We start from the raw sequence: 72,089 nt of genomic DNA on the forward strand, positions 1-72,089 counted from the left end.
CTGAGCTGGGGCTGAGAATCTCTCCCAGTCAATCGACCCGCCGAGGTTGCCTGCCTCGTACTCAAGTTCAATTAACCTTTGGATACGATCCACCTCCCCCCCTTTCCTCCCTTTTTTTCCTTTTACAATATCCTATTATAAAAGCCCTAATCCGCACCTTAACTAAATCCCACCACTCTAACACCCCCTCGCACATGGACCGGAGGCCGTCAAGCCTCCGAAAGAAACAAAAAACTGCGTCAACGAAAGCCTGCCCCTCCAGTATATCCCGATCTAACTTCCAGTACCCCCTACCGAAGAGGCAGACTGGCGACCCCACCTGCAGGAACACCCCGTCGTGGTCCGAAAAGGAAACAGGCAACAGCCGCCCAGACAACTGACCCAACGACCTGGATAGAAAAATACAGTCGAGCCTCCGCGCAACCCCCCTGGAGTTGCGCCATGTAGGACCGACCATTGCCGGAGTAGTGTGCAGACCACCATCAACCAGACCATGGCAAGCCATTAGCCCAGTGATGGCGCCTGCACTGCTATCACCGCCTATCCCTAAATCTATATTAAAATCCCCTCCTATCACCAAGTGCCTATTTGTAACACACGGGGGTGCCAGACAGTCCACCATCTCCCTCCTGTCTGCCGCCACCTGTGGCCCATACACTACCACTAACCTATACCTACTATCCCTAAAAGTGACATCCACCCCCAGAACCCTCCCCTGCATTACAACAAAAGTGCCCTCTACCTTCACCTCCTTATTCCCAAACAAAATCCCTACTCCTGTCGAGTGCACCCCTCCTATACCCCCCCTTATCCCACTCTCTCTTAAATCTAATGACATCCCCTCCATCCCTCAGGTGAACCTCCTGCAAAAAAACAAACATCAAAACCCACCCCTTCCAAAAAACTAAATACCACCCTCCTCTTAATAAAATCCCTTAATCCCCTTACATTTAAACTAAACAATTTAATAAACAAAACCATTTAATAATTAACAACAAAAAAAAACTCAACAAGTAAACCCAAACCAAAGAAAAACAGGAGACTCACCCGATGCTCCCCTGGTCCATCTCCACCGGCGGGGACGTCTCCACCTCTCCTGACGCCCCCCATCCTCCTCCATCTCTCGAACCCAGGATGCAGGCAGTGTGTTAGGCCTCTGCATCCTGGGTTCCACACCAACACCCTCTATGCCCCCCTCCCCGTATGCCTCCGGTCTGAGAGAAGGAGACCCCAACTCCCCAAACAGGAGTTGAGATCCCCCCCTCGACAAAACACCCAGAGCCACATCCTGGGAAACACCCTCCACCAACTGATGAGGAGCCTCTGAAAAAAGAGAGGCCAAAAGAAACCCTGCCCTCCCCCATCATTCTCTTTACCCCTCCCTCCCCCTCCTCACCTCCCTCCCTCTCACTGCCTGTCAAGCTCCCCCCCTTCTTCCCTTTCTTCTTCCTCTGCGTTGGAGGCAACGGAGAAACACTACCCCCCTTCCCCGCCAACTCCTCTACCATCTCCCTCATTTCTTCCACGAGGAAGTTTGACAGGCTATCCCCCCACTCTTTCCCGCCGTCTTCCCCCTCTACTCCCTCCTTCGTTCTCTCCTCCGCCTCTTCTCTCTCCACTGTCCCCGCCTTCTTCTTCCCATCACCTCCTTCCGCCTCCTTCCCTTCTGCTTCAGTCTTCTCTTCCTCTTGCCTCTCTCTTCTCGCATCCTTCTTCCCATCCTCTTTCCCGTGCCGTCTTTTCCCCTGTGCCATCCCTGCGTCCTTTCTTTCCTCCCCCCATCCCCCGCCCCCCCCCCCCAGCTGCAGACGCGTATGACCTGTGACGAGCCGGGCAATCACGCCACAGGTGTGCTTTCGAGCCACACCCATGGCAAGCCTTGGGCTCGTCACATTCCTTGGCCTTGTGCTCTTCCGACCCACAGAAACGACACTTCTTGGTGCTGCACGAGGCCAGGATATGGCCGTAGGCCATACAACGCCTGCAGAACGGAGGCTGACGTGCATAATACAACGTCCCCGTCAGCCCCCAGGGAGAACATCGCCGGAGGATGGAGGTAGTCATCCACACTCTTCGGGGACTCCCTGAGTAACGCCTGGAAACCTCTCTTCCCGTTCCAGAAACCCAGGGAGTCCCTGAGGTACCTCGCTGAGGAGACATTGTCCATGTATCTCCCCAGAAAGGCCCTCACTTCCTCATCCTTCACGTGCGCATTATACATGTTTACGGTGACCACCCTGAAGTTGTTCTTTGCCAGGCTGGTCACCGCATAATGGCACAGGGGTCCTATTCTCTCCGCTTCCTTTGCCATCTTCATTACGTCGTCATGTTTCTCTTTGTGAAAAGTCACATCAAAAGCCTTCTCATTTGGGTTCCCTTGAAGGCAGAGCACTTCCTTCACCTCTATCCTGAGGCATCCCATCAATATGGTCCTTCCAAATGTCTCTCTACCCCAAGGCTCCATCTCCTTTTCAGTCCAGGCAAATCTTAAGGTATTTGCCATACCAATCCCCGGAACCGACCTGGTTTGCTTGTATTGATTTATTATTCAAAAAAAGCTCTCTTCAGAAAGAAGCTGAGATGCAAAAAAGAAATCAGGTATAAAAACCGATTTTTGGTGGGAAAAAACCCCAAAACAAATCCTTCCTCCCTCCGGTCTTCCTTTGACCTTTTGGCTCAGCGGGCTCTGGGACACCTCGGTGTCAAGCTTGATCTGAGCCAAAAGGCCGAGAAGCGATAACCCACAAATGGAACCCTGAAACCGCCGGACCCCCGGGGGTCTCGACAGACCTCAGCGGGTTGGCAAAAGCCAGCTCCTCTCTACCTCCACCCCCACTCAACCACCCACCCACCCACCGTTTCCCTGGCGACAGGAAGGTGTTTTTTGGGGTTTCTTTAAGTCACTATCCTGGCCCATCTCTGTCAATTTCTCTTGAAACAAGATACCGGGCTCTGCAAGAAGCAAAGCCGCTTCAAAAATACGTTGAACTCGTAAGTGTTCCTCTCCACGGAAGTCTTTAGTAAAAGGCGAAAGGCTTGTGCGTAATGAAGAGAAACCAGAGTCATATGGAAGTCAAGAGGTCGGGGCCCGAGACACACTCTGTGCACTCTAGGCAGGGTTCCCGCGGGTGCTCCCGGAACCCACTCTTCCAAGTTTTTGAGGGCTGTGGATAAAAAGAAGGTCACAGACACACAGTGACAGAGAGAGAGAGAGAGAGAGAGAGAGAGAGAGAGACACACACACACACACACACACAATCCTGGCCCAATTATTATTAATTTTTTTTCATCTGACATTGTGACATCAGTGTTACATGAGAGTTTCTTGTCATTGTTAACATGACAGTAGGTTGTCGTAAGACAAGGCTGCATGAAGTGTGAACTGGAGTTTTCTTGGATCCATGAAAGAATTAGCTTTTGGAGAATGCAGGCATCGATCCCACTACCTCACGCATGCAAAGTATTTGAGCTAATTCCCCAGCCGTTTGGAATTTCCGCAATAAGCAACCTAGAGGGTACAGTCTTGTCAGGCTATGCTGTTGGTGGACTTGTTTGTTTACGTGCCAGCACTTGCAGAGGCTCGGTGCATTTCAACAATTGAGCAAAATAGCAAATGGCCGGTTAGCTCAGTTGGTTAGAGTGTGGTGCTAATAACGCCAAGGTCATGGGTTTGATCCCAGTACTGGCTATGATGTGCATTTTGAGTGTCAAAATTGTGAGTCACATGCATGTGAATTGTCAAGGATGCCACAGAATTAAATTTAGTGAATTGCTGAAATAGCTCAGTTGGGAGTGTGTCAGACTAAATGTCCCTGGTTCAATCCTGGGTTTCGGCATTTGTATTTTTTGGCCAGTTGGCTCAGTTTGTTAGAGTGTGGTGCTAATAACTCCAAGGTCATGGGTTCGAACCCCGTACTAGCTATGAAGTACATTGAGTCTCAATGACAATGTGAGTTACATGCTTGTGAATTGTCAAGGGTGACGACCATACCGGCCTGAGTATGCCCCTTTTTGGAAGTTTCAGGAAGTGAGTGAGCAGCAGGTGTTTGATTGTTTGGAGAGAGAAAATCGTTTTTGTTTTTGGTGGTTTATATAATTTTAGTTTGGAAGTTTGTGTGGGGAGTGTAGTTTATTTTCTTTGTAAATATTTGCGTTTTTATGCCCCAACGACGTGTGCGGTTTGAGGGATTCTACGTAAAATAACCGGACAAATTCAATGGCTTCGCCATCAAGAATAACGACAACAATGAGAATGGACAACCAAGAAAAAAGAGCGTTGAATGAAGAGTTGAGGAGAAGAAAATATGAGAAAGAACTGATGGTGAACGTGGAAGTTATTGGTGAATAAAAAATAACAACGATGAATTGCTGAGAGGAATAAAATAAGTATGTGGAACGATTTCGGGATGTAGAACGAAAGAAAGTAATAAGTACGAAATAACCTTGGCGCATGCGAAGGGAAAAGAAAGACTAATATACAGGCTAAAAATAAAGAGCTGTCAAGTCATGGCGAAAGAACTGGGGAACGATGAACTTGTGGTGTCCTTTTTGAACTTGCCGGCATATATTACGGACGATGAAATACATGAGAAATTACAAGGATGGAAAGTGAATGCGATAACACCAATCAAGAGGAGGATGTGGCCAGGAACGGACATTGTGGATGGGACGAGATTTTGTAAAGTGAAGTTTACGGACAGTGTGCAATCATTGCCTTACTCAACAAAGTTCAATACAGTTGAGGGATTTGAATATTTCCGAGTGATCCACGATAACCAAGTTAAGGTATGTAGACTATGTATTCAACCGGGACACATACTTAAAGAATGTCCAGAATTTATATGTCATAAATGTGGTGAACAAGGGCATTATGCCAGGGAATGTTCGAACATCGGTGATATGTGTAGAAGGTGTGACAGACCTAAGGACAGATGTAAATGTAAGAAGGGGAGTGATGTCTTATTTCTGCAAACAATGGACCTCATTACTGAAGAAGATGACGAGAGTGTGGCTATGGAGAGAGAGTTAGAGAGTGATATGGAAAGTGTGTCGCAGGTGATTCCAGAGACAGCTATAGATGTGCTTGGAGAGTATGCAATTCCTTCTGGCAGTACTCGAGACGCAGTCTTGGTCTCTGCTGCTGACAAGGTGGAGCAGCAGCACAGGATTGGTGAATTAGACACACAGGTAGAGATGGTGCAAGGTACTTCTCAGGTGCCTGAACCTGCTTTAAGCCTGTGTGAAAATGACACCAAGGATAGGGCTGGGTCCACTGGAGTTGATGGCACGGTTAAAGTGCATTTTACAAAAGGCTTGAATGTTGCTCCCCTCATAAGTCCAAGTCATGAGTCGGACGAAGAAATAGAGAGTGAGGATTTTCAGCTGTTTGCTAGAAATTAGAGATCATTGACGAAAGCTTGGGAGGTGATGGGATCTGGTAAAAAGAAAAAGTCTATTTTGAAATGACATGTTTGTCTTTGACTATATTTCTGCATACATTAACAATGATTAAAGTTGCATCACTAAATGGGAACAGTCTGAGAAATATGAACAAATTGGAGCAGGTTTTGGTGTCTGTGAAAGCTGACATGACTCCAAAATGTTGGAGATTAAGAGCAAATGGTCTGAGCTAATGTTTTGTAGTCACGGAAGTGAAAAAACATGTGGAGTAGCTATTTTGGTAAAAAATGATGTGGTTCAAAATGTCAAGCAGGTTTATGCAGATAATCAGGGCAGACTTATTGTTATTGGGTTTGAAGTGCAAAATGTCATTTTTCGTCTAATTAATGTTTATGCTTTGAATATTGAATCGGAAAGGAGAGATATGTTTAATAACCTAAGATCACTGTGTTCAGAAAATTGTATACTGGTAGGAGATTTTAACGTGAAGTGCACTAGAATAGATGTCTCGAGATGTGATAGTTTCAAACATGATTCGTCTAGAAATGCTTTATGGGAATTAATGAAAAATGAGAATCTTGTAGATATATGGAGGGCTGAACATTTAAATAGAAGAGTGTTTTCGAGAAGGCAGGTGGTGTTAAATGAACTAAAACAAAGCAGAATTGATTTATGTTTAGTAAAAGAAGATGTGATACAGCAGGTTCAGAAGATGTCATATAACTTAACAGCATACAGTGATCATGCAGTAATGTCATTTCAGATAGGTTTTGCTGTGGAGATGAGAGGGGGAGGTGTCTGGTGTTTAAATGCCAGTCTGTTAAAGGAGGAAAGTTATATAAAGGAAATTGTTGAATGTATCGAAGGTGAAATGTCTAATGTACTGTTAAAAGAGAATGTGTGTTTATGGTGGGAAGAAGTGAAAGTTAAAGTAAAAAACAGGAGTATTAGGTACTTTAAAAATCGTAACCGTGTAGATAAGGTGAAAGAAAAAATGCTTAGAAATAGGATGTTACGTGAACTTGAAAAGGCCGATGCTGATCCAGACTATGATGTTGAGAACTATTTGAAAATCCATGCAGAGCTAGGGTTTTATGAAAAAAAGAAATGTTTAGGTGCTATTGTTAGGAGTAAGGCACAGTATGCCTTGGATGGAGAGAAATGTACTTCCTTTTTTCTCGGGCTTGAAAAACGAAAGCAATTTAAGAGTTATATTTTAGAATTGGAAAATGAAAAAGGTGTAAAGGTAAATGATTTTGTTGACATCGTAGATTCAGTTGAATCATTTTACAGAAATCTTTATAAAAATAATGATGTGGACAAAGTGTGTGTTGCAAAAGTGTTGGAGAAAATCAGTGCCAAAGTATCTCAGGCAGATAGAAGGATGTGTGATGAAGAGATTTCAATTATAGAAATCAAGGAAGCAATTGAGAACACTCAAGGAAATAAAAGTACAGGTTTGGATGGTTTAACAAATGAATTCTATAAAGCTTTTGTGGATACTTTGGCACCCATTTTATTGAAGGTTTTTCAGTATATGGAAGAGAATAAGGAAATCCCTGAGTCTGTCAATTGGTATGTTAACCATCTTATTTAAAAATAGAGGCAGTAGGTTAAAGTTAGAAAATTATAGGCCTATTAGTCTTCTAAATTCAGATTATAAAATACTGACTAAAGTTTTAGCTAATAGGATGAAAAAGGTGATTGGGAGTATTATTACATCAACACAAGCCTACGGAATACCTGGAAGAGATGTTGCAGATGTAATTTGTACAATTAGAGATGTTGTTAAGCAAATGAAAAATGAAGGTGGTATAGTTTTAAGTTTAGATTTTAAGAAAGCTTTTGATAAAGTGGAACATAGTTTTCTGCTACAGACTTTGGAGAGGTTTGGTTTTGGGCCAAAATTTGTATCTTGGATTAACTTGTTGTATAGTGGAGCAAAAAGTTGTGTTAAATGTAACGGAGTGTTAACAGATACTTTCCCTATAGAGAGGTAAGTAAGGCAGGGTTGTCCTTTGTCAGCTCTATTGTACAGTGTTTCTACGGAACCTTTAGCTGTTTTAATACTTGGAGACAAAGAGGTGAGGGGTGTTGGAATCCCAGGTGGTGGTGTCAGTGTTATACATCAGTACGCTGATGACACTACTTTTACTGTGAAGGATGTAGGTAGCATTGAAAGCATTATGAAAATCATAGATATCTACTGTAAGGCATCGGGGGCTGAAGTTAATATAGAGAAGACGGAAATTATGTTTTTTCGGGATATCAATGCAAATAAGTGTGAGATTCCATTTAAGGTAGCTAAGGATTTTATGAAGGTGCTGGGAGTAAATATTGGTGTAGAGGAGAAAGAGGCAAGGGATATAACTTGGACGGGGATCCTCAATAAAATCAAGCTAACTTTGAATTTCTGGAAAAATAGAAAATAGAAAGTTAAAAGGTAAAGTAATTGTAGTAAATGCTTTGGTATCATCTAAACTTGTGTATATTTTGGGAGTTCTAGACATGCCAGAGTGGGTTTTAAATGAATTGAATAATGTGGTGTCTAATTTTATATGGGATGGTAAAGGTGTTAGAATTGCGCAGAAAACATTGATAGCAGACTATGATGGAGGTTTAAAACTTGTAGATTTTGACGTTAAAAGAAAAGCTATTTGGATTAAAACAGTAAAGAAATATTTGTATGACAACTTAGATTATGGCTGGAAACATTTTTTCAAAGTCTATTTGGATGAGAGTGGTGGATGTGAAGATAATGGTTTGTTGATGGGTCTTAAAAGGAAAATGTGTGAAAAGGTACCAGATTTTTATAAAGAAGTGCTAAATGCATGGGCAGAGTTGTTGCCTAATGTGTATTATGAGTGTGGGCATATTGACCTAATTATGAATCACCCTGTTTTTCTGAATGAGAAAATTAAGTACAAAGAAAGGGTGTTATATAGTGAAGTATTCATGAGTGCAGGTCTTAGACAGATAAAAGATTACACATATGAGGTAATTCCAGGTTTTTTTCCTGAAGAAGCTATTTTTGACACCATCCATGAATGGGATGTAGAGGTGGGTAGGGGAACAGTGAAGAATATGTACGAGAAGATAAAAGAAAGTATACCAAGCACATGGGTGGATTTAATGAATAGTGAAGTTGTTAGAGAATATTTATTTGTCTTTCCTAATTTGTTTATTGGTAACAGTAAGGAGAAGGCTCATTTATCTAGTATCCCAGTGAAAAGATTCTATAAAATAATGGTAGAGAAAAATGTGAAAAGGCCAGCTGCGGAGAAAGTTTGGAAAGGAATTCTTCCAACTTTGGACGTAAAAAAATATGGAAAACTTTAAATGTAAAATATAATAGTATGGAATGTGAAAGTAACGATTTTAAAATAAGGCATAATCGTATATATACAAAGGTGGTTTTACATCAAATCAATAGGGAAATAAAAAGAGAATGTAACTTATGTCATGAGTCACCGGAAAATTTACTGCATTTGTTTGTGGAATGTGAGGAGTTAAAATATTTATTTTGTAAGGTAAAGGGAATGATACATAGAAACTGGAAGGGTGATATTTAAAAAAAATATGTGTGGAATGAATTGGTGTTATTTGGCGCGGCTGGTAAATGCGAGGGTGTTAATGTTGTTTTGTTAAATGTTGCTTTGAGTTTTGTGAGGTATGCTATTGTTTGTAGGAGGAATTATGCTTTTTCTTGAGGGGAATAGGGTAAGGGTGTGGGATATTTTTGTAGTATTGTTTAAAAAGCATATAGATATGTTTCATTGTTATGGAAGGGAATGTTTTGATGAAGCTTTTGTGGAGGTGAGTGGGTTGATTTCAAGGGTGGATGGTGGAAGAATTGCTTATCATTTTTGAAATGTATTGGTATGTTAATTTCCTTTTGGTTTTTATAGTTGTTCGGAGTTGATTTCAACATGCCTGTTTTGTGTGATTAGAATTTATGTTATGTTTTTATTAGTATTTGTTGTATTTTATTTATTTGAGTTCTTTGATTTGATAGGGGGTGAATTGTTCACCTGCCTATGTTAGTCTCGGTTTTTGTGTATTGTACATTTTATAAAATATTATAATTGAAACTTTTTTATAATAAAAAAAATATATAAAAAAAGTACGCCTGATCTCGTCTGATCTCGGAAGCTAAGCAGGGTCGGGCCTGGTTAGTACTTGGATGGGAGACCGCCTGGGAATACCAGGTGCTATACGCTTTCTTGCATCATTTCATCAGCATCACTGCCTTGTGGAATTTCAACTCTTTGTCCGTTTTTTCCCACAAGGCTGAAATATGTGCCCTCGCTTTGAAATAAGTAAGCAAGGTTAGTTTGTATTTCATCCAACGATATGTGCTACAAATTATGGCTACAGTATATGCAATTTCTTCCACTTTTTAAGTGACACAAAGATGCTTATCTAAATGGTGAAAATGCAACATCTGTTAATCAGACTCACTTTGACTTTATATAGTGCACCAAGAGATAGTTTCTCGCGTACGACCATACCGGCCTGAGTACGCGCTAACGGGTGAGGAAAGTGAGACAGGTGCGGTTGATAGAGCTGTGTGTGAGTGTTTGCGCAAGAGTTTTTCTTGAGCGCTTTTTTTGGTTATATTTCAACAGTTTTCGAAATATAAGTTAGTTTTTTGCAGTTGAATAAGTTTTAAGTTTGGTTCGTTCTTCCCCCCTTGCAGTTTTGCTGCTTGGGGGAGAGTTTTGCTGCGTATTTTGGTTTATTATGACGGACAACATGGCAAAGAACAAGGGAATGGACAAGGACAAAGGCAATGTACAACGGACAAAACATGGACCTGAAGATGGGTTAAAATATGGCAAAGAACGAACGGTGGTAGTATAATTGATGGGAGAAGACAGAATAACGACGATGGAATTACTCAAATCAATTAAGGAAGTGTGCGGAGAGGTTGTGGGGTGCAGAATAAAAGGAGACAGGAAATATGAGGTCACGATGCGGGATGCAAAAGGAAAAGAGAGGTTAATGGATGGTTTCATGATGAAGGACAGATAAAGGCGAGAGAGGTGATGACAAATGAACTAATAGTCTCGTTTATGAACTTGCCGGTTTATATTGGAGACGGCGCTATAATGGAAAAGCTGCGCAGCTGGGGTGTAACCGCCATCACGGATATCCGAAGGAGAGTTTGGCCGGGGACGGAGATCGTGGATGGAACGAGAAGGTGAAGTATATCCGAAGGAGAGTTTGGCCGGGGACGGAGATCGTGGATGGAACGAGAAGGTGAAGTTCACGGACACCGTGCAGTCTTTGCCGTACTCCACAAAGTTCGAGACACAGGAGGGGGGGGGCGAATATTTCAGGGTGATTCATGACAAGCAGGTCAGGGTGTGTCGTCTGTGTATTCAACCTGGACATATTTTAAAAGACTGCCCTGACTTTAGGTGTTTTAAGTGCGGAAACCAGGGACACTATGCCAGAGAATGTGTCGGAGTAAGGGAGAGGGCAGTTTGCGGAGGATGCAGGTTAAGAACAGAGGAGTGCAAGTGTGGAGAGGTTTTGCCGGTGGCGAGAAGTCAAGAGCTATTCGATGAAGCAGCTGTATCACCGCTTGGTGAAGAAAATGACAGAGAAGAGGACGTGGAAAAGAGCGGAGATGAGGAGATCGAGAAGGTGGCGAAGCAGAGGGAGGATGAAATAGGGAGCAGCATGGATTCAGAGATGAGAAGAGGGAGCTTTCAGGGTGAGGGGGGAGTGGGCTGGGTGGAGGCATTGGGGACGCACAGGTTTTGAGCGGAGCCTCGGCCCATGCGGGTGCCTCGGGAGGAGAGGAAGCGGAGAGGAGTGGGACGCTGACAACGATAGAGGAGTCGGAAATGGATACAGAAAGCACAACAGACACGGGAAAGAAGAAGTTGAGTTGGTTGGATGAGCTGGATTTAGAGTTGGTTTCGGATACAGACGACACTGAAAAGGTAGAGAGAATAAGAGGAGGCTGTTTTAAGTCATGCTAGATATGCTGTAAGATTAAGAAGGAACTTGGGTCATTATGAAGGGAAATGTGTGAGTGTGGAGGTATTTTGGAGAAAAATATAGAGATAATTCATAGATATGCTGAAGGCAACTTTGAAAAAACAGTTTGTGTGGGGGAGTACATTTATTGGAATGTTACCAAATGGAAAAATTGTCTTTAATTACTAATTTGGATTTAGTGAGGTATTTAAATGTCAATTGATTGTATTTTCTTTCTGATTTTGTAAAAGGGTGAATTGTTCATCCTTTAATTATGATTGAAATGCTGTAAAATTGTCTGTTTCTCATAAAAAAAAAGAAAAAAGTACGCCTGATCTCGTCCGATCTCGGAAGCTAAGCAGGGTCGGGCTTGGATGGGAGACCGCCTGGGAATACCAGGTGCTGTAAGCTTTTTGTCACTGCCTTGTGGAATTTCAACTCTTTGTCCGTTTTTTCCCACAAGGCTGAAATATGTGCCCTCGCTTTGAAATAAGTAAGCAAGGTTAGTTTGTATTTCATCCAACAATCTGTGCTACAAATTATGGCTACAGTATATGCAATTTCATCCACTTTTTGAGATTGCCTTTCGCTTACGGCCACACCGGCCTTAGTACGCCTGATCTCGTCCGATCTCGGAAGCTAAGCAGGGTCGGGCCTGGATAGTACTTGGATGGGAGACCGCCAGGTGCTGTAAGCTTTTTGTCACTGCCTTGTGGAATTTCAACTCTTTGTCCGTTTTTTCCCACAAGGCTGAAATATGTGCCCTCGCTTTGAAATAAGTATGGATGGTATGATTATTTTTTTCCCCTCTTTTTCTCTCTCTGTCAGGGCCGTCCCTGAGTGCTTTATGGACGGTTTAAAATATGACAATGGATGCAGATTGTGATTTTCCTCCGTGCACCTGGTGATTGAAAACGTGCATCTGGTAACCCAAAAAATTAAATATGGTTCAAAATGAATTTAAAGGTACTCCTGTCATTATTCCCCGCTATGGGAGCACCCCACTACGGCCCTGTCTCGGTCAGGGCCATCCTGAGTGCTTTATAGACACTTTAAGATATGACGATGGATTCAGATTGTGATTTTCCTCCGTGCACCTGGTGATTGAAAACGTGCATCTGGTAACCCAAAAAATTAAATATGGTTCAAAATGAATTTAAAGGTACTCCTGTCATTATTCCCCGCTATGGGAGCACCCCACTACGGCCCGTCCTGAGTGCTTTATAGACACTTTAAGATATGACGATGGATTCAGATTGTGATTTTCCTCCGTGCACCTGGTGATTGAAAACGTGCATCTGGTAACCCAAATTACGGTTCTCAATGCGGTTACCGGTGTTCCATATATTCATGTCCTACTACGGACCTTTTCAATGGGGGCCGGTCCGAATTATTTATGGAAGGTATGATTTTTATTTTTTTCCCCTCTTTTTCTCTCTCTGTCAGGGCCGTCCCTGAGTGCTTTATGAACGGTTTAAAATATGACAATGGATGCAGATTGTGATTTTCCTCCGTGCACCTGGTGATTGAAAACGTGCATCTGGTAACCCAAAAATTATAAAACTGTTTTAAATAGATTTACCGGTGTTAGTGTTTAAATACTGGAGAGTTGAGACCAAATCACGGACGCTGGACAGAGTGGATTTCAGTTGTAACAAAAGACAGTTTTAATGAGTCAAAGATATCTTGTCCCGCAGTTTTACGTGCACGGATCTAGTTCATACAACTCGGCAAGGAGTCAGGTGAAAAAGAGACCTTATACAAAGGTTACATTAATTTTTATACATAGAATAAAGTAGGTGGAGTCTTGTCGTTTCGGTCTTCTGACTGGTCGGAGGGTTGGAGGCGGGCCTTGCTCTAGCCAGAGCGGGCCCCATTGGTGCACAGCAAAAGTCCTTTGCTCTTGGGACCGGCCAGTAGAGGGGGATGAGATGTGTGTTTATACAAGGAGATATTTGTGTGTCTGGAAATCTGATACCGGAGAGCAGAGGGGGTCGTGAAAGAAGAGAGCAGAGGGGGTCGTGAAAGAAGAGAGCAGAGGGGGTCGTGAAAGAAGAGAACAGAGGGGGTCAGTCTTATGGCTGGGTGTATGTGTTCTTGCGATGGAATGTCTTTGTTTATATGAGCTATGTGTATGAATAATTATATAACAAATCCCCCTCTTCACATCTATTAGACGTGAAAACTATAGTGCAATGGTGGTGGTTGCATTTGTGGGTATACATAAGGTGGTGCTTCTAACCTTGTCTGGTGTGCATGGTGGGCCTGTAGGTGTAGTGCTACGTTTGGGACGGGAGTGATTGGAGGGAGTGATATCAGGAACGGAGTTAGGGACATGTGTAGGGGTTGGTGTACGTGTTGTGGCAGGGTGAAATAGTTGTTCAATTAACCATGTGAAAGTGCCCAGGGACACCCCAGATATCAGTAAGAATATCACAAATAAAGGGCCCGATATCCCCAGCCTCACCCAGGGAGGGAGAAATGTCCCTCTAACTGGGAGAGGCTCCTTTTTCAGGAGAGGCGGAGTTTGATGCCGCATCACCTGAGGAAGGAGTGTCTTCATTTGGAATCGAATTTAGGCCGCTCAAATCAGCTCTGACTTCAGTCAGTGTTCTGGAAGGAGTTGGGGCTAGGGTGCAATGTGTCAGGTGGTGCCAAGGTGCGCCTGATTTACCTTTGACCTGGACTGAGTGTGAAGTAACCTCCTTCACTTCGTACGGTCCAGTCCACCTGGGTTCCAGCCACTTTCTCTTGTGGACTTTAACCCTCACCCAGTCACCAACCTTTACCTTCAGTAGTGGCGTGTCCCCCGGCAGCTCCCCCTCCTGGACCTTGTGAACCTGGGTAGAGAGTGCTGCAGAGAGAACCGTCAGTTTTTTCACATAATTAGACATTACAATTTGTTGTACATCAAGGGCGGGCATATGACCTCCCTCCCTTGGTGGACCAGGCATGACTCTACCAGTCATTATCTCATGAGGAGAGAGATGGGTGCCTGCTCCTGGTGAGGCTCTCATTGCCATCAACACCAGAGGCAGGACTTCAACCCATGTCAACTTCGAACCTGCACACACTTTAGCTATCTTAGCTTTTGCTTTTGGTTTGACGTTCCACCAGATTTTGGGATTGGGGCCTGTACACAGATCCAAATCTGTGTGTTATGCCAAATCTTTCTTCCACCTGTCTCAGGTGTTAGTTACTGAAATGTGAGCCATTTGTCAAATTTGATTTGTCTTGGGATGCCATACCTGGGTATTAGTTTGGTTTGTAGCCACTTAAAGACTGACCTAGCATCCTCCCCTTTTGTTGGTATTGCCTCTACCCATTTGGAGAACCTATTTACTATAACTAGGAGATAGCGTTTGCCTTTAGATAAATTGTCGGGGCCCATGTCGGTGTAGTCTATACTAATGTCCTGAAAACATGCATTAGGTACTAAGTATGAGGCCATTGGTGTTCGATATGGTTTCTTTGGGTTGTGTCTGTCACAAACATTGCATTCGTCACAAAATAAATCATCGTCATATTTTTTATGTGAGGGTGCCACCAGATGTGCGAGGCCTTTTGGAGGGTCTTTAGTTTGCCTTCGTGTGTGGGGCCATGTGTTTCTCATAAAAGTTCTGGGTCCATCAGTGTGGACTGCTTCATGGGCATGGGCTGAGTCTGTATAGCTATTCAGTCTTTCCTTTTCCTCTGATGAGGGCCTGCGTCAATCCGATGATTTCAGCTAATTGGGCCGATGCTGGTTGAGGGATGATGGCTGATTGAAGGGTGACATCACGAGGTGAGCTGTTTTTTCAATAGCTTTTGCTACTGCAGCAACATATCTGGAGCATGTTGACTGTCCTACCTCAATGTGGTCAAGTTTGGAAGAGTAGTACATCAAGACCCTTCTCTCCCCCTCTTGTTTCTGGAATAGGACAGATGAGGTGAATCCTTCCCTTTCAGAAACATCCAAATGGAACTTGTTCTTGTAGTCAGGTGCAGTCAGAGCTGCTGCCGCTGATAGATCTATTTTCAGGAGTGCTATGGCTGTTGATGCTCCAGCCGTCCAGGCCAGGGGTGCATGGAGGTTCCTTGATCGTAGGATGACCGGTGCTGCCACCCCCTCTGGGCCACACACAATGGTACAACACCTGATAGGTGGGGTCAGGTGCATCATGTCTTCGTCCCAGTCTGCAGTGTAGAGGCAGTCATCAGTTTCTGTTGCATTGAGTGTGCAATGGATCTCAGCTTGGGGAGTCTTATATGGGTGCAGAGTGTAGATTTGAGCTTTCAGTTGGTTGAACTTAAACTGGATGTGAGGGGTGGCAGGCCCTGTGGGTAGGCATTTTAGCCAGTACACTTCTTGGGTTTCAGACAGTGTGGGCATCGGCAGGAGTGGCATCCTCATCATTCTTACTGGGCGATCAGGTGTTGAAGCGGGAGGGTTGGTTGTAATCTTGCTGCTCCTGCTGCATGTGGCTAGGAGAGGGTCCTCCTCTTCCTGGTGCCCCTCCACGTCCTCTTTCTCTCCATTGCTGTTGCTGCGGGGAGAGTGGTTTCGTGCAATATCTGGCATAGTGACCGGGAATTCCGCAGTTATACCACTGGTAGTTTCCCCCTCTGTATGGTCCAGTGTAGGGGCCTCGTTGAGCCCGTTGCTGTTGCAGGATATACCGCTGTGGGGGAGGGTAATGGGGTGGTGGGGCTGCCTGCTGTTGGATCATCTGAGAGACAGTCTGTGCTACGATCTGAGTGTAATCTGGCTGCTCCCCTTTGTCTTGAGTTTCTATTGCAATCATTTGTTTGGGCGTGGTGGCTGCAGACATTTTATCTAATTCGTCTGATAATGTGTATAATGCGTTATCTAGGTTTTAGTCAGTCCTTTGTGTGGTGTTTATCCCTATCTTTGTATACCCAGCCCGTCCTTGATCGAGACCAGGGATGTACTGTGGTGCTGGCTCAAACTTCTCTCGCCCCCACCCTGGCACAGAAAGATCTTATCAGTAATGTGGTTGCAGTTACGTGTGTGCCTCTCCGGCATGTAATTCTAATCTGTTCAGCGATTTGTTTAGGTAATTTTCTAGAAATGATTCAGCGATTTCCTTTTGGAACAATATATCAGTGAATATATGCGGTTCTATAACAATTTTCAGAGTAATTCTAGCTCTGTAGGAAATATAGATAGAATTTCTAGAAAACTTGAGTTGTTCAGTGAATTATTTAAATACTTTCTGTAAATAATTCAGTCACTTCCTTTATGAACTTATATCAGTAAATTTGAGCGATTCTATAGCAATTGTCAGAATAATTCTCTCTTTAGAAAATATGGATAGAATAAAAAAAACAAAAATCAGTGTGTAGCTTTTAGCGTCTGTCAAACAAAGTCTGTACTAAGCTCGGCGGCTTATTTAAATACTTTCTAGAAACAGTTCAGTAAGTTCCTTTATGAACTTATATCAGTAGATGACACCTAGTTAATATGAGTAGTGAATAACTATCGTATTTTTAATATTCTGCAAAAACAGCTAGTTGATGAGAAAGAGAATCGCGCAATTTCACATGCGGGCCACAAACAGGCAAATAACAAAAAGCATCTCGGAACGCACAACTCGTCGGTCGTTGTCAGTGGATTGTATTGGCGGGAAGAACAAAAATATCGTCTGCAGGGTAATCGAAGTCGCCGCATCTAATGTCAAGTCACAGGTGAGCTGCCTTGTTAAACCCTAAAAATAAATAATAACACGATTGCGTTGAAATGACCCATTAAGCCATTTGTTAAGATTTCCCCCATGTGGACCTGTTGTCACTCTTACCCTGATGGTTGCTGATATTTCCAGACACTTTTTCGGTCTTATCTGAGGAATTTTATCATTTATATCAGAATGGCCATATTCTGAGGCCAGTTTAGCGCTCATTCAATGACGATTTACTACTCTTTCCATTGAAGGCCATATTCAGGTTAAATCAATGACTGGACTTTTTAATTGATAAAAACAAATGACTATTGAAAGTGCAAGTCAGTATCGTGCATAATTGTACTGGTCTCTGTGGTGATTTTAGAGCATTGTCCATATTTCTACTTTTACCGCATACTCTTTAACCCGATACCCAGTTACTGTGCTGTAGTCAGGATGGCTGAGCGGTCTAAGGCGCTGCGTTCAGGTTGCAGTCTCCCATGGAGGCATGGGTTCAAATCCCACTTCTGACAGTTGTTTAGTGCCTCTCAGGAGTCATGCTGCTTAGCAGTAATAATAAGAATGATGAAATAAGAACTTCACACAGTGAAATAACAATTCATAATGAACACTCTCAAATGCAGACCTTCTGGAGGTGAGCGAAGATCAAGGTTAAATAAGAAAACAGCTGTACTCAATTACGAATGAATGAGGGTAACATTTTGTGTTATTGCATTATAATGAGTTACTGCGTTATCTTTCAGTTGTTAAATTATCACTTTCTGTAGGCTATGCCTGTTGGCCCATTCACTCCTAACAAGCCTGTGTTCTTCTGTAAATGTTGTGGTGGCCGAGTGGTTAAGGCGATGGACTCGAAATCCATTAGGATCTTCCTGCGCAGGTTCGAATCCTGCCGTCAACTAAAAAAATTTGACCCCTCCGGAGGTGGAAGTTTAGTCGTGTTTCTTATACCAATCGCATCCTCTCAGATCTCCACAAGTACATAGGGATTAGTTGTCCATTTGGGATAGGACTGCAGGCCATCTATCCCACTTCACACCTTTACACACACCTTTACAACAACACGTTATCCAGCCTTCTAGCTCTATAGGCCACAGTAGCATAGGTTACAGGTTTGTAGTCAAGCCACAGATTTCAGGTGAGATCCCATGATACACTCAACAATACAACAACACGATTCTCATGAATAACCATTAAGCCATTTGCTAAGATTCCCCCCATTTTGACATGTGGAAACCTGTTGTCACTCTTACCCTGACGGGAAGCTCCAGACACTTTTTTGGTCCTATCTGAGGCATTTTTAAATTCATGTCAAAATGGCCATATTCTGAAGACACTCTTATAGTCTGCAGGGTAATCGAACTGGCCAAAAAAAAAAAAAAGTCAGATCTGTCCAAAACTTCATATATGTGATTAGGTAACCCCCATGAACTGTAAATCAGTCATTTTTCCCCAAAAAATTCAAAGGAAAAAAAAATCACACTAAAACACAACTTGGAAGGAGGGACGTATTGGGGTGCGTAGAGACAGACAGTGGCTGCAATAGTTAGCTTTGTTCGAGCTAAAAAAGAACCGTCAGACCTAGAGTTCAGAAACTTTAGAAACCTGTTCTAGACCTCCGGTCGATGGTGCGTGGTGAGTTAGGTGGCTCTAGAAGGTTCTCGGACCGAGAAACAGCCTCGTACATTTGCAATACCTTCAATTCATTTTGACCATTACGAAAATGACGACATTTAGAAAAGTCTCAGAGACGCAAGGCTAGGTGCATTGAAACCGGCTCGGCCCATGGAGACGGACCCCAACGTTTCTGTCCGATAGCTCGTTCAAGGACACCGTAGCAAGGCATGGAAAAAAGTGGATTTTCAGCACCAATTAGGGTTTTGCTCGGACACCAAATGACCTATCGAGCCGAAACTCGGGATTCGGGGTCGCCTCACATAGGCCTTCACATAATGTCCGAACTGGACCCGCAGCTAGAACGTAACTATGTGTTTTACCTTTTTATTATGTTTTAAACTGAAGGCGCTGTGAATTATGGGCCTGCTCTGACATGTGATAGTTGGCTTCTAAATCAGTAGGAAAAAGTGGGTTTGGTGTCAATTGATATCCGTTTGGTGTCATAATGACATCTAATTGACTGATGGACACTGACTTGCTAGTTGACTTTTGTGCATTTGCAATATGTTTAAACGGAGAGGGACCATCACCAAAATGGCATTCTGAAATCAACACAAAAAATGGCATCACCAGTGTCTCCAGACTGTGCCGAGTTCAACGAGACGCCCCGCTTGACCGTAGCTCGTTCTGAGTGCAGCGAACTTGAAAAAAAGAAGGCCCAAAATGAAGCCTGCCCCACAATGTCATTTGATTTTGGGTGGCAGTGAGAGAACCGTTAGAGTGAGAAGCACAATTCGACCTCAGGTACGTTCCTGAGGTCCTCCCGATCCGTGCAAGCCTAACCTTGACCGTGTGGCATTAACCCTTCACAGTAAAAAGAAGGTGTTTACTTAAACAGCTTGCTTTGACTTCTCTCCCCATAGGAATACATTGCCTGCACCTCTAAATTCAACCTGAAGCCTATGTGGGTTATGAATGCCTTATGAACCTGTCTTCTATGACAGTCCATCAGACCACTATGAGGTCTACCTGTGTCAATTCTAAGCTTCCTGAAGCAACCTGAAGTGGTTAAAATCACCCTAAAAGTGTTTACCCATACCCTGCCTGCAGTTTGATAGACATAGTGCATTCAACCCTGTGTAGATCAGTCAATTATTAACGTAAAGACTTAAAACTCAGGATTCTGTAAGTGGCTATGTCAATCAAGACATGTTTACTTATAGCTTCCTGTGCCAACCGGAAGTGCCTTTAATTGGGTCACACTGTCTGTTTCGAAGGGTTAAAAAAGTCACATCTCTCCAAAACTTCATATGTGTGACTAGGTAACCCTTCTGAACTGTAAATCAGTCATTTCTCCCAACAGATGTCAAAGAAAAGCTCCCTCACACACACACAGGAAGGATGGAGTGATAAAGTGCGGTGCTTAAAGACACAGAGAGCAGGAAATGGCATTACCATAATCCCTAGGCCGTGCCGAGTTCAACGAGATATCCCGCTTGACCGTAGCTCGCTCGGTCTAGGCGCAGCGAACATTAGAATAGTAGGCCCAAAATGAAGCCTGCCCCACAACGTCATTTGATTTTGGGTGAGAGTGAGAGAACCGTTAGGGTGAGAAGAAAAATTCCACCACAGGAATGTTTTTAAGGTCCTCCCGATCCGTGCAAGCCTAACCTTGACCGTGTGGCATTGACCCTTAACAGTTTAAAGAAGGTGTTTACATCAAACAGTTTGCATTGACTTCTCTCCCCATAAGAATACATTGCCTGCACCCCTAATTTCAACCTGAAGTCTATATGGGTTATGAATGCCGTATTAACCTGTCTTCGGTACCAGTCCATCAGGCCACTATGAGGTCTACCTGTGTTGATTCTAAGCTTCCTGGACCAACCAAGTGGTTAAAATCACCCTAAAAGTGTTTACCCATACCCTGCCTGCAGTTTGACAGACATAGTGCATTCAACCCTGTGTAAATCAGTCAGTTCTTAACGTAAGGACTTAAAACTCAGGATTCTGTAACAGCATACCCCAATGAGGATATGTGTTGATTTATAGCTTCCTGTTCCAACCGGAAGTGCCATAATTGGTGTCTCAGGGGCTGTTTCGAGGGGTTAAAAAAGTTTGATCTTTCCAAAACTTTGTGTGTGATTAGGCAACCCCCATGAACTGTAAATCAGTCATTTTCCCCAAAAAAATTCAAAGGAAAAATAAATCACACTAAAACACAACTTGGAAGTGTTAGGGAAGATTCAGAATTTGTTGGTAACATATGTAAGATGTTTTATATTTATCAAATGTGTGTAAGTTAATTCTCATCAGAATGGTATTTTTGTATAATACTGTGGGCAGGGTTGCAGTATCTGTTCTATGTCAAGACTAAGTTGCATGGCCGCTGAGAGGGGAGAGGTCAAAGTGTCATCATGTGTAAACATATCTTTTATTCCCTACCTTTTCTAGTGGGGAAAGAAGGGTTGCAGTGTTGTTTCTATCTTAAACTATAGCCTCACCCTCCTCTCCGTGAGTTTGTCCAGGAGTTTGTATTTAGAGTGGGTTGTATCTAAATGACAATTTGATATATGCCTGTTGATATGGAGGATTGGTTTATGGTTCTGGGTTTGGGAAAGGAGACAAAGCTGAACGATGAGTTATGTCTATGCTGTCTGACTATGTGTGTCTTTGCTATTAAAGGAACTCAGTTGCATTGTAAGGGGGCTCTCAGAGGATTCACTGGGAGACACTGAATCAATCTGAGAGTCACAGGGTTGTGATAGAGCTCATATAATTAAAGATGGACTTTGATAACTAACTCTGACTTGTGTGTGTGGTTTGCTCCCATGATTTGGTAAATAGAGGAAATTTCCACGACAGAAGGAGGGACGTATTGGGGTGCGTAGAGACAGACAGTGGCTGCAATAGTTAGCTTTGTTCGAGCTAAAAAAGAACCGTCAGACCTAGAGTTCCGAAACTTTAGAATCCTGTTCTAGACCTCATGTCGATGGTGCGTGGTGAGTTAGGTGGTTCTAGAAGGTTCTCGGACCGAGAAACAGCCTCGTACATTTGCAATACCTTAAATTCATTTTTGCATCACGAAAATGACGACATTTAGAAATGTCCCAGAGTCGCAAGACTAGGCGCATTGCGAACGTCTCGGCCCATATAGACAGACCCCAACGTTTCTGTCCGATAGCTCGTTCAAGGACCCCGTAGCAAGTCATGGAAAATAGTGGATTTTCAGCACCAATTAGGGTTTTTCTCGGACACCAAATGACCTATCGAGCCGAAACTTGGGATTCGGGGTCGCCTCAGCTAGGCCAACACATAACATAAGAAATGGACCCGCAGCTAGAATGTAACTACGTGTTTTATGGTTTTTTTATGGTTTGAACCAAAGGCGTTGTGAATTTTGGGCCAGCTCTGAAGTATGTAATAGTTGGCTACTAAACGAGTTGGAAAAAGTGGGTTTGGTGTCAGTTTGTATCAGTTTGGTGTCAGAATGATATCTAATTGACTGATGGACTCTTGTCCACTTGACTCTTGTCCATTTGCAATATGTTTAAACAGTGAGGTACCATCACCAAAAGCGACATTCTGAAATCTACCCTAACGAGCGATTGAGATGAACCAGAATCACTGCAAAGCCATCCCGAGTTCATCGGGCCAGTCAATCTCACATTCCTGCAGGATTTTTATAGCATGACAAATTCGTGATGGTACCTGCCCATTAAAACATATTGCAAATGCACAGTGACTTTGAAAAAGTAAGGAAACATAAACAAATGGACATAATGAAATCACCATTTTTTTATTTTTGGGTTACCAGTTGCACGTGCATTTGCAATATGATTCTATAGTGAAAAAATATCACCAAAGTGACATTCTGAAATCAACCCAAACGAGCAATTGAGATGACCCAGAATCACTGCAAAGCCATCCCGAGTTCATCGGGCCAGTCAATTTCACATTCCTGCAGGATTTTTATAGCATGACAAATTCGTGATGATACCTGCTCATTAAAACATATTGCAAATGCACAGTGACTTTGAAAAAGTAAGAAAACATAAACAAATGGACATAATGAAATCACCATTTTGTTATTTTTGGGTTACCAGTTGCACAACAATGCACGTGCATTTGCAATATGATTCTATAGTGAAAAAACATCACCAAATGGACATGATGAAATCAACACAACGAGTGATGGAAATGAACAACTATCACTGCCCGGCCATCCCGAGTTCATCAGTTCAGTCAATTTTGGCCCCCAAAAAAATTGACTTTTGACTTTGACTTTTGACTTCCTATGAAATCATATTGCAAATGGACAAATCATGTTCCTTATGGACAAGTAAAAAAAAAAAATTATGAAAATAACATTTTACAAAAGTATATTCATACACTTCTTACACATGATTAATTGTCTTAAAATCGAAACAATTTTGAAAAACGGTCCAGAAAGCACTTCTTTTCGTTTTTAAAGTTTAAAAAAAAAAATCACATTTTCGACTTTTGACTTCCTATTAAATCATATTGCAAATGGACAAAACATATGCCTTATGCACAAATAAAATAAATTAATAAATTATGATAATAAAATACGAATAAAGTATGTTGATACAGTTCTTATACGTGTGTAATTGACACAAAATTCGAAAGAATTTTGAAAAACGGTCCAGGATGCACTTTTTTAAAAACCTCTTACAGCCCCCCCCTACTTTGTGCAATTTCCGCCTGAAGACATACTCAAATCTAACAGCCTGCTCAGGCACAGAACCAAGGATATGCATATTCTTGGTACCATTTGAAAGAAAACACTCTGAAGTTTGTGTACATGTGAATTGAATGTAGGAGAATAACACACAATAGATCTGGTTTAGATAAAACAATGATAAAAAACATAAGTTTTAGTTTTTTGTATCATCATCTTTAAAATGAACAAGATAAAACAAACATTCAGATAGGATGATGCGGACAATTTCAGTGAAAAATACAAGAGGGCAACAGTACTTGTGCAAAGTTTCAGAATGATACCTTCCAAAATGAGTGCGCTACATGAAATTGTGTGGGTAACTGTATATTGGTTGGGGGATTTTAACGTTTGACTAAACTGGAAACGTCAAGGAGTGCATTGTTGTGCCCTGATCTGTCTAGGCTAGTCTTGCTGGGGGTAATGAAGGATAATTTAGTGATGTATTTCGGGGTATGCATCCAGGTGAGAGAGCTTTCTTGAAGAGGCTGGTTGTTTTAAACCGTCTCAGGCAAGCCGCATTGATTATTGTTCAGCGGCTGTAAATGTGGTGCAATATGTTCACAAGATTAGGTATCATTTAAATGTTTTATTCGATTATGCCGCTCTTCGGCTCCTGCTGGGTCATAGTGTGTCTACTAGAGGGGGTGGTGTATGGTGTTTGAATGCTAAGCTACTAAAATAAGAAAAATATTGATAAGATTACCGATTGTATTAAACAGAGAAATGTTGAGTGGTTTAAAATGTGTTAATATTGGATTGTGGTGGGATGGTCTAAAAGAGAAGATTAGAGGGTTGAGTGTTGACGACGCAAGACGGAGGAATTTTATTTTAAAGAGGGAGCGGATAGCTCTGAATAAACTAATTGACATTGAGCTGGAAAAAGTTGATAGGGTGGAGGGTTATGATGTGGCAGGCTTTATGAAAGCTCAGGCTGCTGTACATAACATTGAAAAGAGTGCATGTATGGGGGCAATGGGTCGGGGGGGGGGGGGGGGGGGGTGGCGATCAAGGCTGTGGTGAGAAGGTTTTATTGATGCAAAATTACCTGATGCTGAACGGAAAATGTATGGCAAAGATATGACGGTTAAGGAGATATTGGAGGACATCTTGGACAGTAATAGGAAAAAAAGTCTGGGATCAGATGGGCTGAAAAGTGAGTTTAATCATCAATTTGTGGATATTTTAGCACCTGTATTGTTGGACGTGTACATGGAACAGGCACAGATAGTTCCAGAATCATTGTCCGCAGGATTGTTAAATATTATAAAACCAATGGAGCAGGGAGAAGCTGGAAAATTTGAGGCCTTTAAGTTCACGGAATACTGATAAGATTTTGGCAAGGGTTTTCGCTAACCGTGTTAATAAAGTGATGGGGAGTATCATATCTGAGTCAGACGTACAGCGTTCCTGGGAGGGATATTATGGATATTACTTGTACAATAAGGGATGCTGTTCGACATATGACTGTTGAGGGAGGCATAGTGCTTAGCCTAGATTTGAACAAGAAAACTAACTTGTGAAGTGTGAAAGTAGGCATGTAATGGAGATGCATGGATGAATTTAAAATGTGTGTAAGTGTTAAAGGTGCATCTAATCAAAAACAAATAAACCAGATCACAAAACAAAATGGTGCTTGTGGAGAGAGAGAGAGTGGCAGGACTGGGCACCAGGACCTTTTATCACCTAGTTGATCCCAAACCCAGGTGCAACTTGTCACCTTAACGACCCAATCAGATCCACCTGTCCCCAATCTGCAAATATAAACACAGAGGAGGAGGCAGGGAAACCGAGGGGGTATAACACCCACTCCTATGAAAAGCAGGAACTAACAAAGACCTGAAAAAATGCACAAATACAACTGATCAAAAACCATAACCAATAAAGGTTCAGACACAAAATAGTATACAAACCATAAAGGTAAGAGGCCCACCGTATGCCCATGATACCAACCCAACCAAATCACCTGACCCCAACCAACCTCAGCAACCACGGTACCTGGAAGCAACAATTTAAGAGAAAGAAATGGAGACCAAGTGACAGGAGAGCAGAAGCCAGAGCAACAGGAAGGACAAAATAAACCCTGTAAAGACCACCAACCGAAAATAAAAACAAACAACGAAGGCGACCGAAGATCGACGAAATCGGTGCACGTTAAAGCACATTATCCACACTTTTTACATGTCGTACATCCAAACGCCTGCAGGAACAAACACCAGCCCATAATCCTGCTTTTTAGGCAAAGCATGGTGTGCAGAAAAGTAAGTGGGTTGTGGTCAGTGTAAACCACAATAGGAACCACACACATACCTCAATATGCTTCAATGCCCAGATTAAAGCAAGGGCCTCTTTCTCCCCCACTGAATAGTTAAACTTTCAGGAAGAAATAACTAACAGGATGTTCAACACCCCCATCTGCTTGAAGCAACACTACACCTGCCCCTACGTTACTTGTATCCACATATAGGCTGAAGGCAGTTCAAATCATGGGGCAGCCAACACAGGGTCAGAACTAAGAAGCAGTTTCACATTTTCATAAGCACTCTGACAGCAGGAAGACCAGATTAAATCAGCCCTCTCCTTCAACAGATCAGTCAGAGATGCTACAACCATGGAGAAGTTGAAGCAAAACCCCCGAAAGTACCCAACCATACCTAGGAAGCGTTGCAGCTCCTTCTTGGTGGTGGGCGGTGGAAACAGATTGATAGTGGCCAATTTAGCCCGTACCGGGAGAACACGATCCTGCCCGCCCACTCTGCCGAGGTAGTTCACTGTTGCCTGGACAAACTCAGTTGGCAAAGTTCACAGTGAGACAGGCCTCAGCCAAATGTTCAAATAGAGTCCGTATCTGCACAAGATCAGGCTCCAAAGTGTCACTATAAAACAACCACATCATCTAGATAAACAGCACAGCTTTCAAGGCCAGAGGTCACCCTATTCATTAGACGCTAAAACATAGCAGGAACATTGCGTAGGCCTCAACTCCTGACCGAATAGGAGAAAAGACCCGAAGGAATAATAAAAGCAGATATTTCACGATCTCTTGATGACAAAGGCACTTCCCAGTAACCCTTCAGCAAATCAAACTTGCTGAAAAACCGGGCAGCACCAACCTGGTAAACACAATCTTCCATCCGTGGGAGTGGGTAACAGTCCGGTTGTCAGTGCAAAATCTAAGAAAGTATGCCATAAGATTGTTTGAGGACAGTGCCCCACATCAACATTTTCCACAATCATAGGTTTCATTAAATATTCACTTTTGGAAAATCTTCCGCTGATTTGTCATCCAAAGGGTCCCAGCTATAACATGTAGTGTCATTTTGTTAGATAAAATCCTTCTTCATATCCCAAAAAGTCGATTTAGTTGGCACCATCGATTTGAGTAATCCACTCGTTCAACATGCAGAGAAAGCAATCCGAAAATCTACACCTAAACTTTGATTCAACAAGTCAAAGTACGTTTCTAGTTAGTGCTCAGGTACCCTAAAATGTAATTAAACTATAATATTTCATACGGAAAGAAGTATGTTCAATAGGAAAGCAATATTAGCGGGTGCGCGTCCTCCTCATTGCACGCGCAAACACAGATTTCCAAACTGGTGTCGTTGTACACCAGTTTGGAAGTTACACCAGTTATTGAAGTTACAAGCCTGAAGCCAAGAACAAAGACTGTTGACACATTGTGGAAGCCATGGGAATTCCAATATGGGAGCTGGAATTGGATATTCCCCTATGCTTTCATTTCAAGAAGTTAAGGGAACATTTTGACGCTTGCCATATGGTTAGTGAGAAAGTCCATATTGCAAATGTACGGTCCCTTACTAGACGTCCGAAAACATTTGTAAAATTTGCGGACGGCGTCGGGCTGTGCGGCAGGGCCGGATCTTCCAGGAAGTCATCAAACGAACTCTTTCGGACATTCGGTTTCCGTTTGATAAAATATTCAAATTTTGGTCATTTTTCCACTGTCCCGGTAAATCCCACAAGAAGGCGAATGGAATCATATTGCGAATGTACAAAACATCACGAATCACGACGTGGCCTTATCTCCTAAACGGAAAAGACTTCGAAGACGAAACTTGGTGAGCATAGGTTTGGCATAATGGGCAGTTGGTCCCGAACAAGATGGCGTTTAGGCCTCAACATTTTTTGAGTTATGTCCATTTTCTGGGATTAAAGGTCAAAAATGAAAATAGAAAAATCATTTGACCGCTTCACGTCAAAGTAAGTGAACCTACGGTGTCAGTAAAAAAATAAACAGCCGTTTATCTATCGTCATTTAAGAGAAATCGTACAATGTCAAATTGGTGATGTTCAAAAATCTATATATTTTTTTAACAGTTACAAATCCAGTTGCAGCGTGTTCATATGAATCTTTTTAAAGTCTGCTTCGGAGCTCTGCGAGATTTCTGTGATAACACACACACACACACTAAACCCTCCGTAAATAAGTCAGTTCTTAACATAAAGACTTAACTCAATATTCTATAATTGCCTACCCCAAGGAGGATATGTGTTCACTTTCAGCTTCCTGTGTAAACCGGAAGTGCCTTAAAATGGTGTCATAGGTGCTGTTTCAAAGGGTTAAAAAGGTCAGATCTTTTCAAAACTTCATATGTGTGATTAGGCAACCCTCATGAACTGTAAGTCAGTCATTTCTCCCAACAGATGTCAAAGAAAAGCTATCTCTCACACACACACAGCAAGGATGGCGTGACAAAGTGCGGTGCTTAAAGACACATAGCCTGCAATGGATTTCCATATTCTCAAGGCCGTGCCGAGTTCAACGAGATGCCCCGCTTGACCATAGCTCGCTCTGAGTGCAGAGACCGTGAAAAAAGTAGGCCCAAAATTAACCCTGGCCCTAAATGTCATTTGCTTTTGGGTGACAGTGAGAGAACCGTTAGGGTGAGAAGCACAATTCCGGAGTCGCCCGTCTGTCCTGAGCTGCCGGAGTCGCCCGTCTGTCCTGAGCTGCCGGAGTCGCCCGTCTGTCCTGAGCTGACGGAGTCGCCCGTCTGTCCTGAGCTGCCGGAGCTGCCCGTCTGTCCTGAGTTCCCGGAGCCGTCCCTCAGCCAGGAGCTGCCGGAGCCGTCCGTCAGCCAGGAGCTGTCCGGTGCTGCCGGAATCTCCTGTCCATTCGGGACCCATTGCTAGGGTCCCCAGTCCGAGGTCGGCGGCGAGGGTCACCGGTTGAGGAGGCGGACAAAGACGATGGTGGAGTGGGGTCCACGTCCCACGCCAGAGTCGCCACCGCGGACAGACACCCACCCACACCCTTCAGGTTTTGCGGCCGGAGTCCGCACCTTTGCGGGGGGTACTGTCACGTTCTGACCTTAGTTCCTTTGTTATGTCTTTGTTTTAGTATGGTCAGGGAGTAAGTTGGGTGAGTTTGTCTGTGTTCCATTTTCTATGTTGTGTTTTGTGTTTGGCCTGGTATGGTTCTCAATCAGAGGCAGGTGTCGTTTTTCCCGCTTGTGTTTCGTAGGTGTTTATTTTCTTTGTCTGTGTTCCACACGGAACTGTTTCGGTTGGTTATTTCACGAGTCGTTTATTGTTTTGTTTCAGTGTTCACTTGTTTTAAAAAAGAGCATGAACACGTACCACGCTGCGCATTGGTTCTCCGATCCTTACTACTCCTCGGAGGAGGAGGAAGACAGCCATTACAATCACCCACAACTTTTGCTGTGAGGCGTCCATTTCCTCAACAACTGGTATTTTGGGTATAAAAGTAATCTTTATGGAACAAAAGGAAAATTTTCTGTGTAACTGGGAGTTTCGTGAGTGAAAACATCCAAAGATTTTGAAAGGTAAACGGTGAATTTGATTGCTTTTCTGATTTTCGTGACCAAGCTTCCTGAAGCTAAGTGTACATAATGCTATTCTAGGCTATCGATAAACTTACACAAACGCTTGTATTGCTTTCGCTGTAAAGCATAATTTCAAAATCTGACACGACAGGGTGATTAACAAAAGGCTAAGCTGTGTTTTGCAATATTGCACTTATGAGTTCATTAATATTAATATTTTTTAGTAATATTATTTGACTGTTATGCTATGCTATTCAGCAGTTGCTGATGAAAATGATCCCACAACAGGGATGGGTAGCGTCAAGAAGTTAATGTCCATTACTAGTGTCCAATTAGCTACTTTTACTAGCACGTTTAGTTCACATGTCCAAAAGCTGGCGCTGGTCCAGGCAAACTCGGACGAAAACTTCAAAAAGTTATATTCCAGGTCGAATAAACTGGTCAAACTAAGTAGAGAATCAATCTTCAGGACGTTATTATCATATATGTCCAATAACGTTCCAACCGGAGCATTCTTTTTTGTCTACCGAGTAATGGAACGCATGGTGATGAGGAATACGCCTAACAAGGTACTTGCATTCTGCCAGACCACTGACTCAAATAGCTGCCTTCCGGGCCCCACATCACACTAGAGGCTTCATTCCACATTCTACTGACTGTTGACATCTAGTTGGAGTCGTAGAAAGTGTGAACAGATCCATATCTTACTGGGATGTGAATAGGCGAGGAGTTGAAAATCAACCAGCCCCAGAATTTCCACTTCCTGTTTGGAAGTTTGCCTGCCCTATGAGTTCTGTTATACTCACAGACATAATTCAAACAGTTTTAGAAACTTCAGAGGGTTTTCTATGCCTATATTAGCATCTGGGACAGAGTAGGAGGCAGTTCACTATGGGCACGCAATTCATCCAAAGTCAAAATGCTGCCCTCTATCCCTAAAAAGTTTAAACTTGGTCACAAATGGGTCTTTCAAATGGACAAATGACCCCAAGTATACTTCCAAAGTAGTGGCAAAATGGCTTAACCCTCCCGTTGTTCTCATTCTGTATACACCCCGTGTGCTCGACCCGCCTTGACTAAACCCCCATTTAGCACATGTGTGACAGTATGCATGTACACAGCCTTTACAGATATATTTCTTACACCTGCAGCACACAGTATGTGTTTTACAGTCATTCTTTGGTGGGCGGATCTGACACCTCTTCCTCTTACTTGCCCCAGCTGGGGAAGTGGCTGGGGGCTCCTCAGGTTGCTCATGAGATCTAGCCCTCTGAACAGCATTCACAACTGCTGCAGATGCGTCTGTGTAGTGTAGATGCTCCCTTCTTTCGATGAATGGAGTTACAAGTGCCTTTCCCAGCTGCTCTTGTTGCGCTTACGAGGCATCCAGCTCGGGTTGATCTCTCTCCATATCACAATGGCATTGTAGGAGGAAACATCAATGATGTTGTGGAAGATGACCAGGGGCCAGCGGGCAGTCACCCTTCTGCTGCTGTACGTTCCAATCACCTTATCTAGGTTGTCCACACATTCTTTGTTGCAGTTGTAGTCTAGGATCATGGCTGGCTTCCTGTCCTGGCGATGGCTAATTTCAGCCTCTGTGTGCAGTGTGCTCAGAAGTAACACATTCTTGTTTTTCTTTGGGAGGTAGGAAACTAGAGTGGTAGTGGGCGTGAAGGCAAACTTTGATGAGAAGACCTCTCTTTCCTTTGACGCAAGCAGTGCAGGTGGGAGCTCAGACTTGTCCTTTCGAACTGCGCCCACCATGGTGACATTCCTCTTCAGGAGCTGCCGTCCGAGTTCATAAGAAGTGAAGAAATTGTCACTTGACATTGTGACCCCTCAGTCCCTCTGTCACATCAAGCACAAACCACATCCCCTGGTTCTTCTCTGGGCCTCCACTGGTCGGCTTCCTGGTGTAGACTTGCATCTTCCAAGCGTTGCTGGATTTGGTGTCGCAGGTCCACCCATAACTTGATCCCATATTTTTCTGGCTTGCTGGGCATATACTGCCGGAAAGGACAATGACCTTTGGCAAGAAGAGATTAGCATCATCGGTAATTATTAGTATCAGTGTCACACAGAAACAGTCACAGAAGTCAGTGGTGAAAATCACTTTTAATATATATATACTGTATATACATATATATATTTAATATCTCTGAATGGAACCAGTTGCTCATCCACTGTCACGTCAGGACCTGGCTTGTAGAGGTATGGCAGCCGCTCAACCCACTTTTCCCAGACCTCTCAAACGGCTGCCAGTTTGTCTGTCCCACATCTTGCAGGTCTTGACTCATGGTCATGAAATCGTAGCAGTCTTGAGTAAGTGTGAAATACTTTTAGTTGCATGTTGGCACGGAAAATGGCCCTTCCACTCCCTGCATCCCATAGACTAGCGGCAGCCTCACCTCGGGACATGTATACACCTGCTAAGATTAGCAGCCCTATATAGGCATGCAGGTCAGTATCATCCATCCCTTTCCAGCTATCTCCAGATTTGTCATGTCCAGGATGATTTTTTTTATATTTGCCGGTGTGATAAACAGGTAGAATGTTGAGTCCATGTCATGGGCATGGGAAACGGCATACGTTGTAGGTCCTGGGGTCATCTACATTACCTTATGTTCTGCCATTCTTCCCTGTTTGTGATATGCCACTGAGGACCATTTGATTTTGCCATTTTTTGACAGGAAAGTCTCGCTTTCAGGGTGAGAGATATCGTCTCTCCAAAAGTGAATATTTAATGAAACCTATGATTGTGGAAAATGTTGATGTGGGGCACTGTCCTCAAACAATCTTATGGCATACTTTCTTAGATTTTGCACTGACAACCGGACTGTTACCCACTCCCACGGATGGAAGATTGTGTTTACCAGGTTGGTGCTGCCCGGTTTTTCAGCAAGTTTGATTTGCTGAAGGGTTACTGGGAAGTGCCTTTGTCATCAAGAGATCGTGAAATATCTGCTTTTATTATTCCTTCGGGTCTTTTCTCCTATTCGGTCAGGAGTTGAGGCCTACGCAATGTTCCTGCTATGTTTTAGCGTCTAATGAATAGGGTGACCTCTGGCCTTGAAAGCTGTGCTGTTTATCTAGATGATGTGGTTGTTTTATAGTGACACTTTGGAGCCTGATCTTGTGCAGATACGGACTCTATTTGAACATTTGGCTGAGGCCTGTCTCACTGTGAACTTTGCCAACTGAGTTTGTCCAGGCAACAGTGAACTACCTCGGCAGAGTGGTCGGGCAGGATCGTGTTCTCCCGGTACGGGCTAAATTGGCCACTATCAATCTGTTTCCACCGCCCACCACCAAGAAGGAGCTGCAACGCTTCCTAGGTATGGTTGGGTACTTTCGGGGGTTTTGCTTCAACTTCTCCATGGTTGTAGCATCTCTGACTGATCTGTTGAAGGAGAGGGCTGATTTAATCTGGTCTTCCTGCTGTCAGAGTGCTTATGAAAATGTGAAACTGCTTCTTAGTTCTGACCCTGTGTTGGCTGCCCCATGATTTGAACTGCCTTCAGCCTATATGTGGATACAAGTAACGTAGGGGCAGGTGTAGTGTTGCTTCAAGCAGATGGGGGTGTTGAACATCCTGTTAGTTATTTCTTCCTGAAAGTTTAACTATTCAGTGGGGGAGAAAGAGGCCCTTGCTTTAATCTGGGCATTGAAGCATATTGAGGTATGTGTGTGGTTCCTATTGTGGTTTACACTGACCACAACCCACTTACTTTTCTGCACACCATGCTTTGCCTAAAAAGCAGGATTATGGGCTGGTGTTTGTTCCTGCAGGCGTTTGGATGTACGACATGTAAAAAGTGTGGATAATGTGCTTTAACGTGCACCGATTTCGTCGATCTTCGGTCGCCTTCGTTGTTTGTTTTTATTTTCGGTTGGTGGTCTTTACAGGGTTTATTTTGTCCTTCCTGTTGCTCTGGCTTCTGCTCTCCTGTCACTTGGTCTCCATTTCTTTCTCTTAAATTGTTGCTTCCAGGTACCGTGGTTGCTGAGGTTGGTTGGGGTCAGGTGATTTGGTTGGGTTGGTATCATGGGCATACGGTGGGCCTCTTACCTTTATGGTTTGTATACTATTTTGTGTCTGAACCTTTATTGGTTATGGTTTTTGATCAGTTGTATTTGTGCATTTTTTCAGGTCTTTGTTAGTTCCTGCTTTTCATAGGAGTGGGTGTTATACCCCCTCGGTTTCCCTGCCTCCTCCTCTGTGTTTATATTTGCAGATTGGGGACAGGTGGATCTGATTGGGTCGTTAAGGTGACAAGTTGCACCTGGGTTTGGGATCAACTAGGTGATAAAAGGTCCTGGTGCCCAGTCCTGCCTCTCTCTCTCTCTCCACAAGCACCATTTTGTTTTGTGATCTGGTTTATTTGTTTTTGATTAGATGCACCTTTAACACTTACACACATTTTAAATTCATCCATGCATCTCCATTACATGCCTACTTTCACACTTCACAAGTTAGTTTTCTTGTTCAAATCTAGGCTAAGCACTATGCCTCCCTCAACAGTCATATGTCGAACAGCATCCCTTATTGTACAAGTAATATCCATAATATCCCTCCCAGGAACGCTGTACGTCTGACTCAGATATGATACTCCCCATCACTTTATTAACACGGTTAGCGAAAACCCTTGCCAAAATCTTATCAGTATTCCGTGAACTTAAAGGCCTCAAATTTTCCAGCTTCTCCCTGCTCCATTGGTTTTATAATATTTAACAATCCTGCGGACAATGATTCTGGAACTATCTGTGCCTGTTCCATGTACACGTCCAACAATACAGGTGCTAAAATATCCACAAATTGATGATTAAACTCACTTTTCAGCCCATCTGATCCCAGACTTTTTTTCCTATTACTGTCCAAGATGTCCTCCAATATCTCCTTAACCGTCATATCTTTGCCATACATTTTCCGTTCAGCATCAGGTAATTTTGCATCAATAAAACCTTCTCACCACAGCCTTGATCGCCACCCCCCCCCCCCCCCCCCGACCCATTGCCCCCATACATGCACTCTTTTCAATGTTATGTACAGCAGCCTGAGCTTTCATAAAGCCTGCCACATCATAACCCTCCACCCTATCAACTTTTTCCAGCTCAATGTCAATTAGTTTATTCAGAGCTATCCGCTCCCTCTTTAAAATAAAATTCCTCCGTCTTGCGTCGTCAACACTCAACCCTCTAATCTTCTCTTTTAGACCATCCCACCACAATCCAATATTAACACATTTTAAACCACTCAACATTTCTCTGTTTAATACAATCGGTAATCATATCAATATTTTTCTTATTTTAGTAGCTCAGCTTTCAAACACCATACACCACCCCCTCTAGTAGACACACTATGACCCAGCAGGAGCCGAAGAGCGGCATAATCACATAAAACATTTAAATGATACCTAATCTTGTGAACATATTGCACCACATTTACAGCCGCTGAACAATAATCAATGCGGCTTGCCTGAGACGGTTTAAAACAACCAGCCTCTTCAAGAAAGCTCTCTCACCTGGATGCATACCCCGACATACATCACTAAATTATCCTTCATTACCCCCAGCAAGACTAGCCTAGACAGATCAGGGCACAACAATGCACTCCTTGACGTTTCCAGTTTAGACAAACAAACGTTAAAATCCCCCAACCAATATACATTTACCCACACAATTTCATGTAGCGCACTCATTTTGGAAGGTATCATTCTGAAACTTTGCACAAGTACTGTTGCCCTCTTGTATTTTTCACCGAAAATTGTCCGCATCATCCTATCTGAATGTTTGTTTTATCTTGTTCATTTTAAAGATGATGATACAAAAAACAAAAACTTATGTTTTTTATCATTGTTTTATCTAAACCAGATCTATTGTGTGTTATTCTCCTACATTCAATTCACATGTACACAAACTTCAGAGTGTTTTCTTTCAAATGGTACCAAGAATATGCATATCCTTGGTTCTGTGCCTGAGCTACAGGCTGTTAGATTTGAGTATGTCTTCAGGCGGAAATTGCACAAAGTAGCGGGGGGGGGGCTGTAAGAGGTTAATTAAAATAGCAACCCCACAAGTCCTCTCCCTACCATTATTAAAATAAAGCAAATCCATCCATCGCTTTCTTACTCCATCCACCATACTGTCAGGCCAGTGTTTCTTGAAGGCATGAAATAACCTGAAGTAGGCTTACTGTCTGGTCTAACTTTTCCATATCTCTTAGTCTCATTAATATTTGACAGATATAACTCCTACATGAGTATGATGTTTATTGTTTCCATCATCAAGACCCAGTCTTTTTCTTCTTGATCTTGACCAGCCTCCTTCGCTTCTTTCCTCCCTCTTTGGACTTCATCTGAGGACACGTCACGCACAGAGTCCTTACTCTACGAGGATTCACCCTTCACCTCCATATTTTTAGGACTAGCGTCAGATATAAAACGTTCATGATCAGCATCCCCTGCACCTTCAGACAGATCCGTGGCCGACACTCCTCCTCCACCCTCCGGCTCATTTCCATGCTAGACCCAATTCCATCTGCCACAGTAGATTCATCACCCTCTTCTCCTTCACCATCCTGGCCTCCTTTTTCTCCCTCCCGTCCTCTCCTCCGTCACACTCTCTTCTACCACCACCTCCTGTTATTCCATGTCATCACCGTCTGTCGGCCTAGTACACGTGCAGTGGATGCCTCTCACCACACCCATTGCAAGGTCTTCCCAATTTCGCGACGCACTCTCGCATAATGCCCTTGTATTCTGCATCTCCGTTATAAAAAAATCATGGCAATTCCGGACTACGTGGCCAGGCTGAATACAAATTCGTCACACTTTAACTTGCCTGTCGTGTATCACACGGAATTATTCAGCCCCCTCCAACATCTCGAACTTTGCAGAATACGGTAGTGAGTGCATCACGTCTGTGTACCGGACCTTGCAGAATCTTGTGACATCCGCTATCTCCGTTACCAGCCATAATTTCTTATAAATCAGAAACCGCCGACACACCCCATCCTTCCAATTTGGCAACAATAGCATCATCGCTAATATACACAGATAAATTCATGAAGGACGCCACCAGGTCATCCGATGAAATGTTCCTCGCCATTATCGTACACGATTTGATTTTCAGTCCATCCATCAGTTACTCCTTCCCATGGACATGCGACATCGTTATCTAGTACTCCTGATCCCCCTTGCATCTGCACCCTGTCACTCCTCAGCATGCCTTCTCTATCCCTCGCAGCAATTCCATCATTAGTTTACGATTCCCAGTGATATCCACCTCCACAATACAAGCCCTATCATAGGATTTCTCCCTCGACGGTGGTGCACCATGATTATTTACTTCATGTCCTGCACTCTTTCAGTTTCCTCGCGGTGGTCATAGAAGCCATTGTAATCCATCTGGTTATACAGAGACCTTTCCCCAACAACATAAGCTGGTGAAAATCAACTCAACTAATAATAAAAAACAATTCTAACAAATTCAAACCAATGCCAACCAAAATATATATACCAAAAAGCAGTGAACAATTCCCTCTCCTACAAAACCAACTTGCCTGCAAAAACTTCAATCACTGACCCTGCTTAGCTTCCAAGATCAGATGAGATCGCATACCAGGCTAGCAGACCACCTCCTTACCCAGGACAAAATAAAATAACTGCGAAACAGAACAACAATAATACACTTAACCAAATAACTCCATCCTATGATTGCCTCTCCGATCAAATGCAGCAACTGTCATAGAAAATACACACAGAACAGATGATTAATATTACTATTATTTAAGTGACGTGACATTTCCCTTTAAAACAGCTCATTTATATTTGTACAACATTTATACACATAAAAACAGCATTTGAATATTACATTTAAATTGTTAGTCTATGTTAAAAAGAATAGAAACAACCATGAATAAATGTATTTTTTCTTGTAAAACATCCAATCTGTAAAAGCCATTTCAATTGTGTACAAATGTTTTAACAAAAGTAAAACCATGTTTAAAAACAAACTTTGTTTAAAAAAGTGCTATTCCCATTTCAATAACCGTCCTGTCCTTCGGGGCCCAGAGGAGATCCCTCCCCTAGGCGTTGCAGCGCTGTCAGGCCGGGTGTTGTGGGGAACCCTTCGCCTTGGGTTGAGGCCCCCTTCTGTACCACTCCAGGTCTACTGTGGCTACCATGGCCACTGCCTGGGGGGTGGACATGACTCGTTTTGCTACCAGCAGGTTGTGGGAGGACCACAGTGCTTCCTTCTACAGGCCCCTGGCAGCTCTGCACTCCCAGAGCAAGTGCCTCACCGACTCCTCTTGGCCGCAGCCTGGTCGGGTGTCCTCTCCATGCCCCGGGACTGCATAACGTCCCTGACCTAGAGGATCTCGTGGGTGACAATCCAGGACAAGTCCCGTTGACGGTTCAGCAGAGCCAGATGGGCCACGTTGCGCCAAACCGCTGTGGGCTCGCCTGTAGCAAGCCCGTGCACTGGACACACTGGTTCCCGCTCCTGCAAAAGAGAGAGAAGAGCACGATGTATAGCTCAAACGGTTACTGCCTTTTTTTGCAGTTAAAAATGTCTTAACTTCTGGAGCTGGGTATAGTGTGCAGGGAGAAGGAAAGAGACTGGGGCTCGCAGGTCGACTGGGATCAGCCTCAGGGTTCTGAGGTAAGATCCCAGCCAGAACTGCGTGAGGGCCTGGGTCTTGTTGTTGACCGGGGAGGTGGCAAGTGTCAGATGTAACGCTGTGTAGTGGTTGCCCAGGAACAAGTAGAGGTCAGGCAAGCCTTTCCCCCCCTTGGACCTGGGCTTCTTGACCACCTCCCTCTCAGCCTCTCCCACTTGCTTCCCCACAGGAAGTAAAACTGCATCTGTTCCAGTGCTAAAAGAGTTCTTCGTGGGGGGATAAAAACAGAACTGATTAAAAATCGAGTTTGTCTTACTGTCCCCAGGATCCCACTCCATTTGCCGCTTCCTCCTCCCTCCCTGTCAAACTTTCCCCCAGTACCCTTATGTAGGTCATTTTAACAGTCAGTGGTAGTCTGTTTAAGTCTGGGTCTGCCCATGGTTCGAAAAAATGGGCCTATGTTTTGTCTCTGTACAGTCTCGCCCCAGAGGCTCGTCCGTACCAGTCTGTTCTGTCCAGGGTCCTGTCGACAGATAAAAGGTTGACGACGTCCATGTAAAAAAACACACTGGGCGGTCATCCTCCCCACTCCCCGGGATACCCACCCCACTCATCCGTTGGTCCCTTCTCAAGACCTGTGCCAGTGGTTCGATGCAGGCCACAAACAGAAGAGGAGATAACAGACAGCCCTGATAGACGTCGCAGTGTACTCCCAGTACCTTGAAGAGGTACTGGTGCGAGGCTCGATCAAAATCTAAATTTAGGACTACAAGCCGCAAGTTTCTGTCTCTCGCATAACAGATGGCATCTCGGATCAGTATCAGGCTGTCCGTGATCTTCCTTCGGCACAGGTTTGGTCCGGGTGGATCACCTTCCCTAAAACAGAAGACTGAGTGTTAGAACCTTAGTAAAAAGTTTACAGTCAAAATTTAAAAGGGTAATCGGTCTCCAGGTTGTCTTGTGTAAAATAGTCACAATCCCTACTCTAAAACTGTCAGGTAGTTTGTCAAGTTGTTCAAAGTCAGTAAAGACAGAAGTTTGTCGGCTAAGACATCCCAAAAGTTCAGATAAAACTCCAAGGTGAGGCTGTCCTCCCCTGGTGACTTGCCCCTCTTAAGATGTTTCTGTCCTTTACCAATTTCTGTCATTGTCAGGTGTTGAGTAAGGTCCTGTCAATGTATGTTAAAATGGTTTCCTCACACAAATATTTTACTCCAAACAGTTCCCCATAAGCATCCTCGACTACTTCTTGTATTCCCTCTATCTGTTTTTAAAACCCATCTTTGTTTTTAATCCTGTCATTGTCCTACCCTTTCTAACTATTTTCTTAAAGTGTCTCGTACACTTCTCCCCTTCTAATTCCCTCTCCTTACTTCTTAAAATAACCCACTACTTTTCTGTTTTGCTAAAAATGCCATTTCCTTCTTTAATTTCATGGTTAAAATTTAAAATCAAAGACATCAGATGATTTAAAAGGTTCTATTAAAACTCTCAGCAAAAAAAACAAACCACCACAAATACTCAAAACAAGGCATTTAAATCACAAAACAAACGGAAACCCAAAATTATAACCCAGGGAGCATCGTCCCTTCCTTAGGCGGCCCGCTAGGACATGGGCTGCCACCTTGTAGTCTGCGCACAATAGCGTAATGGGCCTGTAGTTCCCTAGGTTATACTTTCCCCTTTCTTGAAAAGCAGTGTCAAGACCCCAGAACCCTTGATACACTCCTTTTTTTCCCGAAAGAAAATCTCTGCCCAAAATTTTCCAAAAGGTAACATAAAACTCCAGAGGATGCCTATCGTAACCTGGAACCTTGTCGGTTGGTAAAACCCACAAAGCAGCTTCAACCTCCGCAAGCTCGAAAGGGTGGTCAAGATCAGAGGCTGCCTCCGGGGGAACCTTTTCCCTCAAAAACCCTAAGAAGAAATGTTCTGTTGAACAATCTATGTCCTTCTCCCTAAAATATTATTGGTAGGAGGACGCTGCTTCTACCATGCCCTTGGGGTCAGAAACCATTCCCCCCTTCTGTTTGCAGCTGAGCAATACCTGCTTTGGCATGGTCAACTTTAACCTGTTTTAAAAAATATGAGCTGCTAGCCTCCCCAAACTCGAACTTGTCTGTTTGACACCTAAAGAGAAAGTCCCTGGCCTTCCCCTGAAAAAACAGCCTCAACTTACTTTTTAAAACCTCCATCCTCTCCACATCACTCCCCTCACCCTTGTTCTCAGCTGACACCAAGGCAACCAGCTCCCCCTGAAGCCGTTGAAAAACCTCCCTTTCTGTACGGGCCGTAGCGACACAATGCGAAATGGCCAGGGTGCGCACATTGCGCTTTACACACCCCCACCATTCGACTAGGGAACCAAAAAATGGCTTGAGGTCACCCAATATCTCATAATGGGATTTAAAAGCCTCCCTAAAAGAAAGATATGCCAAAATGTGGCAGTTTAATTCCCAAAAACCTCTGCCAAAAATTGGCACTTCTACCGAGAACACTACCTGGGCTGTAAAAACGGTGACTTGCGAGACTGGCACAGATGGTTAAAAAAAAAAAAAAAAAAAAAATCTATAAGACTACGGGAACCCCTTGAGATTTCCCATGTCATACCCTCCTCCCCATTGGGGTCACTGACTCTGAAATAGTCCCTAAAAGAAAAAAATGTAACCACAGAAACCAAATAGGGTAGGCTAAAGTCTCCAGTGCTTTCGAAGGAGTCAATGAAATCCCCGCCCAAAACCACAGTTCTGTTAGTAACGCCAACATCTAGCAGGAACAAAAAAATATATATTCTACCTCGAGGTTCAGCAGGTGCCCACTCCAGTCTGCATCAACTACTAAAACACTCCCCTGTATGACAGAAAAAGAACCCACCAAACAAAATCCCCACCCCAGAAGAGTGCACCCTCCCAACCCCCATCTGGACTCTCCCTTCATCCACCCCCTTGAAAAAACAAACATCCCCCATGTCCCTTAAGCATGTATTGTTTTAGGCCAATTCTGACCTTTGAAGCTACCGTCCTCTCATCGATGGAAATGTTCTGGGCAGGCTGAAAATAGGTTTTGCAGGCCTCAACGATGCTAGGGTAGAGGTTTTATTTTGCAGAGCCTATCAAACCTTGCTGTGCCTCTCTTCTTCTCGGTCACTGATATGAAGCGCCTGTGAGATTGTCAGAAACCTTTTGCATGATATGACATGACAGTGGAGGGGAAAGGCAGTTGATAGAGGGGTACGGTTTTCCAGTAGTCTTTCAGGGTTTTTAGCTTCACAAGATCCATGTAAATGACCATTGACAAACATCTGACATGGAAATGGGCTTCCATCCCTCTTTCTTTCTTGCCTGCTTCTTAGCACCATACTTATTTGTGTTCGACACCAGGGAATCAACAACTGCCGAGGTGAAAAACAGCTGAAAAAGTTGCATGGGACTGTACTTGGAGGTTATATCCAGCTGAGGTCCCGATGGCCTTTTCGGTCTGAATACTGGAGGTGTAGGCAACACATCCTCCTCCAGCACAGAGTGCCAATGACCCTTCTCCTCTCTGATTGCAGGTTTAGCTCTTCTTCTTCTCAATCAGAATCGGAGGGACTGTGAAATAAAGACACAGAAACACAGATTATATACAGAGTAGGGAACATAAATCACTAAGGTGAGGTTCTGTTCCGTTCCATGTTTAGATAAAACACATCTAATATTTACAGACAGACACACACCCACAATGTAGAGCCATGTGGAGCCACTTCAAACATTTCATTACTGAATATATAAACATATGTCAAATAAAATAAAATATCTCCAACTCAAATGAATAATATTTGATATTAATTTCAAACAATGGCATGAGAATTACTTATCAATCGAGAATTGCATCTTCTCCATACAGAAATATCTCCTGAAATTGGGAGTCCAAACTTGTCTCACAATCTGATACATCTTCTTATAACTCTGGGTCACTTTCTATCAATCTCGTAAATAATATCATGTAGATCTGTATACCTGGATTTTGCCTTTGATTTTCCAGATTTACTCGCCATAATTCTTTCAATAAAATAGCAGAAAATGTTCTCGACTCAATACTGCTTCGACAAGGTGTCTCCTTCGGGTAGAAATTTCCATGGCGAATGGCTGTGTTACGCTCGACTTTCGTTCAAGAGCTGGTCTTGCCGGATATAAACATTAGATATTGCCGTTTACCTCAGCTCATTGGCTATCTACCAAGCTAGATTTCAAGACGTTCAGTGGTGATTGGGCAGAAATACAGTCATTCAAAGAAGCACTGGTGATATCATTGGTGCGCAGGAGGTCATTGTTTGGTGTGTTCAAATCAGTTCCTTTCGGTCAATACGCCCCGTAAAAAGAACCATCATGTATGGTTATGTTACTAACAAACAGAGGATTACAATGAAACCAACCCTGACTAGATAAACGTAAATGTAGTGTGAGTAATTGCATCAAACGTTTCGTTGAAAGGTGAAGGATACAGAATTCATGACTCAAGCCGTTTACAAAATGTATCGTGTTATGCTGTAAAAATGGATTTAATCGAACAAAACAACCATTTATTGTGAAGATTGGACCTTTTGTATTGCCAAAAGAAGATCTTCAAAGGTAATTTATTATTTTATTGCTATTTCTGACTTTTGTGGCGCTAATGCTTGGTTGGAAAATGCTAGTAATATGTGTGTGTGGCGCGCTGTTGTCAGATTATTGTAAGGATTGCTTTCGCCGAAAAGCATTTTTAAAATCTGACACTGCGGTTGGATTAAGAGGAAGCTTTTAAATGATGTTAGATACATGTATTTACAAGAATGTTTAATATTACGAATTGTGCATTTAGTATCTTTGCGATATGCTATTTCACTGGATGTTAGCCTATGTGGGACGCTAACGTCCCGCATAGCCTAGAGAGGTTAAATAAACCTCTTGTAAAAAGAGAACCTGGAAGGAGACACAGGAAAGGTACTGAAACACCCCTTTCTTCCCCATATCCCTTAACCTGTAGTGAAGCCCAGCCCGTGAACGGGACCGTTATCATCATCTGACACTAATTAGCATAACGCAACGGACACAAATCTTCCTAGAAAATATTCCTATTCATGAAAATCACAAGTGAAATATATTGGAACACAGCTTAGCCTTTTTGTTAATCACCCTGTCAGCTCAGATTTTCTATATGCTTTACAGCCAACGCTAGACAAGCATTTGTGTAAGTTTATCATAGCCTAGCATAGCATTATGCCTTGCTAGCAGCAGGCAAACTTGTCACGGAAATTAGAAAAGCAATGAAATTAAATCGTTTACCTTTGATGAACTTCGGATGTTTTCACTCACGAGACTCCCAGGTAGACAGCCAAAGTTCATTTTTCCCAAAATATTATTTTTGTAGGCGAAATAGCTCCGTTTGTTCTTCACGTTTGGCTGAAAAAATTGCGGTCACCACAACGCCGAAAAATATTCCAAATTAGCTACATAATATTGACAGGAACATGGCAAACGTTGTTTAGAATCCATCCTCAAGGTGTTTTTCTAATATCTATTCGATAATATATCAGTCGGGACAATTCGTTTTTCACTCTGACCGATTGGAGTAATGGCTACCTCTGTATTTTACGCGAGAATCTCTCTCGGAGCCACCATGTGACCACTTACGCAATGTGGCTGCCTACAGCTATTCTTCAACAGAAATGCGTAAAACTACGTCACAATGCTGAAGACACCTTGAGGAATACGTAGAAAGCGTAAGCTTGTTGATGGTACATTCACAGCTGATTAGGGAGTCATTGGAACGCAGCACTTTCAAAACCTGGGGCACTTCCGGATTGGATTTTTCTCAGGCTTTCGCCTGCAACATCAGTTCTGTTATACACAGACAATATCTTTACAGTTTTGGAAACGTTAGTGTTTTCTATCCAAAGCTGTCAGTTATATGCATATTTTCCTGACAAAATATCCCATTTTAAAACGGGAACGTTTTTTTTTTCCAAAAATAAATACTGCCCCCTAACACAAAGGTTAATCCCTTACATTCACTGTTACTACTGTAAAAAGGGCCATACAAAGGAAGGAACTAAACAAGATCACCCAGGGTCTCAATGCAGTCTGTCAGACAGGAGCCACCCCCATCCCAAAGCCATTCACCCCTTCCAGGTAACTGTTCGGCAGGGCTGGAAAAGGAGTCCACACAGGTTGGTACCTGTCCACAGACCTGCGATGCTTGCACAGGACTGGAAGAGTGGTCTCCCCCGGACAGTACCTGTGCACAGTCCATTGAAGCCTCCTCAGGATTGGTGTCCATCTCCGAGGTGCCTGTCCCAGGAAGCGCAGGAACCAAACAGAACCCCTGGACCTGATCCCCAGACCACCCCCATCGAGGCTTCATAGACCACCAGTGCAAGAAACTTCAAAACAACTAGATCCTGGGTCTCAGCCCCCACATCTGACCCTTCATCCCCGGTATCAGGGTTCAGCACTGTAAACCGGTTGGAGATGGCCACCAATGGCCTCCTGTGCTTTCCACCACCACCCGGTCAGTGACCCTCCTCTTCTTCCTTTTCCCCTTGTACACCATCCCGGACTCTCTATTGTCCTAAGATACCTATCCAGTCGACCCACTAGCCGAAGACGACCTCATCTTTCACGAAATGGTTCAGGTAGCCGAGTCGTCTGACATTTCACTCAGCAGACTATCCTCCCAGGCTCCAGTCAGCAGCTCCATCTCCTCAAGTCCCCTTCGGACCTCCTTTACTGCAGCTTCCCCTGGGGCTTTCGCCACCTCCGCTGCTGCCACTCAAATTTCCTTAAGAACTTCCTCTATTGGCCGGAGAGGAGAGCCCGCAGCACCTTCCTCGAGGCCATCACCGGCTGCCTCCGCATAGGTCCATTGTCTATTTGGGCAGTCTTTTAAACAAGTGGCCCTGCTTCCCACAGCCATTGCAGACTTGCGCCTTGACCTGGTTTCTGCACTTCAGCAGTTTGCACCCCGTGGCCAAATGACCAAAGCTACGGCAGTGTCTGAATTAAACAGGTAACCCCGGTCCGCTCCAATGGAGAAATAGGCTGGTGGGTGAACCAACTTATGGACACCTTCCGGATCCCTGTTCAGTCCGACACGGAACTGTCTCCTCCCTGACCAGATCCCGTAGGTACCGTACCCCAGGACTCACTTTCCCAAACCGGCATAGGAAAGCCCCGAATCTGTCATCTCCCACATAGGGATTGTAAATGTGCACGGTGATGATCTTTAAATCCAACCGGCACAAGGGAAAAACCTGAATGGCTGCCTTCTCTTTGCAGGGGAATGGCTGGAAACGGGGGTTCCCATGAAGGGCGCTTCGCCCTTCTTTCAGTGTGAATGTTTCTTATTTTTTTCTCTTTCCTTCTTCTTCTGCTAGCTTTTCACATAGCTTTTTGTATTTTTCCCCTTGACAATGGGAGAAAAGTGTTGCACCCTTCCCAGAGGAACTGCAATACCGGGTCGATGCGTGGAGTGGACGGAGCAAGCCCCATTTCCGACTCCCTGTTAGAAAAATCCATTTAATATGTAGTCCCCCGATGGGGGACGTATCAGATATTAAACTGTTGAAGAGTTTTTATTTTTATTTTTTATTATTGATTACAATCAATGCCATTGATACAATACAAAATTATAGTTATCATTCATTCTCCATCCATTGCATTTATAAATGACCAAATAACACACCAAACATAACCTCAGGGGAGCATCTTCCCTCCCCGTCATACCTAACCACTACCTTTCCCTATCACCCCAACCCTAATCTATCCCCTTAAACCATCTAAATCAATCCCAGCCCAAAACCCCCCTTCCACCTCTCCCGGGCAGCATGCTGCCCCCACTTCCTCTCCTCCCTCTTCATCCTCCACCTCAAATCTCCTTCCACCCTCCTCACTATTCCTTCCACCCCCAATGTCTCCCTGTCTTAACCATGTTCTGACTGGCTTCCCACAGTCCCCATTTAAAGAGACTCATAAGAAGCCAGAGCCGAAACCTGTCCCTATCCGTCCCTGTCGCTCTTCCTCGACCTCTCTAACTTTGCCCACATCAATACAAAATCCCCTCTTACCATTCCTAACAGCACCCGTGAACTATTCCATACTCCTCCGGCAAAGGCACAGTCCCAAAAGGCATGGCACACAGTCTCCTCCCTGCCACAAGAGGATCTTGGACAGGTGGGCGGTCGCGCCAAACTATGCAGATAGAATGTACAGGCAAGCATTTGTGGAGGCTCAACCAATTCAGCTCCTTGAGCCTGTTGTCCAGGCCCCGCGCCTGCACTCCCTCCCAGACCACTGCCGGGACTCCCTGCCTGTCTGACCTCCTCATACAGGTGCCTGTGATCTAAACCTACTCGGGCAACTTCAACCTCGGGTTGAGCACGCAGCCACTTGGCTGCATGGCCAAAGTGCCACGGCAGCTGTTCCGCCCGAGGACCCGTGTTAGACCACACCATTACGCTTCTCGCCTGATACGAGAAGAACAGCCGCAGGAGGTAGCCGGACGGGTGTATCACTGGATGAGCAAGCTCCGTCAACAAGAACGAAACAAAAATTGCATCCAACTTGAGGGGGAAATGTGGTATCCCCCTACCTCCCTCCCCGATGGGACAGAGCATGCGAGCCCTGGCGACCCACTCGTACCTGCCACCCCACATGAACTGAAACACGAGCCTCACTAGAGGCCTCCTCAGACAAGCAGGCAATGGGTAGATGTACGCCAAGTACAAAAGAGATGGCAATACATCCACCTTTAGGACCAGGACCTTGCCCATAAAAGACAAAGACCTAGCCTTCCCACATTGCCAGCTTCTTCTGTACCACTGCGATACCCATGTTCCAGTTCAGCGTCGCTGAGCCAGAGGTCTCAAAACTGACCCCGAGAATCCTCAGGGCCCCCTCACAGAGAGATAAGCCCCCGGGCACATCCGTCCTGCCGCGTCATCTTCCGAAAAATTTAACGGAAGACTTTGTGTGGTTCAGAACCGCCCCCGACGCTCGGGTGAAGTCCCCAATAATGGTAAGGGAATACCCCCCTAAAATTGACTAAAATGAATGGCAAAACATTGGCGTCCAATACCACCCAATGTGGCATTGATTCGTGTAAAGTTGATTGCAAATGCCATATGGCAAATGCCAGTTGTAACACTTCAAAAATACAACAGGTGGCGAGTGCGCTCCACCTTGGTTTTTCATATTGGAAATGCAACCCAAGTCAACATCAAAAAACAACATTTTGAAAAAAAGATTTTTTTGTCAAACTTATCACCCCTTAAAAAAGTGCTGTCTGGACCGTTTTTCAAAATTCTTTCGATTTTTTTGTCAATGTGTAAGAACTGTATGAATATAATTTTGTCCAATTTTATTATAATTTAAAAAAAATAATAATAATGTTTTACTCGTTGTGTTGATTTCATCATGTCCATTTGGTGATGTTTTTTCACTATAGAATCATATTGCAAGTGCACGTGCATTTGCAATATGTTTCAATGGGCATGTACCATCACGAATTTGGCATGGTCAAAAATCCTGCAGAAATGCAAAATTGACTGGCCTGATGAACACAGGATGGCCGGGCAGTGATAGTTGCTCCTTTCCATCACTCGTTGTGTTGATTTCATCATGTCCATTTGGTGATGTTTTTTCACTATAGAATCATATTGCAAATGCACGTGCATTGTTGTGCAACTGGTGATTGAAAATAGGCACGTGGTAACCCAAAAATAAAATTATGGTTGTAAATGCATTTACCGGTCATTCTGATATTAATGCCCGCTATGGGAACACAGGATGGCCGGGCAGTGATAGTTGTTCCTTTCCATCACTCGTTGTGTTGATTTCATTATGTCCATTTGTTTATGTTTTCTCACTTTTGCTAAGTCACTGTGCATTTGCAATATGGTTCAATGGGCATGTACCATCACGAATTTGTCATGCTATAAAAATCCTGCAAAAATGCAAAATTGACTGGCCTGATGAACACAGGATGGCCGGGCATTGATAGTGGGTCTTCTCCATCGCTCGTTGTGTTGATTTCATTATGTCCATTTGTTTATGTTTTCTCACTTTTGCAAAGTCACTGTGCGTTTGCAATATGGTTCAATGGGCAGGTACCATCACGAATTTGTCATGCTATAAAAATCCTGCAGGAATGTGAAATTGACTGGCCCGATGAACTCGGGATGGCTGGGCAGTGATTCTGGTTCATCTCAATCGCTCGTTAGGGTTGATTTCAGAATGTCACTTTGGTGATGGTACCTCACTGTTTAAACATATTGCAAATGGACAAGAGTCACCAGCAAGTCACCGTCCATCAGTCAATTAGATATCAATCTGACACCAAACTGATACAAACTGACACCAAACCCACTTTTTCCAACTCGTTTAGTAGCCAACTATCACATACTTCAGAGCTGGCCCAAAATTCACAACGCCTTCGGTTCAAACCATTAAAAAAAACATAAAACACGTAATTACGTTCTAGCTGCGGGTCCAATTCTTATGTTATGTGTAGGCCTAGCTGAGGCGACCCCGAATCCCAAGTTTCGGCTCGATAGGTAATTTGGTGTCCGAGCAAAACCCTAATTGGTGCTAAAAATCCACTTTTTTTCCATGACTTGCTACGGGGTCCTTGAATGAGCTATCGGACAGAAACATTGGGGTCCGTCTCTATGGGCCGAGCCGGTTTCAATGCACCTAGTCTTGCGTCTCTGAGACTTTTCTAAATGTCGTCATTTTTGTAATGGTCAAAATTAATTGAAGTCATTGCAAATGTACGAGGCTGTTTCTCGGTCCGAGAACCTTCTAGAGCCACCTAACTCACCACGCACTATCAACCTGAGGTCTACAACATGTTTCTAAAGTTTCGGAACTCTAGGTCTGACGGTTCTTTAAAAGTTCCAACAAGGTAACTAATGCAGGCAGTGTATGTCTCTACGCACCCCAATGGGTCCCTCCTTCCAAGCTGTGTGTGTGAGTGATTTAGTTTTCCTTTGACATTTTATGGGAAAAATGACTGATTTACAGTTCATGGGGGTTGCCTAATCACATATATGAAGTTTTGGACAGATCTGACTTTTTTAACCCTTCGAAACAGCCCCTGAGACACCAATTATGGTTGGCACAGGAAGCTATAAGTCAACACACATCCTCAATGGGGTATGCTTTTACAGAATCCTGAGTTTTAAGTCTTTACGTTAAGAACTGACTGATTTACACAGGGTTGAATGCACTATGTCTATCAAACTGGGGGGTAACTGGGGGGCAGGGTATGGGTATACACTTTTAGGGTGATTTTAACCACTTCCGGTTGGTCCAGGAAGCTTAGAATCAACACAGGTAGACCTCATAGTGGCCTGATGGACTGGTACCGAAGACAGGTTAATACGCATTCATAACCCATATAGGCTTCAGGTTGAATTTAGGAGTGCAGGCAATGTATTCCTATGGGGAGAGAAGTCAATGCAAACTGTTTGATGTAAACACCTTCTTTTAACTATTAAGGGTTAATGCCACACGGTCAAGGTTAGGCTTGCACGGATCGGGAGGACCTTAGGAACATTCCTGTGGTTGAATTGTGCTTCTCACCCTAACGGTTCTCTCACTGTCACCCAAAATCAAATGACATTGTGGGGCAGGCTTCATTTTGGGCCTACTGTTCTAATGGTCGCTGCGCTTAGACCGAGCGAGCTACGGTCAAGCGGGATATCTCGTTGAACTCGGCACGGCCTAGGGATTATGGTAATGCCATTGCCTGCTCTCTGTGTCTTTAAGCACCACACTTTGTCAACCCATCCTTCCTGTGTGTGTGTGAGGGAGCTTTTCTTTGAGATCTGTTGGGAGAAATGACTGATTTACAGTTCAGAAGGGTTACCTAGTCACACATATGAAGTTTTGGAGAGATGTGACTTTTTTAACCCTTCGAAACAGACAGTGTGACCCAATTAAAGGCACTTCCGGTTTGCACAGGAAGCTATAGGTAAACACATGTCTTGACTGAGGTAGCCTCTTACAGAATCCTGAGTTTTAAGTCTTTAAGTTAAGAATTGACTGATCTACACAGGGTTGAATGAAGTCATTTTCACATTTGCAGATTATGTACATCAAAATACTTTTTGGGTGAATTTAACCACTTCCGGTTGCTCCAGGAAGCTTAGAATCGACACAGGTAGACCTCATAGTGGCCTGATGGATTGGCATTGAAGACAGGTTCATAAGGCATTATTAAACCACATAGGCTCCAGGTTGAAATTAGGGGAGCAGGCAATGTATTCCTATGGGGAGAGATGTCATTGTAATCTGTGAGATCAAAAAACCCTGTTTTATTTTTAAGGGTTAATGCCACACGGTCAAGGTTAGGCTTGCATGGATCGGAAGGACCTTAGGAACATTCCTGTGGTTGAATTGTCCTTCTAAACCTAACGGTTCTCTCACTGTCACCCAAAAGCAAATGACGTTGTGGGGCAGGCTTCATTTTTGGCCTACTTTTCTCATGGTCGCTGCGCTCAGACCGAGCGAGCTACGGTCAAGCGGGATATGTCGTTGAATTCGGCACGGCCTAGAGATTACGGTGATGCCATTTGTTATTTTTTAGTGTTTATTTCAGCCTGTCTGTGTAAGTTTCTAGTTCAAATTGTGCTTCCTGAACAGCAGTAGTACAGTCTACAGCAGGACTTTGTTTATTTCACTTTTGTTTATTATCTACTTAATTTGCTTTGCCAATGTAAACATATGATTCCCATGCCAATAATGCCTAAATATTTTTTCCTACCTTCACAGACAACAACACAAGACAGTGAATGTTTAACACTTACAAATTAAGTGACAAACTAAATATAAACCTTAAAGAAAGCACAACACAAATAATTACTCAACTAGTTATTTAATAAAACAGAACAAACCTTTACATTATAAAGAATCACACCAAAATAGAAAATTTAACAGACAGTTAGACTAAATTACAAACATTTTACACTTCTAAAATTTAAACAAGCACACCAAAATTGAAAATCAAACCAAACAAAATCAGAACAGTGTAAATGTGAGAGTCTATAACAATCTACATGACTATTTGGAAGAGAAAGTCTTGTTGTTGGTCGGCTCCCCTTCCTTCGAGCTGCATCAGGGGTCCCCTCCTCTCTTTTGCACCTTCTCCTGCAGCTTTAACCTCCTTGAGGCAATGGCATTTTTTAGTCTGACTTTATTTGAGTTTAGTTGTTGCATCCCTTTTAATGTGACAATGGGGCAGTGGTGGGGCGACTTGAGCCTCACTTTAAGGGGTGAGACTAGCATGGGGCTGATGGCGACCACCATGCGGTGTGTGCAGATGCTCCGCTTCCTCTTTGGGGTAAGTTCCATCTCCACCTGAGGATTGGTCACCTTGGAAGGTGTCTCCTGACAGAGCAAACACAAGAAATTAGATATATCTCAGAATTCACACTTGACTGTTACATAGTTTACAAGTACATTTTGATAATCGAATGTGTCCTGTCAGAATAGCTGATCTTAATGGAGGTTGTCTGGCCATCTGTTCCTCATCTTCCTCCTCTTCCGAGTCCCCGGCGGACGTGCCAGACTCCTGGTACATCACCTTGGTCTCTTCAGGGGTGGTGCTCCCGTCGGAGAGGGAGGCATCCTCTCTCACCTTCTGCTTTCTTTCTCTTGAGGTGGAGGGCTGGTTCTCTGCGGCGACTGTGTTATCTTCCCCCTTCAGTGCAGCCTCAAAGAGTGCCCTGGTTTCATTTGCTTGGGTTGGATTTAAATTCATGGCATAATATTTGTCTGCCGTCTGGATGTTGTGGCACATGAAGTTGGCCACCCTTTCCCTGTCAACCTTTGGGAGCATGTTTTTTACCTGTAAACCACACACACACACACACACACACACACAAATATATGATATTATTGATATTACTTCAGACAACAATAGAATAGGATCTTACAATAATTAGATTCCTATCTAATCTGACCTACATGAGTGACAATGGAGGTCCTCAGGTCAGTGAACGAAGGACATTCGAGCAGACCCATCTCCTTCCACACCTCCCTCAGGTAGGCAGGCAGGTTCTTCATCTGAGTGTTTGTGGAATTGAAAAAGAAGTGCTGGGCCTTCTTTCCCCCTAAGAGACAGTGCTTGAATTTGAGGAAGTCGGAAAACCAACTGTACTCCTCCTTTGTCAGCGACATCTGGACCATGCCGTACTCCCGATGTGTTTTGTGTTCCCCCACCTAATAGAAATTGAACAGAGAAAAAACACAAAAAAACACATTACGCTCCTGCGACTGCAATTGTTTCCAAAGATAACCAACCAAGCAAACAAACAAATAAACACAGCCAGCTGTATTTCATAGACCTACATTGATCAGATACACCCCAGACTGGTCACATTTTGCCTCCTCCACCTCTTTCACCAACATGTTTTTATATAGGCCTGGTCTGTGGCCGTATATGGATGTAAAGTAGGCACACAGGTACCCATAAAACCGGTACTGATTCCTCTATGTCCTTGTTTCTTCCAATGTTTCTGTGAACATGAAAATAAAAAAGGCAGCTTCATAATCCCACTCCATAATGCATTCTATACATCTCTGACGTCTATAAGTGTGTAAAAACAGTGACATCACAGATTGAGAAAAACTTACTCAGCACTTGAGGGATTTTTGCCTTGGCAAGAGACTGGCACTCCAGCAGGCTCTTTTTGGACACCACCTTGCCTTCCTTGTTGTCCTTCACCTTTACCTGGTGAAGGGAAACTGGTCGTCTCATGGACTTGCTAATGCCCTTCATCAACCGGTTGATCCCCCTCCATTGGTTCACGGTCAGCCGGCAGCCAGGTGGAGGGGTCTCCTCAGAATATTTAAGAAATGCACCAATAGTCAAGGTGTAGTGGTTGACTGTGGTGATAGCCTTGTTCTTCTGGAGGAATTGAACCCATCTAAAAACACACACACACACACACACACACACACACACACACACACACACACACACACACACACACACACACACACACACACACAAATCATAAAATCAAATACTGTATTGTTGGTTAATGCTTGTGAGGCTAGAGAGAAGAAATAATTCTGCTTACTTCCTTATTTTGTCATGGTCTGTCAGGAAAATGAGAGAGGACTGGTAGGTCTCATTCTTCGCCATGTAGTTTAAAAATTGCGTCAACCTCTTGACCTTTTGAGGCACAATTTTCACTCAGCTTATAATTTGGATTAGGGCCCTCACAGGTCTTCCTGAATCCCTCGATAAACACACCTAATCAAAAAAACATAACATTTTAGACTATAATTACAATCTCATGAGAATACATTAATCAGCCAGGTGGTTTATCATATTCTTTTCAAACACAAACTCTTGTCACTATTTGAAGAAACAGTACTTACTCATAGCAGAGCCCGGGAAGATGTTTGCAGCTAGATCCGGACACTGTAGGCTCCTCTCTCTGGTCCCCTGAACCTGTAGCTTGGTCCTGCTCCTCTTGCTTTGTGTCTGTGTCTGACTCTGCCTGAAAGTTGAGGGCCTTATCCATGCCAATCCCCATCTGCCTTTTCAGCAGCTGGTACTTCTTCCTCACCCTTTGCAGATCAGAGATCAACTTCAGGTTGTCCTTTTTAATGGATTTGTTGGTCTCACTTCTTGTATGCAGTGCCTCATCCCTCTCTTGCACAGCTTTTTTCAGTCTCAGGATTGGTGCATGGCAGTGGCAGGAATCCTCTTTGCAGTCCACTTCTTCCTCTGCTTCTGTAGGTGAACATAACATTTCCTCCTCTTCTTTCCTTACAGTTTCCACAATATCTAAATCTGTCGCCATAGGGATGTCAGGAGTCGATGCCCTCAACACCTCCAGCCTCTCCATCGTCAGCCGTCTCCTAAGGTCCTCTAAAACCTGTCTCCTCTGTGCTCTGTTGAGCTCTGAGTGGGAGTCTATATGCCGGTCTAGTCTGCTAAGATGTGTGGAGCATCCTGACCCTGGACACTGCTCCTGCCTGACATTGACGCGGCCTGACTGCCACTTACAGAGGAGTACCCTCTCCTCACTGTTCCTCACATGGTGTACATACCTAAGGTGCTGACTGAAGCCAATCACAACCTTATAGCATATTGGACATGAGTGCACTGGAGCCATCTATACAGTTCTATACTATTCTATTCTATTCTATTGAAAAGGGAAATAATAGTAAATAAAAAAACTTAACACAGTCCCTTAAGCAATAAAGAAAGTACAGTGCTTCTGGCTGCTTAATTGATACTCATAAATATACATGAAACCACTCCTCACCACTCTAGAATGCTCATCTCCTTGTCAGCTCAAAGTGAAATGCAGCCTATTAGAAAAAAATCACTCTTCTCATTTTAAACACTCCCCAAACTCCTCCCTCTCTCTCTGTCAGCACATGATCAAACTCTGTTTTTCCATTTGAGAATGCTCAGGATGAGGCCCCTACTCTGCTTGTAGTCAAATACATTATATTATAGAAAATACTCCCCAAACTACTATATTGTCATCTCATAGTCAAATTCTCTATTTTCCCATTAAAAACAATCACATTGATGAGACTACTTATTTTAAATGGCCCCTATGCTCAGACCAAGTGAGCTACATGAGATTACTTTTTTGCACGGTCCCTGCGGTCACCGGTCAGACCGAGTGAGCTACATGAGATTACTTTACAAAGCCTGCTACATGAGACTACTTTTTTGCATGCTCACTGTGGTCAGACCAAGCGAGCTACAGTCAAGTGGGGTGTCTTGTTGAACTCGGCACGGCCTAGGGATTATGGTAATGCCATTGACTGCTCTCTGTGTCTTTAAGCACCGCACTTTATCACTCCATCCTTGCTGTGTGTGTGTGTCTGTGTGTGTGTGTGTGTGTGTGTGAGAGAGAGCTTTTCTTTGACATATGTTGGGAGAAATGACTGATTTACAGTTCAGTTACCTAGTCACAAATATGAAGTTTTAAAAATGTGACTTTTTTAACCCTTCAAAACAGACAGTGTGACCCAATTAAAGGCACTTCCGGTTGGTACTCGGCACAGTCTGGAGACTTTGGTGATGCCCTTTTTTGTGTTGATTTCAGAATGTCATTTTGGTGATGGTCCCTCTCCGTTTAAACATATTGCAAATGTACAAAAGTCAACTAGCAAGTCAGTGTCCATCAGTCAATTAGATGTCATTCTGACACCAAACTGATATCAATTGACACTAAACCCACTTTTTCCAACTCATTTAGAAGTCAACAATCACATGTCAGAGCAGGCCCATAATTCACAGCGCCTTCAGTTTAAAACATAATAAAAAGGTAAAACAAATAGTTACGTTCTAGCTGCGGGTCCAGTTCGGACATTATGTGAGGCGACCCCGAATCCCGAGTTTCGGCTCGATAGGTCCTTCGGTGCCCGAGTAAAACCCTAATTGGTGCTGAAAATCCACTTTTTTCCATGCCTTGCTATGGGGTCCTTGAATGAGCTATCGGACAGAAACGTTGGGGTCCATCTCTATGGGCCGAGCCGGTTTCAATGCACCTAGTCTTGTGTCTCTGAGACTTTTCTAAATGTCGTCATTTTCGTAATGGTCAAAATGAATTGAAGTCATTGCAAATGTACGAGGCTGTTTCTCGGTCCGAGAACCTTCTAGAGCCCCCTAACTCACCACGCACTATCGACCGGAGGTCTAGAACAGGTTTCTAAAGTTTCGGAACTCTAGGTCTGACGGTTCTTTAAAAGTTCCAACAAGGTAACTAATGCAGGCAGTGTATGTCTCTACGCACCCCAATGGGTCCCTCCTTCCAAGCTGTGTGTGTGAGTGATTTAGTTTTCCTTTGAAATTTTATGGAAAAAATGACTGATTTACAGTTCATGGGGGTTGCCTAATCACACATATGAAGTTTTGGACAGATCTGACTTTTTTAACCCTTCGAAACAGCCCCTGAGACACCAATTATGGCACTTCAGGTAGACCTCATAGTGGCCTGATTTACTTTTACCGAAGACAGGTTCATACGGCATTCATAACCCATATAGGCTTCAGGTTGAATTTAGGGGTGCAGGCAATGTATTCCTATGGGGAGAGAAGTCAATTCAAACACCTTCTTATAACTGTTAAGGGTTAAGGCCACACGGTAAAGGTTAGGCTTGCAAAGATCGGGAGGACCTTAGGAACATTCCTGTGGTTGAATTGTCCTTCTAAACCTAACGGTTCCGCCGCTGTCACCCAAAATCAAATGACGTTGTGGGGCAGGCTTCATTTTGGGCCTACTTTTCTAATGGTCGCTGCGCTTAGACCGAGCGAGCTACGGTCAAGCGGGATATCTCGTTGAACTCGGCACGGCCTAGGGATTATGGAGGGAGATGGTGGACTGTCTGACGCCCCTGTGTGTCACAAATAGGCACTTTGTTATAAGAGGTGATTTTAACATAGATTTAGGGATAGGAGGGGATAGTAGTGCAGGCGCTACACCGGGCTAATGGCTTGCCAACTGGAACATGGTTATCGCAGTGGTAAAGAGGAAGCTAGCGATGTGGAGGGCTAGGTCTTTGTCCTTTATAGGCAAAGTTCTGGTCCTCAAGGTGGATGTATTGCCATCTCGTACATCTACCCATTGCCGGCTTGTCTGAGGAGGCCTCTAGTGAGGCTTGTGTTTCAGTTCATGTGGGGTGGCAGGTACGAGTGGGTCGCCAGGGCACGCATGCTTTCCCCCATTGGGGAGGGAAGTAGGGGGGGACACACTCCCTGTCTGACCTCCTCGTACAGGTGCCTGTGGTCTAAACCTACTCGGGCAACTTCAACCTCGGGATGCGCCCGCAACCACTTGGCCGCATGGCCAAAGTGCCACGGCAGCTGTTCCGCCTGAGGACCCGTGTTAGACCACACCATTATGCTTCTCGCCTGGTATGAGAAGAACACCTGCAGGAGGTAACCGTACGGGTGTATTACCGGATGAGCAAGCTCTGTCAACAAAAAGGAAACAAAAATTGAGTCCAGCTTGAGGGGGAAATGTGGTACCCCCCTATCTCCCTCCCCGATGGGACAGAGCATGCGTGCCCTGGCGACCCACTCGTACCTACCAACCGACATGAACTGAAACACAAGCCTCACTAGAGGCCTCCTCAGACAAGCCGGCAATGGGTAGATGTACGCCAAATACAAAAGAGATGGCAATACATCCACCTTTAGGACCAGGACCTTGCCCATAAAAGACAAAGACCTAGCCTTCCACATTGCTAGTTTCCTCTGTACCACTGCGATACCCATGTTCCAGTTCAGCGTCGCAGAGCCGGAGGTCTCAAAATGGACCCCGAGAATCCTCAGGGCCCCCTCACAGAGAGAACCCCCCAGGCACATCCGTCCTACCGCGCCATCTTCCAAAAAACTTAACGGAAGACTTTGCATGGTTCAGAACTGCCCCCGACGCTCGGGTGAAATCCCCAATGATGGCAAGGGACCTTGTCAGGCACGAGTCCTTGCATAGCAGCAAGGAAGTGTCGTCGGGGTACTGCGTCATCTTAACGCACAGCCCATCGCTTCCAGGGATCATCAAGCCCTCCACCCCTGTGTCCGCCCTAATAGCAGCCCCCAGAGGCTCCATGTACAGAACAAAGAGGAGTGCCGAGAGCGGGCACCCCTGCCTGACCCCAGACGAGAGGTCAAAAACGTCACCCAAGTGACCGTTTACGCTAACTCGACACCCCGCTCCGACATATAAAGTACGGATCCATCCTATATACTTCTCCCCAAATCCTAATCTACCTAACACCCTGAATAGAAAATATCTATTCACGCGATCAAAGGCTTTCGCCTGATCAAGCGCTGCTACCATTAAAGGCAGACCTCTATCTTCAACCCAAGCGATGGAGTCCCTGATCAACTGAAGGTTCCATCTAATAGAGCGTCCCTCTACCCCACACGTCTGATCCTCGTGGACGACGTAGGGAAGGGCTGTGCGCAACCGGTCCGCTAAGACCTTCGCAAGCAACTTGTAATCTACACACAGCATGGTCAATGGCCGCCAGTTGCCAAGGTCTGTTGCGTCCCCCTTCTTGTACAGAAGTGACAGCACACCAACAGCCATTGAACCCCCCGGGACACCCGTCTCGAGGATGGCCTTCAAGACTTCGAGTACCACCGGTCCAAGTATCCCCCAAAACTTGAGGTAAAACTCGGCCGGTATTCCATCCATCCCATGCACCTTCCCTTTTCCCATCCTCCTGAGGGCGCTCTCAACCTCTTCGAGGGAGATCTGGGCCTCCATCGCTTCTCTAACGTCCTCCGGCACTCGCCAGGACAGGTGTTCTAAATACACATTTCCCTGCTCTACATCTACATCCCTTTCTTTAAATAACCCTCGGAAATGGTCAGTTGTCACCCTGACCATTTCCTCTGGTTCACTCACTACACTCCCATTCTCTTTCCTAACCCCGTACATTACCTTCCTACTCTGTCTGCTCCTAACCGACTTAAAGAACATGGCGGAACAAGTCTCGTTGTGTTCTAAAAAGCCACTATGTGCACGCTCCAGGAAAGCTCGAGCCTTCTGCTCCTGCAGCTCCCTGAGCTGCACCTTCAGGGCTGTGGATCTCTCCCAGTCAATCGACCCGCCGAGGTTGCCTGCCTCATACTCAAGTACGAGCAACCTTTGGATACGATCCACCTCCCTCCTTTCCTCCCTTTTTTTCCTCTTACCATATCCTATAATAAAAGCCCTAATCCTTACCTTTACTATATCCTACCACTCAAACACCCCCTCACACAAGGGCCGGAGGCCTTCAAGCCTCCGAAACAACCCTGTGACGGCATTGACAAAGACTTGCTCACCCAGTAAATCCCGATCTAGTTTCCAGTACCCCCTACCGAAGAGGCAGACTGGCGACCCCACCTGTAGGAGCACCCCGTCATGGTCCGAAAAGAAGACAGGCAACAGCCGCCCAGACAACCGACCCAAAGACCTAGATACAAAAATACAGTCGAGCCTCCGCGCAACCCCCCTGGAGTTGCGCCATGTAGGACCGACCATTGCCGGAGTAGTGTGCAGGCCACCATCAACCAGACCATGGCAAGCCATTAGCCCGGTGATGGCACCTGCACTACTGTCCCCCGCTATCCCTAAATCTATATTAAAGTCACCTCCTATCACCAAGTGCCTATTTGTGACACACAGGGGTGTCACAGTCCACCATCTCCCTCCTGTCTGCCGCCACCTGTGGCCCGTATACCACCACTAATCTATATCTAATATCCCTAAAAGTGATATCCACCCCTAAAACCCTTCCCTGTATCACAACAAAAGTGCCCTCTACCTTTACCTCCCTATTTCCAAACAAAATCCCTACTCCTGTCGAGTGCACCCCTCCTATACTCCAAAATGACTCACCCGTGTCCCACTCCCTTCTAAATCTATTTACATCCCCTCGATCCCTCAGGTGAACCTCCTGTAAAAAACAAACATCAAAACCCACCCCTTCTAAGAAACTAAAAACCGCCCTCCCCTCAAATGGTCCTCCGTGCCCTATCGCGGCCCGGACCGGCCCCGCGCCATCCGCCGCCCCGGCTCCGTCGTGACGCCGGGCCCCACGGCCTACGCCGCGTCGCGAGCGCTCGACATTGAGTCCACCTTCCGGCTGTTTGTCACACTGGCGATAGAAAGGATCATTGTGGACATGACAAATCTGCAGGGGGTGAGAAAATACGGCGACGGCTGGCGACCCATGGACTCCACCGACCTGCGTGCCTACGTAGGGCTGCTGATCCTAGCTGGAGTCTACAGGTCCCGAGGCGAGGCACGCGGCCAGCCTGTGGGACGCCGAGAGCAGCAGGACCATGTTCCGCGCCACCATGCCGCTCAAGGTGTTTCACAAGTACTCGAGGCTGCTGCGAGACTCGCCACCGACAGACTGGCGGCCATAAGAGAGTTATGGGACCTGTGGGAGGAGCGGCTGCCGGCCCTCTACAACCCGGGGCCCGACGTGACAGTGGACGAACAACTGGTCCCGTTCAGAGGTACCGTCTATGTATCTGTGTATGTGCGTGTAGCATAGAGAGGTAGCACTAGTAGCGTGGGAAGTAGTAGCAATGGGCAGTAGTAGCAATCGGCAGTAGCGGCGGCGGCTGCGTGTAACATAAACGCAGTGCCCCCGCTTTAACGATGACGCTGCTAATCTCCCCTCCCTTCTCCCCACCGAAAGGACGCTGTCCTTTCCGACAGTACATTCCCAGCAAGCCGGCCAAATACGGCATCAAGTCGTGGGTGGCCTGCGACGCCAAGTTCAGCTACGCTTGGAAGATGCAAGTCTTGCAAGGCCCCGAGAAGAACCAGGGCGCCCGCGTCGTCCTCGATCTGACCGAGGGACTGCCGGGCGGTCACAACGTCACGTGTGACAATTTCTTCACCTCCTACGAACTGGGCCAGCGGCTCCTCACCATGGTGGGCACGGTGAGAAAGAACAAGGCCGAGCTCCCGCCCACACTGCTTGAGTCAAAGGGCAGACAGGTCCTGTCCTCCAGGTTCGCATTCACGCCCACCGCCACTCTAGTGTCCTACCTGGCAAAGAGAAATAAGAACGTGCTACTTCTGAGCACGCTGCACGCGGAGCCCGACGTTAGCGATCGCCGCGACCGGAAGCCGGCCCTCATCCTAGACTACAACTGCAACAAGGGCGGCGTGGACAACCTAGACAAGGTGGTCGGGACCTACAGCTGCAGACGGATGACCGCCCGCTGGCCCCTGGTCATCTTCCACAACATCCTTGACGTGTCCTCCTACAACGCCTTTGTCATATGGCGAGAGATCTGGATGCCTGGGAAGCGGAACAAGAGGAGGGTGTTCCTGGAGCAGCTCGGAAAGGCACTCGTGAAGCCCTTGATACAAAGAAGGCAGCGTCTCCCCCGCACCCAAGCCGCGTCCGCACTTGTCAAAGTCCTACAGAGTGCCACCGCCGAGGCTCGTCCGCCAGCCCGGGAGCAAGCCGCTGGCCCGGCCGCCGCCGCCCCAGCCGCCCCGCCGGTGGCGAGTAAGAGGAAGAGGTGTCAGCTCTGCCCACCCAAGAAGGACGCCAAGACCCACACCGCGTGCTGCAGGTGTAAGAAATACATCTGCAAAGGCTGTTCACACGCATACTGTCACACTTGTGCCCACTGGGCCTTTAGCCAAGATGGGACAGGGTGACCCGGGGGGACACTGTGTGGTAGGCATAATAGGAGGACAACAGGAGGGTTAAGCGAACGTGATAACCACTGCACTACAGAAACTGCTGCAAGAACTATCAGCAAGGAGTAAACCGAATTTTACATATATTCATTGCATAAATTCGAATATCCAAAGTAAGGCATTTATGACAAAAATAATTCTCTGTTACAATTATGGAAATTATGGCATGTGTCAATGTGCGCTGTTTCCACACAAAATGAAACCGGGGACCTTTCGCGTGTTACGCGAACGTGATAACCACTAAACTACAGAAACTCCTGCTTGAATTGTCAGCAAGGAGTACAATGAATTTTACAGATTTTCATTGCATGAATACAAATTTCTAAAATAAGGCATTTATGAGAAAAATATATCTATTACAACAATAGTAATTTTTGCTTGTGAGTAATAACACTGTTTCTGCACAGTTTTGAACAGGGGACCTTTCACGTGTTAAGCGAACGTTATACCCACTACACTACAGAAACTGCTGCAAGCACTATCAGCAAGGAGTAAACCGAATTTTACTGATATTCATTGCATGAATTCAAATTTCTAAAATAAGGCATTTATTAAAATTAATTCTCTATAATATCCACAGTAATTATTGCATGTGACAAAGAGCACTGTTTCCGCCCTTTTTCGAAATGGGGACCTTTCGCGGGTTAAGCGAACGTGATAACCACTACACTACAGAAACTGCTGCTTGAATTGTCAGCAAGGAGTCAACTGAATTTGACAGATTTTCATTGCATGAATTCAAATTTCTAAAATAAGGCATTTATGAAAAAAATTCTGGGGACCATTCGCATGTTAAGCGAATTTTACTGATTTTCATGGCATGAATTCAAATTTCTAAAATATGGCATTTATGAAAATTAATTCTCTATAATATCCACAGTAATTATTGCATGTTTCCGCCCTTTTTCGAAATGGGGACCTTTCGCTTGTTAAACGATTCCATCAGATCAGGCCTCATCTGAGTACAATGACCTCAGACACAGAACTCTTATTTTTCACATCCCGCGGTCAACCGTACGGTAATCTCTGTGAGTATGTGGGCCAGATATTTGCAGAGTTCGGCATTGGAAGTAAAGTGACCTTACAAGTGACGGTACAATTCGTCGAAGCGTTGCCACATTGAACTTTAACCAAGGGTTGGTTACAGACCGGGGAACAGAGCTGAAGTGACAGGCCAAGATAGAGGGCAGGCAGGCAGGGTAGAGAGAGTAAGCCCAGAGGCATGGAGAAATGGAGCTCCCTTGGTAACCAGTTCAATCACCAGGTACACATGCTGCACTTAGTGCAATGAGAGAGAAGTATGACTCTGTCATTAAATTACATTGGGTTACCAGGTGACCTTGGTGGGTGGTGTGGGGCCCCCCTATGAAAACACAGTGCAATTTCTGAGATGTGTGGACTTCGCCGTTTTTCACAACTTTTTTTGAAACCTTCCATACAACACTCAGGCCGGCCCCCATTGATAAAGGGCCAAAGTAGGGTGCTCCCATAGTGGGCATGAAGATTAGGAACACCGGTAAATGCATTGAAAACCGTTTTTCAATTTAGGTTACCAGGTGCCGAAATCCAATCACCCGGTGCACACCAGTGAAAAGTGGGAACTCTGTTATTTTTTCGACCAATTTCTGTAATTTTCCAAAAATTATTAAAAGGTCCCAAATTTCGGCTCATACCCTCTCTCGTGATGGGCAACAATTACACCATGTTTAAAAAAGTTTGCATTCACAGGAACCTATGCGCCCTGTAACCTACACTTTTTTCCCAAAACTTTAAAACACGATTTCCCATTAGAAATGTTTATACAAAACGGTTTTAATTAAATGGAAATGCTCGTCTATGTGTGCCCTTCAGTGCAAAAAAACCCCATCCATATTGGAGATATACTTTTTGAGTTATTAAAGTTTTGGTGTACCGGAATTTGACCCCCAATGGCGCAGCGCTCTAAAGCCCTGTGATTGACAGTGCTTATGTCGACAATTAGGCCTGTCAGGTGATGACACACTCAGTAGCGGGTGGACCAGACAGGTACCGGGGCAAAATCAGAAACCTGTTTTTTGACAACAAGAGCGGTGCCAAATTGCTCAGCCCGGATAGAAAATGAGAAACGGACACTTTTGAGGGATGTGAGTCCCTCCGAACCATGGTACTTTGGACCTTTTCCGCCGGCGACCGATTTGGTGGTTTGACAAGCCCCTTCGGCGCCTGATTTGTTTTAACTTATGATCCATGTTTCCCAGCTTGGTGGTGGGAGGATATTGAGCCCCCGCTTGGTTCACGGTGCGTCTCCATGGTTCTCCTCTGTTGTCCAGACAGTTTAATTTCCTCTGACCGATTTGCATTTGTTTTCCACCTGGGAGGGCCCCTATCGGCTGGCCTTTGGCTGGTGTTCTGATGGACGGTTCCTCCTGCCCCATGTGGATTGGCCCCTATTGGGGGAGCCCCTTTCGGAGACGGTTGACCCCCTATTTCGATACGCTCCAGCCGTGCACCGTTCGTGCAAGATCCAGCCGACCTGTCTGACCCAGTGGCCCTACATTGGTGTTCCGGTGCGGGGAGTGACACATGCAGGCTGCGATGCATGTGGTGATGGTCATCCCGTAATGCATCGGTGCCAGAGACACATATTCTCAAACCCTGTCTTTAAAGTTGACCTACCCGGCTGACCCAAGTGGTCTGGCCAAGGTTGTGGTTCTTGTTTCCCGGTTGATGGTGTCCCGAATGGACCCTCCAGCTAGACAAGAGACCTCTCGAGCGGCGCCCCGGAACCTGTGGCTTTGGCTATGGGCAGTTCACGGTGGATTGCACCAGGGCCTCCTCCCTTAACGGGATAGGACTGGTCCCTGGTTGTTCTTTGCTTAGAGTGCTCAGGTACAACCTCTATGTTGTGAGTGGCTACCTGGTTGATGCCAGTAGCATATGCTTGTCTCAAAGATTAAGCCATTCAAGTCGAAGTACACACGGCCGGTACAGTGAAACTGAGAATGGCTCATTAAATCAGTTATGGTTCTTTTGATCGCTCAACCTTAATTGGATAACTGTGGCAATTCTAGAGCTAATACATGCCAACGAGCGCTGACCTCCAGGGATGCGTGCATTTATCAGACCCAAAACCCATGCGGGCCAATCTCGGTAGCCCCGGCTGCTTTGGTGACTCTAGATAACTTCGAGCCGATCGCGTGCCCTTTTTGGCTGTGACGTCCCATTCGAATGTCTGCCCTATCAACTTTCGATGGTACTTTCTGTGCCTACCATGGTGACCACGGGTAACGGAGAATCAGGGTTCGATTCCGGAGAGGGAGCGTGGAAAAACGGCTACCACATCCAAGGAAGGCAGCAGGCGCGCAAATTACCCACTCCTGACTCTGTGAGGTAGTGACGAAAAATAACAATACAGGACTCTTTCGAGGCCCTGTAATTGGAATGAGTACACTTTAAGTCATTGTATAATATTCAGCCATTTTTCCCCATGCCATTACATTAAAGGCAAGACATACCTAGATTCAATTACTTTCATGAATTGGTTTGAAACCTCTGTTTCAAATCCTCTATGATAAGGTGCGTCTCGGTGAGAGGTGTCAGGCGCAGGAGAGCAGGGATTTCTGAGAAGCGTGTTTAATATATATATATATAGATATATATATACATAGTCCACCAATACAAAATTGGCACAGATAAAAATCCAAAACTACGCTCTCGAAGGAACAGAAACTCACGCCAATACATGGAGGAACAAACTCAGTTCCGAAACTAAACTACACGTACGTAATAGCGAAAACAATAAACATCATAGATCATCGAACGCAAATACACACGAGCTTAATCCTGCACAAATTAAGGCAGGCAACAGGTTCCCTATATACATACAGAAATAAAAGCAATTGAAACCAGGTGTGAAAAGGAACACAGACAAAACAACCAGAAAAGGAAAAAGGGATCGGTGGCGACTAGTAAACCGGCGACACCGAGCGCTGCCAGAACAGGGAGAGGAGTTACCTTCGGTAGAAGTTGTGACACCCTCCTCAAAGTTGGTCCCTTGACGGATGTGTAAAAAATGGTTTGTCATGAAACACTTAATTTATTTATTTAAATGTAACCTTTATTAAACTAGGCAAGTCAGTTAAGAATTAAATATTATTTACAATGGCTACCTACCCCGGACGATGCTGGGCCAATTGTGCGCCACCCTATGGGACTCCCATTCACGGCCAGTTGTGATACAGCTCGGATTTGATCCAGGGTGTCTGTAGTGACGCCTCAAGCACTGAGATGCAGTGTCTGCTGCACCACTCGGGAGCCCCAAAATCATGTTCTAGTGTTGTCCCCAACTAAAATACATCTTGGTCAACCAAGAGTCATCTGTAATTTTTACCAATCGCCCCATGTGTTTTTATAAAATCTGTTCCCACGAAAACTGTTTTCCCAGCGTAGCATGAGGAGCCCCTAAATGATACATAGTTTGAGTGCATTTCAGAATACAAAAAACAGTCCGACAGCAAGATCCCGTATTTAAGTTGAAGTTCATCATATGCTAGCTTCGGGACAAGGGCGTCGCCGGTTGAGGGCACATCGGACGGAATTGCGTCGGCAGACCAGTCGTGATGGATCGGCGGGGCTCCATGTCGACAAAGGGTCAAGGCCAATTGGTAAAATACTGTATGTATCGTAGCTGGAGTAATTTTGTTTGCTAGACGGGAGATGCACCTGGCTCGAGGCTAACTGGTGCTAGCGTAGTAATGACTACCTAACGGCTTCCCTGGTTCATATATTCCTGTTCACTGGACCCTATGATCACTTGGCTACATAGCTGATGCCTGCTGTAATGTTCATTAATCACGGTACTCCCTTTTGTTTATCTGTCGGCATCAGCCTCAAACTCAGGCCCTGTGTGTTGTTAACTGACCCTCTCTGCCCGTTCATCGCCATTTTACCGGTTGTTGTCTTAGCTGATTAACTGTTGTCTTACCCTTTGTTGTCTTAGCTAGCTCTCCCAATCAACACCTGTGATTGCTTTATGCATTGCTTTATTTCTCTCTGTCAATATGCCTTGTGTAGTGTTGTTTAGGGTAGTTATCATTGTTTTATTTTACTGCGGAGCCCCTAGTCCCACTCAACATGCCTCAAAGAACTCTTTTGTCCCACCTCCCACACTTGCAGTGACCTCACCTAGCATAACTAGTGCCTCCAGAGATGCAACCTCTCTTATCGACACTCAATGCCTAGGTTTACCTCCACTGAACTCGCACCCTACCATACCCCTGTCGGTACATCATGCCTTGAATCTACCCTGTCACGCCCAGAAATCTGCTCCTTTTATTCTCTGTTCCCAACGCACTAGACAACCAGTTCTGATAGCCTTTAGCTGTACCCTCATCCTACTCCTCTGTTCCTCGGGTGATGTAGGGGTTAACCCAGGCCCTGAGTGTCCCCAGGCACTCTCATTTGTTGACTTCTTTAACCATTAAAGCCTTGGTTTCATGCATGTTAACATCAGAAGCCTCCTCCCTAAGTTAGTTTTACTCACTGCTTTAGCACACTCCACCAACCTTGATGTCCTTGCCGTGTCTGAATCCTGGCTTTGGAAAGCCACCAAAAATTCAGAAATTTCCATCCCCATCGACAACATTTTCCGTCTAGATATAACTGCCAAAGGGGGAGGAGATGCAATCTACTGCAGAAATGGCCTGCAAAGTTCTGTCATACTTTCCAGGTCTAAACTCAAACAGTTCGAGCAGTTCGAGCTCTCACATCAATGACGTCTGCTCTCACTGTTGCTGCCTGTTATAGACCCCCCTCAGCTCCCAGCTGTGCTCTGGACACCATATGTGAATTGATTTTCCCCCATCTATCTTCAGAGTTCTTTCTGTTGGGTGACCTAAACAGGGATATGCTGAACATCCCGGCCGTCCTACAATCCAAGCTAGATGCCCTCAATCTCACACAAATTATCAAGGAAACCACCAGGTACAACCCTAAATCTGTAAACATGGGCACCCTCATAGATATTATCCTAACAAACTTGCCCTCCAAATACACCTCTGCTGTTTTCAATAAGGATCTCAGCGATCACTCCCTCATTGCCTGCATCCGTTATGGGTCCGCGGTCAAACGACCACCCCTCATCACTGTCAAACGCTCCCTAAAACATTTCTGCGAGCAGGCCTTTCTAATCGACCTGGCCCGGGTATCCTGGAAGGATATTGACCTCATCCCGTCAGTAGAGGATTCCTCGTTGTTCTTTAAAAGTAATTTCCTGACCACCTTAAATAAGCATGCCGCTTTCAAAAAATGTAGAACTAAGAACAGATATAGCCCTTGTTTCACTCTAGACCTGACTGCTCTCGACCAGCACAAAAACATCCTGCGGCGTACTGCACTAGCATCAAATAGTCTCCGCAATATGCAATATACACAGTCAGTTAGGAAAGCAAGCTTTTTCAAACAGAAATTTGCATCCTGTAGCTAAAGTTTTGGGACACTGTAAAGTCCATGGCGAATAAGAGCACCTCATCCCAGCTGCCCACTGCACTGATGCTAGGAAACCACAGATAACTCCACAATAATCGAGAATTTCAATAAGCATTTCTCTACGGCTGGCCATGCTTTACTCCTGGCTACCCCAACCCCGGCCACAGCTCCCCACCCCCCGCAGCTACTTGCCCAAGCCTTCCCAATTTCTCCTTCACCCAAATCCAGATAACTGATCTTCTGAAAGAGTTGCAAAACCTGGACCCGTACAAACCAGCTGGGCTAGACATTCTGGACCCTCTCTTTCTAAAAATATCCGCCGCCAATGTGGCAACCCCTATTACTAATCTGTTCAACCTCTCTTTCTTATCGTCCGAGATTCCTAAAGATTGGAACACTTCCGTGGTCATCCCCCTCTTCAAAGGGGGTGACACTCTAGAACCAAACTGTTACAGACCTATATCCATCCTGCCCTGCCTTTCTAAAGTCTTCAAAAGCCAAGTTAACAAACAGATCACTGACCATTTTGTATCCCACCGTACCTTCTCCGCTGTGCAATCCGGTTTCCGAGCTGGTCACTGGTGCACCTCAGCCACGCTCAAGGTTCTAAACGATATCATAACCGCCATTGATAAGAGACAATACTGTGTCGCTGTCTTCATCAACCTGGCCAAGGCTTTCGACTCTGTCAATCACCGTATTCTTATCGGCAGAATCAACAGACTTGGTTTCTCAAATGACTGAATCGCCTGGTTCACCAACTACTTATCAGACAGAGTTCAGTGTGTCAAATCGGAGGGCCTGTTGTACGGGCCTCTGGCAGTCTCTGGGGGTACCACAGGGTTCAATTCTCGGGCCTACTCTTTTCTATGTATATGCCAACAATGTTGCTCTTGATCCACCTTTACGCAGACGACACCATTCTGTATACATCTGGCCCTTCTTTGGACGTTCAACCCTCCGTAAATAAGTCAGTTCTTAACGTAAAGACTTAAATCTTGCCTACACCAAGGAGGATATGTGTTCACTTTCAGCTTCCTGTGTAAGCCGGAGGTGCCTTAAAAGGGTGTCATAGGTGCTGTTTTGAAAGTTTAAAAAGGTCTGATCTTTTCAAGACTTCATATGTGTTATTAGGCAACCCTCATGTACTGTAAATCAGTAATTTCTCCCAACAGATGTCAAAGAAAAGCTCTCACACACACACACACAGCAAGGATGGAGTGACAAAGTGCGGTGCTTAATTAATTAAAGACAATCAGAGCCTGCAATGGCATTACCATAATCTCTAGGCTGTGTCGAGTTCAACGAGATGCCCCGCGTGACCGTAGCTCGCTCGGTCTAAGCACAGCAACTATGTGAAAAAGTAGACCCATAATGAAGCCTGGCCCTAATTTTCATTTGCTTTTGGGTGACAGTGGGAGAACCTTTAGGGTGAGAAGGACAATTTGACCTCAGTTCCTGAGGTCATCCCGATCTGTGCAAGCCTAACCTTGACCGTGTGGCATTAACCTTTAACAGTTAAAAGAAGGTGTTTACATTAAACAGTTTTCAATGACTTCTTTCCCCATAGGATTACATTGCCTGCACCCCTAAATTCAACCTGAAGCCTATGTGGGTTATGAATGTCTTATGAACCTGTCTTCGATGACAATACATCAGGCCACTATGAGGTCTCCCTGTGTTGATTCTAAGCTTCCTGGAGCAACCAGAAGTGGTTGAATCACCCTAAGAATCAGACACAATAATTTTTAGGCCTTGCAATATTAGATTATTAAAGATGAATAACAATTTCTTAGCTTTTCAAAGAAACAAGAACAATGCCTTATTTTGGGAAATTGCAAACATGTCAATATTAGCTGATTTAATGAAATTAAACGACCAAGAAAATGCCTCAAAACCTCAAATTTCTGTTTCGAAGTCAGACACCTTATCCACGAGGCAACACCTTCTACTCCATATCCTCCGATATGACATCAAACAGACGTTGCTTAGCAACAACAGACATCAAAGTTGTGAACCTGTCCGAATTAGGAAACCTAGTGATATTTTACAAGTACGAAAAGAATCTGTCCCTCAATCTTGCGATGCAGAATCAGACACAATATTTCTCAGGCCTTGCAGTCTTAGATTATTAAAGTTGAAGAATAATGTCCAAGCAACAAGACCAATGCCTTAGTTTGGGAAATTGAAAACATGTTCAAATTGGCTGAGCTAATTACATTTTTAAAAGCACATAGGGACTTGAACCCTCAATCTTCTGATTCAAAGTAAGACACCTTATCCATTAGGCCACGTAATCTATGTGATGAATCCCTATTTGACATTATACAGACTTTGCTATGCAACAATAGACATCAAAATTGTGAACCTGTCCGAATGATGAAAGCTAGTGATATTTAACAAGTAAGAAAATAACTTTTCCCTCAATCTTGCCATGCAGAATCATCCACAATATTTCTCAGGCCTTGCAGTCTTAGATAATTAAAGTTGAACAACATTGTCCAAGCAACAAGACCAATGCCTTAGTTAGGGAAATGGCAAACATATTTGCTGATTTAATGAAATTAAACGACCATGAAAATGCCTCAAAACCTCAATTTTATGTTTCGAAGTAAGAAGCCTTATCCACGAGGTAACACCTTCTACTCCATATTCTTCGATATGACATCAAACAGACGTTGCTAAGCAACAACAAACATCGAAGTTGTGAACCTATCCGAATGAGGAAAGCTAGTGATATTTAACAAGTACAAAGACACTCTTTCCTTCAATCTGGCGATGCAGAATCAGACACAATAATTCTCAAGCCTTGCAATATTAGATTATTAAAGATGAATAACAATGTTCTAGCTTTTCAAAGCAACAAGAACAATGTCTTATTTTGGGAAATTGCAACTTGTCCATATTAGTTATGAGTTAATGAAATTAACGAGCCTCCGCAAGTGCTGGGTGCGTAAACTAACAAGTCCACCAACAGCATAGCCTGACATGACTGGACACTTTTGATTGCTCCTTGTAGCAAATCCTACCTGCTGGGGAATTAGCTCAAATGGTAGACTGCTTGCTTAGCATGCGAGAGGTAGTGGGATCGATGCCCGCATTCTCCAAAAACACGTTGTTTTTGTGGATCCAAGGAAGCTCCAGTTCACACTTCATGCAGCCTTGTGTAACAGTAACCTACTGCCATGTAACAACGACAAGCAACTTTAATGTAACGCTGATGTCACATTGTCAGATGAAAGACATTAATTACTTTCGGAGGAGCAGCGTAGCACACACCATTGAGGCCCACAAACAAAGCTCTGGGCAGTTTCCTTGAAGCCAAAGCAGAGCATAAAGAAAGAACAACAACTATTGGGGAGACACGGGATCAAACCAGGGACCTTAAAATCTCCGTCTAACTCTCTCCCAACTGAGATATTTCTGCAAGAAGCTGAGCTTATTTCTGTGGCACTCTTGACGAAACACACGCATGTGAGTCATAATTTGACACTTAAAATGTACCTCATGGACAGTACCGGGATCAAACCCATCACCTTGGAGTTATTAGCACCACTCTCTAACCAACTGAGCTAACCGGCCACTGGCTATGGAACACCGTTTTTGAGATGCACCGAGACTCTGCAAGTGCTGGCTCGTAAACTAACGAGTCCACCAACAGCATAGCCTGACAAGACTGGACACTCTTGGTTGCTCCTTGTGCAAATCTTACTGGCTGGGGAATTAGCTAAAATGGTAGAGTGCTCACTTAGCATGCGAGAGTTAGTGGGATCGATACCCGCATTCTCCAAAAACACTTTGTTTTTGTGGATCCAAGAAAGCTCCAGTTCACACTTCATGCAGCCTTCTCTTACAACAACCGACTGTCGTGTAACAATGACAAGTTACTTTCATGTAACGCTGATGTCACAATGTCAGATGAAAAAAAATACATTACTTACTTTCAGAGGAGCAGCGTAGCACACACCATTGAGGCCCACAAACAAAGCTGTGGGTAGTTTCCTTGAAGCCACAGCATAAAGGTAGAACAACTACTAATGCTGGAACCATGGATCGAATAAGGGACCTTTAGTTCTTCAGTCTAACGCTGTCCCAACTGAGTTATTTCTGCAAATCACTACACTTCATTCTTTGGCACCCTTGACGATATACACGCATGTGACTCACAATTTTGACACTCAAAATGTACCTCATGACCAGTACGGGGATCTAACCCACGAAATTGGCGTTATTAGCACCACTCTCTAACCAACTGAGCTAACCAGCCACTGGCTATGGAGCACAATTGTTGAGATGCACCGAGCCTCTGCAAGTGCTGGAGCACAAACTAACAAGTCCACCAACAGCATAGCCTGACAAGACTAGACCCTCTTGGTTGCTCCTTGCAGAATACCCAAATGGCAAGGGAATTAGATCAAATGGTCGAATGCTTGCTTAGCATGCGAGAGGTAGTGGGATCAATTCCTGCATTCTCCAATAACACAATTGTTTGTGGATCCATGAAGGCTCCAGTTCACACTTCATGCATTATAGT

At 44.5% G+C, this 72,089-nt stretch overlaps 3 non-coding genes and 1 pseudogene across 3 annotated transcripts; 1 reads left to right on the forward strand and 3 right to left on the reverse strand.

The window, feature by feature from the left end:
- Nucleotides 1-2,948: 2,948 nt before the first annotated feature.
- On the reverse strand, nt 2,949-3,065 carry LOC118945670. Its single transcript, XR_005040785.1, has one exon. It is a non-coding gene; the product is annotated as a U5 spliceosomal RNA (small nuclear RNA).
- Nucleotides 3,066-17,891: 14,826 nt separating this feature from the next.
- On the forward strand, nt 17,892-17,973 carry trnas-cga. Its single transcript has one exon. It is a non-coding gene; the product is annotated as a tRNA-Ser (tRNA).
- A 7,190-nt stretch (nt 17,974-25,163) lies between these two features.
- LOC110509296 lies at nt 25,164-31,279 on the reverse strand (annotated as a pseudogene).
- Nucleotides 31,280-45,304: 14,025 nt separating this feature from the next.
- Nucleotides 45,305-45,491, reverse strand: LOC118945570. Its single transcript, XR_005040686.1, has one exon. It is a non-coding gene; the product is annotated as a U2 spliceosomal RNA (small nuclear RNA).
- Nucleotides 45,492-72,089: the final 26,598 nt, after the last annotated feature.

The sequence above is a fragment of the Oncorhynchus mykiss genome, chromosome Y, assembly GCF_013265735.2.
Source record: "Oncorhynchus mykiss isolate Arlee chromosome Y, USDA_OmykA_1.1, whole genome shotgun sequence".
Classification (NCBI taxonomy): domain Eukaryota; kingdom Metazoa; phylum Chordata; class Actinopteri; order Salmoniformes; family Salmonidae; genus Oncorhynchus; species Oncorhynchus mykiss.